The 62,500-nt window shown below is 44.0% G+C and overlaps 2 protein-coding genes across 7 annotated transcripts in view; both read left to right on the forward strand.

Moving 5' to 3' along the window:
* The window catches only part of gsk3ab (glycogen synthase kinase 3 alpha b), a 36,748-nt gene extending 11,603 nt beyond the window's left edge, over positions 1-25,145 (forward strand). For 3 of the 4 annotated variants that reach the window (XM_037537095.1, XM_037537097.1, XM_037537098.1), the window contains exons 2-10: positions 2,345-2,532; positions 5,303-5,386; positions 7,619-7,729; positions 11,222-11,352; positions 12,137-12,341; positions 13,657-13,752; positions 15,208-15,394; positions 19,154-19,231; positions 20,626-25,145. In XM_037537095.1, the coding sequence (XP_037392992.1) occupies positions 2,345-2,532; positions 5,303-5,386; positions 7,619-7,729; positions 11,222-11,352; positions 12,137-12,341; positions 13,657-13,752; positions 15,208-15,394; positions 19,154-19,231; positions 20,626-20,693 (1,148 nt within the window). In that variant the 3' untranslated portion in view covers positions 20,694-25,145. The remainder of the gene's footprint in view (positions 1-2,344; positions 2,533-5,302; positions 5,387-7,618; positions 7,730-11,221; positions 11,353-12,136; positions 12,342-13,656; positions 13,753-15,207; positions 15,395-19,153; positions 19,232-20,625) is intronic. The other variant, XM_037537096.1, reaches the window with a different exon arrangement.
* Positions 25,146-27,174: 2,029 nt separating this feature from the next.
* Positions 27,175-56,916, forward strand: znf574 (zinc finger protein 574). Of its 3 annotated transcripts, none has more exons than XM_017684624.2 (8): positions 27,175-27,279; positions 33,931-34,092; positions 42,233-42,515; positions 43,866-44,993; positions 45,200-45,674; positions 48,778-48,872; positions 52,190-52,620; positions 55,950-56,916. In XM_017684624.2, exons 2-8 carry the CDS (start codon positions 33,934-33,936, stop codon positions 56,472-56,474), a joined length of 3,096 nt encoding a protein of 1,031 aa, XP_017540113.1. In that variant the 5' UTR covers positions 27,175-27,279; positions 33,931-33,933; the 3' UTR covers positions 56,475-56,916. The 3 variants fall into 3 exon arrangements, with proteins under 3 accessions (XP_017540113.1, XP_017540115.1, XP_017540114.1); XM_017684626.2 differs by lacking the exon at positions 27,175-27,279 and adding an exon at positions 27,381-27,591; XM_017684625.2 differs by lacking the exon at positions 27,175-27,279 and adding an exon at positions 31,487-32,284.
* Positions 56,917-62,500: the final 5,584 nt, after the last annotated feature.

The raw sequence follows: 62,500 nt of genomic DNA on the forward strand, positions 1-62,500 counted from the left end.
CATCGCGGCAGAGCTTCTTCAATAGGCTGGTGGTGTGTGTCGGGCTGAGAGTGAATAGGCGGTGGTGTGACTTTTTTGCTGACTATACTAACTACTGTGCCTGATGCCATCTAGGTCCAGATGGGCGATATGGCCAAAAATGTTATCACGATAAACGAAATTCATATCGTTCGATATCGATACGTATCGCCATAAGTGTCAAATCACTGTTTCAAGTTTGAAGGTTGAGTTTTCTCTATTCGTTCGTAGTGGGTTGAGGGGTGAACCGCAGTGTATCTGACAGTGTGAATCTCCTGCACCAGACAGTCCTCCTTTTAGCTATATTTAAGCTGAAATCGGTGCTTTCGTGTCATGTTTGATCTACAGTATCGTCAATTCGCCGTGGTGTGCACAGCTTCAAGTTAGCCAGCTGCTGAAACAGCTAGCCTGGAAGGAGTTCCCGCGCTCTCCAAAGCCTCACAGCTTCCTCAGTTTACTTTCGTTTAAATCAGGGCTGTAATTTGCATGAACTCACTTCATTCTTTCGCTGTCGCTGCTCGGGAATGCACCAATACTAACAGGGCGAGTAATCAAAAAGTCATCGAAACAGACATTCAGAACCTCTGACCGACGTAATCTTGCCCATATCGGTTTAGATTTTTTCTGGTAATCCTTTCCCGACTCTGTGTTGATGTACCGTCCCCTTAAGAACTTACTCGACTCCGTCACATCTAGTCTGTGACATGGAAACTGAGGCTACGTTCACACAGCAGGTAAAAGTGGCCCAATTCTTTTAAATGTGATCTGTAGGCGACGTCAGTCTGAACGGATCAGCTCATAAACTGACTCGCATGCCCAAAGATTTGAGCCGTAGAAAGGGCGTTGAAATCTCCTCAAACACGGAGGTTTTTGGATGAGTCTCTTCGACCTTTTGTGTAGAAACATCAGCCCAAGTGTCGGAGGTCTTAGCCCCGCGAAATTGTGACCGATGTTGAGTTGGACTGACGTAAGTCCGCGGGAATTCCGATCTGGCGGTTGAGACGATTTACATTAAGACATGCGGAACCTATTTACAGTACAAACCTTGTCGGTGAGCTATGAGGGCAAAAAAACAAACAATTTAACAAATGAATGGTTCATTAATCATAATCGAGGTAAAACGTTAAATCGGGGGTCGCCAACCTTTTTGAAACCGAGAGCTGCTTCTTGGCTACCAGTTTGATACCCACTTCAGAAATAACAAATTTGCTCAATTTACCTTTAATTATATGTCATTATTAATAATTAATGATATTGAACTATGTGAAGACACTGATCATGTCCATGATTTCTCACAATAATCATCAACAATGATTTAACGAGGTAGGAAACAGATAAATATCAATATGCGACACTTTATTTCTATAAATCCCTGCAAGTATTTGCATTTTCAAATGATCACTTTTACCACGGTAGCTTGTGTGACACGTCCTAAAATGCGTCTCCACGTTGTGCCGCTTTGCCGTCGCCACAGTCGCCCCGCAAATGACACATGCAGGAATCTTTCACAGTCTTAAAAAAAAAAACTCCCATTCCTCCCATTCATTGTGAAAATGATATGTTTTCTTTCTTTTTTCTGCCCTGTTTTCAGGGGTAAATCATCTCCTCACCTGCATTACGCCTGCTAGATGGGGTTGCCATGGAGACCAGCTAGCTCTAATCTAATACGAAACATTTTTTAAAAGTTTTATTTAATATCATTTGCAGATTTACACCAATGCAAGTGTGATTTTAGAAAAGAATAGCAACAAAAAAAAAATTAGATGCAGCTCAATGGTAAGTGGCCTTATACAGAACAGGCCCGCGGGCGGCCTGGTGCCCACAGGCACCGTGTTGGTGACCCCTGTATTAAATTATTGATTTCAGGTCATATCGCCCAGCACTACTTGTTAATTATATACTATTGTCCAGTTGCGCTCCCCAGCTATCACCGATTGATGATAGGACTGTAGGCAGTATGATGGCAGGTTAACAAGCCGTTTTCCAATGATGGCCCATATCTCAGACGTCTGTGTGTGAGCCACCAGCTCACAGTTTGAGCACGTTTTTAGTGTTCAAAGGAGCAAACGGCCACGAATATGGACTGAGAAGTGACCTGCAGGCTGAGGAGCTTCTAAATTGATCTCCAGGTCCTTTCTGTAGTAGTCCGTTTCAGTGGGTGACCTGGCAGAGAAGTTCTGTTGTGATTTTTCTCCTTTAAGCGAACAGACAGGATCAGAAACGGCTGCTGAACGTCAGCATATGAGCAGTTCGTCCTGACTGCCGGTGTAGATATACGCTGCCCTTTCTTTGGAAAATAACATTTTGGCCTCTTTTTTGTGCTTAGGGGACAGTGGTAAGGTGACCACAGTGGTAGCCACACCTGGGCAAGGTCCAGATCGTCCTCAGGAAGTGTCCTATACGGACATTAAGGTGATTGGGAACGGCTCATTTGGAGTGGTGTATCAGGCCCGGCTCATCGACAGCCAGGAGATGGTGGCAATCAAGAAGGTTCTGCAGGACAAGAGGTTTAAGGTAAGACTGACCACTGCAGCACACCATCTGTCTGTGTGTGTGTCTGTGTGTCTATAAATTTTACTCATTTGTATATGACATAATGACCAAAGAGTGGTTGGCAAAATTTCTGTATTATAATTATGTATTATATATTATGCATGTATTATAATATATTATAATCCTAAAGTGATTCTCTTGTTCTCTTGTTTGTGGGTAGTTTTGTTTTTTAATGATGGCTCAGTGGGCATTTACACTAAAATGGGGAACTATATTCACATTTATTATTTTTATTAAAGTTAATCGGAATAGTAACAACCAGTTTAATCTCACCGGCAAAAACGTTACAAGTTGTGCAATACTTAAACATTTGTGTGGGTTTATGTGCCTTAATGACTTTTTACATGTTTTCAGTTTTATTTATCTCTTAGATTTAACTGAAGTTGTTACTGCACCTGTAAGACTGATATTTTTAAAAGCTGCTCTGTATTATGGCTCATTTAAAAAACGCTCTGGGCTGAAACACTATATAACTTCACTGTGAGCGGGAGGAGCTAAACTGCTGTAGGCTGAATAGGTGGATATACACAGACATTAGTGAAAGAATGGGTCGCTCTCAGGAGCTCAGTGAATTCCAGCGTGGTACCGTGATCGGACGCCACCTGTGCAGCAAGTCTAGTCGTGAAATTTCCTCACTACTAAATATTCCACAGTCGACTGTCAGTGGGATTATAACACAGTGGAAGCGATTGGGAACGACAGCAACTCAGCCACGAAGTGGTCGGCCACGTAAAATGACAGAGCGGGGTCAGCGGATGCTGAGGGGCATAATGCGCAGAGGTCACCGACTTTCTGCAGAGTCAATCACTACAGACCTCCAAACTTCATGTGGCCTTCAGATCAGCTCAAGAACAAAGTAGAGAGATTCATGGAATGGGTTTCCATGGCCGAGCAGCTGCATCCAAGCCTTACATCACCAAGCACAATGCAAAGCGTGGAATGCAGTAGTGTAAAGCGCCGCCACTGGACTCTAGAGCAGTGGAGACGTGTTCTCTGGAGTGACCAATCACGCTTCTCCGTCTGGCAATCCAATGGACGAGTCTGGGTTTGGCGGTTGCCAGGAGACGGTACTTGTCTGACTGCCTTGTGCCGAGTGTAAAGTTTGGTGGAGGGGGGATCATGGTGTGGAAGAACTTGCCTGGCCTGCACAGAGTCCAGACCTCAACCTGACAGATCACCTTTGGGATGAATTAGAGTGGAGAGTGTGAGCCAGGCCTTCTCGCCCAACATCAGTGTCTGACCTCACAAATGTGCTTTCCAGAAGAGCTGAAGATGTTATAGCTGCAAAGGGTGGGCCAACATATTAAACCCTATGGATTAAGAATAGGATGTCACTCAAGTTCATATGTGTGTGAAGGCAGACGAGCGAATCCTTTAGGCAGTGTACTGTATGTAAATGTGTTGGTTTTTGTCAATTTATAGAAGCAGTGAATTCCAAATTGGCTGTTTTTGCAGCTTAGTTTTCATACATGGGTTATGGAGTGAGTGGAGAGTGAACAGTACGTCTTGTAACTTTAACAATGTATAGAAACATTAATCTCTTATAAAAGAAGTGTTTTTTTTGCATAATATGGGACCTTTAATATGGGTTATATGGATTGTTGGCGTTGAACATGGGGCTCAGAAATATGACTATATTTATTGTTAATGTGATGTATTACACCGATCAGGCATAACATCCTGACCACCTCCTCGTTTCTACGCTCACTGTCCACTTTATCAGCTCCACTTACTGTATAGCTGCACTCTGTAGTTCTACAGTTACAGACTGTGGTCCATCTGTTTCTCTGATACTCTGTTACCCTGTTCTTCAGTGGTCAGGACCCCCATGGACCCTCACAGAGCAGGTACTCTTTGGGTGGTGGATCATTCTCGGCACTGCAGTAACGCTGGTCACAGCGGTGCTTCAGGAGTTTTTGTGGGGTCTTGAGTTCGTTTGGTCAGACGCTGAAATGGCCCAAGTGCAGAAACGCTCTACTCCCTGCGGTCCTCCTTTTCCTCATGACACAGAAAGGCACTGCACCCGAACAGTTACGCACAGGTTGTTGTTCGTGGTGTTTGATGGTTTAGTTCTTTTAAATTGGTTGGCTGCCAAATCAACCAGATACTCCACCCAGTAATAAAACTTTTCCAGAGGGAAAACTTGCTTCTCCGGCTTTACATGCGCTGCTTCACTCTTTCGGTGTGGAAGGCACTCATGGATACTAGCTTTTGTAATATTTCCTAGTTTTTTGTTCGTTAGAAGTGTAAATTGGTTAAGTGGTTATTCCTGCATCCTAGTGAATACACTGGAAACAGTGAGGTACTATTTTTAAAATGATTCATATTGAGCTGTAAGCCAATCTTATGTTAAACACTGAGTTGTTGACTATGAAACGAAGCCTTTTGATGTTGTAAAGTTTTATCAGAATATCAGAAGTTTCCTTTAAAGGGCCCATATCATGGAAAACTACAGACTTCAGGTTGATGTCGTATATAAACACTGTTTAACTTTAAACACTTCCCGTTCACTCTTCTGCGCATACATGGAAACTAAGCTGTAAAAACGGCTCGTCGCTGATTCTGTGATGTCACAACATCCAATGCATGTGTATATTTATGTATGAGCCTAGTCGCTCAACGGTTTAGGACATGTAGATTGAATTATGACTTTTTGGGGACGTAAGTCCTCACAAATGCTGAAAGGAGACTTTATTGTTGACTCTTTCTCTCTGGCTGTCCCTTCATGCAGAACCGAGAACTACAGATCATGCGGAAGCTGGACCACTGCAACATTGTTAGGCTACGTTACTTCTTCTACTCCAGCGGAGAGAAGGTATCCACCTGAAAACTATTCTGTCTTTCACAGTTTACGGAATTCTTTCCTTCACGATTTTTTTTTCTTCTTCCAGATTTTGCCATAATATAATTGTAAGGATGTAAACATTCAGAGTGGTTTGAAACTTATCAAGGCGGAATGATTCACAGTGGTGGTGATGGGAACCAGGCGTCTAAAGAGTTTACTGACTAGAGAGCTCCATCTCTCAAATTTACTATATAAATTGTTTGTCAATAGATTTCCTAATGCCTAAAAACTTGTTTAACAATAGTTTTGTAATGAGCTTTCAGTCTATAACATAGTTTATAACATATTTACGGAGGCAGTCGTGGGCTGGAGGTGAGGGAACCGGCCTTGCGACCAAGGGCAACCAACCCCCAACTGCTCCCCGGGTGCTGCAGATAGGGCTGCCCACTGCTCCGGGCAAGTGTGCTGCATCTTCACTAGTGTGTATGTGGTGTTTCACTGCACGGGTGGGTTAAATGTGGCGGTGAAATGTTCTCGTTGTGGGACTAATAAGGGTCACTTCAACTTAATTAATAATTAATTAATGGTTTAAAGGGAAAATAGTCAGCGAAGAACACTTTGCCATCATCAGCATTACATATAGAAATTGCTGTATCTGTGGAGCAGCATTGGTTCCTATTACCACCACTGTAAAGAAATCTGAGAAACCCTTACGCACGCACCCTCTAAGCCGCTTATCTTTTTGGGTTGCCGGGGGACCTGGAGCCTATCCCAGCAGTCACTCGCCACGTTTACATGCAGCATGATAATCCATTAATAATCCGACTGATAGCTCAATGGGAATAGAATACGTCCATGTAAACACCTCAGTCAGAATAGACTAATCGATCGAGGCCAATCGGAATACAGTTCCTATCCGATTGAACGAGGTGGGTAACCTCTAAATAATCCGTTAAATAGAAGAATAATAGCCGTGTAAACGCCTGAATCCGATTACACTCCAGTCGGAAGGTGTAAGAACGTTCTGCCATGCGCGTCGCGTCATGGTCGAAATGTTTATACCGTTCAACGCGGCGGAGCAGAACCGGGTCTGCAGAGGAGACGAGGTTCATACTCTGAGCTTTAAAAGACGGCGGTGGGACGGACGGCCAGCTTATGTGTCTCGGAGCACGACGTCTTCCTTTATCAGTGCGTGTGAAGGACGTTATTCTGAGCCTGACATCCGTTTAAAGCCATTAAAAACACAAGCGCGCCAACTGGAAACTCGCCGCACGCCGACTGGGACCTCACGTGATGTTCGCTGTCATGGTAACGTTTACTCTAAGCGCTGCTCGGCGCATGCGCGTCATTTTGCATCGGATTACTTGTAGGCGGCACGTAAACCAAGATTTTCATCAGATTGTTGAGCATAAACACCTCAGTCTGAATCTAATCCGATTGTTTTCAATCGGATTGGCAAAAACCTTTGCATGTAATCACGGCCGCTGGGTGGAAGGCAGGTTACACCCTGGACAGGTCACCCGTCCATTGCGGGGCAGTACAATGAACCCTTTTATATCAAACTGCTCTGAATGTCTTCTTCCCTCTCAGTGATTGAAATGTGGAAAAATTGGTGGACTTCCCCTTTAAGCACACAGCTACGGTAATTAGCTGTGCGATTTTGAAATCTGACCTCTGAGACACAAAGTGCCGCATTGTGAACGTGTAGCTGCGAATGGTGATTTGCAAAATGCCTGATCGATATATTAAAATCACTGGTGAATGGATCACAACTACAAAAATGCGCAAAAAATGTAATCTTACATTGTTTGGCAGAGAAATTATTTGCTGTAATTTTGTTGGATCATCTCACTTCGTCCAGCCGCATTGACTGAGCGCCTGAGGTTGGTAAAGGTGCTCACAGTGCATCTAATCAGTCAAATAAACTGTGTTGCAGTTACTTTGTGAATGCAATATAGCAACACCAGCCAGCGTTCACACTACGGTAGACCACCGTTTTCAGTTACATAAAACCAGCTTGTAGACAAGTATAATGATTCCAATATGCTTTGAGATAATTAGTAGTTATTCTAATATTGCTGCAGTTATTAGCTGTTCTACTACAATACTACCTTGCATTACTACAGCATTATGGGGGCTAATGGCGAAACATTGCATGCAGTCTTTTTCAGTTTTATTTTATTTATATCTGTATTTATTGTAATATTTGGACCTTTTGATCTTTCTTTCCTTTCTTGTTCTCTTGCTTCCTGTCTCTCTTAGAAAGATGAAGTGTATCTGAATCTGGTGCTGGATTATGTACCAGAGACCGTGTACAGGGTGGCGCGCCACTTCAACAAGGCCAAGACCACCATACCCATCATCTACGTCAAAGTGAGTGCCAAGCTCGGCCTTTCGCTCCAGTCACACGCCACGTTCCCTCCTTTAGTACAGGTGTATGTGTAAAGCCAGGCCTGCGCTGTGCGGTTTTAGGCCGTTTTTAAGCCTGATTTGGTCAGAGCCGACTGAATTTCGTGATCGGGCCAGGTTGCAACGCCATCAGTCATTTGCCGTGCAGTGCGAGAGGAGTAACGATGCCTGATTAGCTGCCCCGTCGATCTCCGACAGAGCAGTCGGACGATGGGATGGATTTCTGACATGTTAGAGATTTGGGTCGCTTGTCTCAGTGTCACGAACCGATTTCTCAGAATTGAACCCAAAACCTCACACAAACAGCCAAAGCTCCTCATTTGTGGCACAGGCGTCCGTATGTGCCAACTTTTATGTTTACTTTTTTTTTTTTTTTACATTTTATAGCATTTATCAGACGCTCTTATCCAGAGTCGACTTACAAAAAGTGCTTTGTCCATCTAAAGAATGTATCTTTAGGTATCTAATAGGTTGGAGAGAAAGCCGGTCCTGAGCTCAGATACTGCTAGGAACAAAAGCCCATGTTGATGCCCAGAGATAAGAGTTAAACACAGTGCAGTGCAATACAATACACTACAGTAAGTGCAGTACAGTTAATTACTTAACTCAGTGCTCATTTAAGTTAAGTGATACTTTTTTTAATCCCACAAATGGGGAAATTCTACCTCCTGCGTTTAACCCATCCGTGAAGTGAAACACCACACACACACACACACACACACACACACACACTAGGGGGCAGTGAGCACACTTGCCCGGAGCGGTGGGCAGCCCTATGCACGGCGCCCGGGGAGCAATTGGGGGTTAGGTGTCTTGCTCAAGGGGATTGAACCGGCAACCTTCTGGTCACAGGGCCAGTTCCCTGACCTCCAGCCCATAACTGCCCCCCCAAATTTAAGTGCTGTATAAAGAGACGGTCTTCAGTCTGAATTTGAAGACTGCGAGAGACTCCGCTGTTCAGACAGCCAGTGGGAGTTTGTTCCATCACCTGGACTCCAGGACAGGGGAAAGTCTTGATGCTTGTCTTCCACGCTTCGTGAAGGATGGTGGGTCAAGCTGAGCTGTACTTGAAGCTCCAAGGGCAACAGTTGGAGTTTTGACTATTGCCATCCCCGTCTTTAGCTTCAGCGCACGGTGCGGCACAAGTTAGCAAAGCTGAAGCGTTTTTTTTCTTCACTGTCTGAATCTGAAACGTCTCCCTCCTTCATATGTAGCGCGCCACGTTCTGGCTTCTACACAGAAATAGTGCGCTGTTCGTCCAGTGTGGCTTTAGGCTGTGGCACAGTGGCTTAGTTGGTCAAAGCACCAATTTAGTAAACAGGAGATGCTGAGTTTCAATCCCAGCGGTGCCTGGTGTTTATGGGGCAGTCGTGGGCTGGAGGTTAGGGAACCAGTCTTGTGACCGGAAGGTCTCTGGCTCCATCCCCTGAGCGCTGCGGGTAGGGCTACCTGCCACTCTCGGCGAGTGTGCTCGCTGCCCCCTAGTGTGTGCGTGTTTGTGCTCACTAGTGTGTATGTGGTGCTTCACTGCACGGACGGGATAAATGCGGAGGTGAAACTTCCCTGTCGCGGGACTAATAAGTCACTTAATCTAATCTGTGCACACATGGCTGAATCCCAGAAGACTGTAAGGGTGCATGAGCCGCTGTTTTAATACGGGGTGCACTATGTAGGGAGCAGGGAGCCATTTGAGATTCAGCCAGTGTTTTTGCTCAGGGCTCAGAGGCGCAGTGGGTTGTTTTGAATGAAAGAGCTGTGTTGGAAATTGTCAGTAGGCAGTGTGTCTGCAGGAGCTGTGCTTCTCGCACAGTGTGAGCGCCCGTGCCGTGTCAGCCGCTCAGTGTGAGTATATAAATCCCAGGCTTTGGCCAAACACGACGGGCGATTCAGACATACAGAACGAGTCGTCACCAAAGAAAAAGGTTTCTGAAATCGCACAGTGTATATGCCGGGCTGTGTGAGTGTTATATTGTATTTTTTTAAAGATTGGGAACAAGTTGGAGTAGACATGAGTACAACGTGTAGGCCTGTCACACTCCGGGAATTGTAGCTCATTATGACTTATTGATTAATTGCCATTAACGTTTGTCTGTTTTGATCACTTTATTCGACAAAATTACAAGCCCGAAGCATCTAAATTGGCTGGTTATCTGTGAGATGATGAGGGATGATCTACTGCATTGTGCTGTGCAGAACGCAGGTCTGTAGTGATAGCCAATCAAAGCTTACGTTTCTCTTCGGGCTCTGAGAATGTGAGTGAAAAACATACGTGCTAAAATGACAAATTCAAATTCAAAATATCAAATTAAACGTTGCCCCTAAATTAGCACACAGTTAAAACTTTCACTTTGAGAAATAAGAGTTTGAATGAATTGGACACCTAATGAAAACACATCTGGCTCCCTTTACCCTTGTTGGAATAGAAAATGACTGACGTTATGATTGTGGAAAATAGCTGCAGTCAGATTACATAATTGCGATTATCTCGTAATTGCAGTCGGGTGATTACGTAACAGTTGTGACTTGTACTTGAGCCCCAGTATTTTCTATTAGTCAACGTTGCAAAACAGTTATTTACCCAGTTAGGACTCGTATCATTTCGAAGGGCCTGACTTTCTTCAGGGAGTTCAAATGTGTAAACATCGTTGTAGTTTCGAAACCTGCCATACAGTTCATATACAATTGATATTATGAGAACAAACCCAGTTACTATGTCCACCTATTCAGGCTGCATCGGTTCAGCCCTGTCCAGTCACACTGAAGCGGAGTGCGTTTTGAAGGAGATGCAGTGCAGAGCACCCGGTCAGAACGGGGCTCGTTTATCTTATATCTATATAAAAAAAAAAACCTAGTTACAAAATCAGCCAGTTAGATATGAAGGGATACATGATGGGCGATTCAGACATACAGTACGAGTTGCCACCAAAGAAGGGATAACGAGAGGATGGAAAATGGTAATGTAAAAATGAATTATGACCATATTTAGGACAAAGTCACTAAGTTGGCAGTGAATGTCGGGGAAGTCAAAAGAAAGTACAAGGCACATGTAGAATATGGGCCCTTAAATGGGCCAGACTGGCATTTTGAAGTCTTAAAGGAAAAGTATTTTAATAACACGCGTTAAATAAAGTGCTACCTTGAAAGTGAGAAGTAACTGGCTGTTTAACACAAGATGACATTTTGCTACAAGCACCAGCAGTTAAACAGCACGAGTGCTCTTACTTGATTTGTGTCATTTATGTCATAAAATCACAACAGAAATCGAGCATGGGTGCATATATACTGTTATAAGCATTTTATTAAGCATATTATTACTCATGACACTGCCTTACTTGTGTAAATCTGTTTTCTCTCTCTCTCTCTCTCTCTCTCTCTCTCTCTCTCTCTCTCTCTCTCTCTCTCTCTCTCTCTCTCTCTCTCTCTCTCCACGTCTCTCGCTCCCTCCCTCCCTCTCAGGTGTATATGTATCAGTTATTTCGCAGTCTGGCGTATATTCATTCCCAAGGCGTCTGCCACAGAGACATCAAACCACAGAACCTGCTGGTGGACCCAGACACAGCTGTGCTCAAGCTGTGTGATTTCGGCAGGTGTGTGCGCATTCACACATCTACACTCAAGGACAGTCAGACTGCATAAGCCAGCTTACAGTGTGCTGGTCTCGCGGGCCCAGACATGATCTTGTAGATCGTACTCATCTGGGGACAACCTGTTAAAGTTTTGATGTGGGATTGTGGCGATGTCGACCGCTAAAAATAGTACAACCCCCTCTAAAGCCCACCCCCAGATGCCTCTAGTTCGAGCCCTTTTAGTGTCCAGAGTATAAGAACACAAGCCAAGTAGATTCGATTAGATATCACATTGTCATTGTGCAGAGTTCAGGTGCAGAGCCAATGAAATGCAGTTAGGAAGGTTTGTGGAGGGACAGACAGACAGACAGACAGACAGACAGACAGACAGACAGACAGACAGACAGACAGACAGACAGACAGACAGACAGACAGACAGACAGACAGACAGACAGACAGACAGACAGACAGACAGACAGACAGACAGACAGACAGACAGAGGGATTCACTCGAATATGGTCAGTATATGGAGCTTCGAACAAGCTGGGATGCCCCTGCGTCGGAGCGATGAGGTACGCGCCGGACAGCCGTCACAATGGTTTAACCTTTGAAACTGGTTTTTGAAATCAGTGCTAAAAGTATTGATTTCCAATTTGATTTCACTGGTCAAATGTATCGAATTTAATCTGATATTTGTTGCTGTCCCGCTTGGATGCTGCTGGTCACACGTCATCTTTGTCGTCCGAGACGTATCTGAACGTCTGCCTGAGCCGTTCATGGTTTGATCTCTCCTCTCTCTTCACAGCGCGAAGCAGTTGGTGCGCGGCGAGCCGAACGTTTCGTACATCTGTTCACGGTACTACCGTGCACCAGAGCTCATCTTCGGAGCCACAGATTACACCTCCAACATTGATATCTGGTCAGCTGGCTGCGTATTGGCCGAGCTGTTGCTGGGGCAACCCATTTTCCCTGGTGACAGTGGGGTTGACCAGCTAGTTGAAATCATTAAGGTATGTAAATATGTGTGGGCGTGTGTCAGTGTGAGAATGTGTCCAGAATATCCCATGATCCCAAATGTACCATCGTCTTCCGGATGAGAATGTGCTACACTGGCTTTTAGGTCCATTCATCAGAAAATGATTCTTCTTTAAGAAGTCAGGCAGTTATGCATGCAGAGCTGACCGAGTCCATGCGTGCCATTCATGGCTCTTTCAGACTTGTGCAACTAGAGTTTGGGCTGGGCTGGGCTGGGCTGGGCTGGGCTGGGCTGGTAGCATCAGCTAATAATGGCTTATAGTTAGATGACTGCCGAAGTATTAAGCCGTTATTTGATTTAGATTTTATTGAGGTACTTCTCTCATTACACCTCAGATTAATGCTAACTACCTAACCGAATGGCATAAGAATAATAATAATAAAAATAATAATAATAATAATGTTATAAAGACTCTCAGAAATAAAGATAAATGGTCACTGGGGCAGGACCCGTCTTGAAACGGGGGTGGAACCCTCAAGGGTGCATCTCAGTACCTTTTAGCCAGGGGAACATAGCTGAACCGTAATCCTCTGAAATGATCTGTTCTAAGCTGGACTGACTCCACACCCCCCCTGCCTCGCCTCCAGGCTTTTATTCTACTGCTCTGGTTTAAAACATTGTTATGAAAAGGAACAAATACACTGGAAAAACTTATTTAAGGAGCACAATTGGACCTTAAAACCACCTTCAAGGGTGCATTTAGATTGTTTACCTTGAGAAGCGAAAAATGAGCAAAAAAAAAAAAAATCACTTTCATGAACATCAGGCTGTATTTTTGCACTGAATTCAGATGTTTTTTGTTTTTGTCGGGGTTTTATGTGACCCATCAGTATATATTTACAGTAAAATACACAGTTATGTCACCTTATGAATGGTTTAAGTTCTGCCCTGTTTTGCTTCTAAAATGTCAATTTTACGGGTCCTACAGTCAACAAGTGTGCCAGGGCTCCATTTCCCTCGGTACCGTATCACTGGTCTAATTTGAAGTTTACAAGCGTTCTCAAACTCAAAGACCATTCATGTTGAGCTTAATGTGGTTACTTACCAGGATCTATACTGAGATTTGTTGTCTTTCACTATCTGTGGTCTCTACGTTAAACTACATTACATGTTGCTGGTTTAATGAATAAATGTAGTATTTCAGGGTATCAGTTTGTTGTTTGAGGTATCTGGCGTCAATATCAGAGTCCTAAAGCTGGTATCAGCACTGAAAGCAGAATTCTGCAAACATTCCAGTACTTTTCCTGACCAACGACACTCCTCTTCTCTTCTCTTCTCTTCTCTTGCAGGTTTTGGGAACGCCTACGAGAGAACAGATCCGGGAAATGAATCCCAACTACACAGAGTTCAAGTTCCCTCAGATCAAAGCGCATCCCTGGACTAAGGTACCAGCTTTGCACCTGAGCCTGATTTAATTACAGTCTCTCAAACCCTCTTTTGGGGTTATCAAATAAAACTGCCCCAAGCACTGTTTCTGCAAATAACATGTGGGCTCTCTCACTCTGTGGATGCCTCCATCAGTGCAGTGATGTACTAGTGATGTTAGTTTTGATTGTGGAAGGTAACAGATTGCACACGTTTAAAGCAGTGCCATGTGCGCCGATCAGGCATAACGTTATGACCACCTCCTTGTTTCTACACTCACTGTCCACTTTATCAGCTCCACTTACTGTATAGCTGCACTCTGTGGTTCTACAGTTACAGACTGTAGTCCATCTGTTTCTCTGATACTTTATTAGCCCCCCCCCCTTTTACCCTGTTCTTCAGTGGTCAGGACCCCCATGGACCCTCACAGACCAGGTACTATTTGGGTGGTGGATCATTCTCAGCACTGCAGTAACACTGACGTGGTGGTGGTGGTGTGTTAGTGTGTGTTGTGCTGGTACGAGTGGATCAGACACAGCGGTGCTGGAGTTTTTAAACATTGTGTCCACTCACTGTCCACTCTGTTACCTTGTCGGTCCACCTTGTAGATGTAAAGTCAGAGACGACAGCTCATCTGCCGCTGCACAGTTTGTGTTGGTCGTCCTCTAGTCCTTCATCAGTGGTCACTGGACGCTGTCGGCTGGATATTTTTGGTTGGTGGACTGTTCTCAGTCCAGCAGCAACACTGAGGTGTTTAAATATATAATATGTGGAATATATTAATAGCACATATGTGAATCAATAAGATGTGTGATGGGTGAAGGTTGTCCTGCATTATTTTGACCTTTATTAATCAAAATACCCACAAAAACTTATCTCAGGACCAGTGACGGGTACGGATGCTCACAGCACACTGTGATTGGTTAATGGACTCATTTGCATGTTTTATTATAGAATGAGCACTGGTTTTAGTGCAGTGCAGGCTGTGAAATGCTGAATGAAAGTCAATGTATTTATATTCATATTGACTTTTTTTTTTTTTTTAATGTGTCACTGCTGTTTCTTTTTTCTCTGTTGGAACTTATAAATCCTCAGAAAGACTCATGAAAATGTCTTTATAGTGTTGTATGGTTGTATTTTTGCCATATGTGTATATTATTTTCATGGTAAGTAGTTGGTGAATAATGACCCTTAAGCTGAGAACTTTAGTTTAATAGTGGTTGAAGAATATTCTCATAGTTTGCTGAATAATAAGTCGACTGTTTAAGACGATGTTTAATAGTAGTTACTGAATAATCCATAGTTACTGGATAATAAGCCCTAAGCTAAATAGCCGAATAATAAGCCTGATGTTCAAAGGGTTAAAACCAAGTCAGTATGAATAAAGGTCTCCCTGAAAGGATCCTGTGATGCTTTTTTTTAAAAAAAACTAGCCGAGCAGGTCTTTCACAGAGCTGTCTTTTTGTGTTAATCAGGTGTTTAAGCCCAGGACGCCCCCAGAGGCCATCTCATTGTGTTCTCGTCTCCTGGAGTACACGCCGGTGACGCGCCTCTCTCCGCTGGAGGCCTGCGCCCACGCCTTCTTCGACGAGCTGCGCCAGCCCAATGCCCGCCTGCCCAGCGGCCGAGAACTGCCCATGCTTTTCAATTTCAGCCCTGTGGGTCAGTGCAACATATGAGCATCACAGGCATTTGGCTACAGTAGCAATGCACGTTTTAGTAATAGTAGTACTTCAAACACTCCAGAGGTAAAGTGAAGTGCTGAAGGTGTAGCAGTTGTTTATTGCATGCAGTTAACATAATTGATCTGTACCTGATGGCTGGGTTGACTCAGTGATTGTGCAGGTATTTAGAGTTCAACACACTTGGCTAATTCACAGAGAGATAAATGCACAATTTTACTCTGTTTTACACAAAATAAGACCGCCACAGAATTTTAGGACTCTCTTGTGGAGTCCTGAAAGTTAGAGGCATATAGTTCAGTCTGTTAAAGTGGTTTATTATTAAGCCCACCTCTTTTCATTTGTAATAAGACTTTAATTGAAGATGTTGTGTTGAAAATACGCAGTACAGTTAATAACATGCAGGTGAACTGATTTGACTGCGACTAACATTATTCAATGGCCCAATCCCATTTCTTATTTTTACCCCACCCCTTGCGTTAGAGTGGTACCCTAACCCCCTGGACCTGAGTGGTTGAAATCTTCATTGAAATGAGACCCTCAAATAAAAAGAGCCTCACTTCATTATCAGCTTGTAGCGCCGCTCTGTAGGCGATGCTGCCCGACTGCAGTGACAGCAGAGGAGGGTGAAGTTCAGCTCCTCACTGCTGGGCTTTAGTTAAATTTAGGGATCATACGCCTTCAAAGAGGGGGGCAATTATTTATCATCACCCCCCACTAATTCTTCAGTGATTGTGAAGCTCAAGTCGGTTATTTACCAGCTTTTCATTCACGTTTTCCTGTTCCGTCAGAAATGCTGAAATGTTTAAGGTGGAACGGGAAAGTTAGCCAGCTACTGAGACGTTAGCACTCTGTTAGCCATTTTTTATGCTTGTTATGAAGGAAAGGATCATTATATGTTGAAACTACATTACACTAAGATAAGACAGTGGCTGTTGTCATTTTTAATGGAGAAAATCCTCAGATTTGTGTGTTTCAGCCATCTTGCAGTGTTTTTTCCCCTCATATCGCTCTGTTTGGAGACACTCTGAAAACCTTCGTTTAGAGGGCCATGTAGCCCTAAAACTTAGCCTTACCCCTGAATCTCAACAAGAATCGGGACACCCTACCCCTAGGTGTGAATGCACAAAACGGAAGACTAAGGATTAAGTGGTAGGAGCAAGGGGTCAAATGGGATTGGGCCAATGTCATCGTCTTCTTGGGATTATGATAAAATGTGATAATCGCCATGTCATACCTGTGTGGTTTACAGCTGCACACTTAGCCTCAATCTCACCCGTGCCACCATTTTGTAAGACATTTCTTTGAAAGAATGAGGTAGGCGATACACTATATTGCCAAAAGTCTTCAATCACCCATCTAAATCATTGAATTCAGGTGTTCCAATCACTTCCATGGCCACAGGTGTATAAAGCCGAGCCCCTAGGCCTGCAGACTGCTTCTACAGACATTAGTGAAAGAATGGGTCGCTCTCAGGAGCTCAGTGGATTCCAGCGTGGTGCCGTGAGTCCAGTTGTGAAATTTCCTCATCAGCGGATGCTGAGGGGCATAGTGCACAGAGGTCACCAACTTTCTGCAGTCAATCGCTACAGACCTCCAAACTTCATGTTGCCTTCAGATCAGCTCAAGAACAGCGTGGAGAGCTTCATGGAATGGGTTTCCATGGCCGAGCAGCTGCATCCAAGCCTTACATCAACAAGCGCAATGCAAAGCGTGGAATGCAGTGGAGTAAAGCGCCGCCACTGGACTCTAGAGCAGTGGAGACGTGTTCTCTGGAGTGACCAATCACACTTCTCCGTCTGGAAATCTGATGGACGAGTCTGGGTTTGGCGTTTGTCAGGAGACGGTACTTGTCTGACTGCATTGTGCCGAGTGTAAAGTTTGGTGGAGGGGGGATCATGGTGTGGGGGTGTTTTTCAGGAGTTGGGCTCGGCCCCTTAGTTCCAGTGAAAGGAACTCTTAAAGCTTCAGCACCAAGAGATTTTGAACAATTTCATGCTCCCAACTTTGTGGGAACAGTTTGGGGAGTTTGGCCCCTTCCTGTTCCAACATGACTGCACACCAGTGCACAAAGCAGGTCCATAAAGACACGGATGAGCGAGTTTAGTGGGGAAGAACTTGACTGGCCTGCACAGAGTCCTGACCTCAACCCGATAGAACAGCTTTGGGATGAATTAGAGCGGAGACTGTGAGCCAGGCCTTCTCGTCCAACATCAGTGTCTGACCTCACAAATGTGCTTCTGGAAGAACGGCCAAAAATTCCCCAAAACACACTCCTTTCCTTGTGGAGAGCCTTCCCAGAAGAGTTGAAGCTGTTATAGCTGCAAAGGGTGGGGTGACATCATATTAAACCCTATGGATTAAGAATGGGATCTCACTCAAGTTGACACTGGCGTGCGAAGCCAGATGAGCGAAGACTTTTGGAAATATAGTGTATTACGATATCCAATGTGTACAGAAAGTGAAACAACAAAATACAAGTTCATTCATTTGGTCGAAAAGTAGCTGAAAAGTGGAAAACATGGAGATAACAGGTCAAGTCAGGGGTGCAGAGTTTAGCTCCAACCCTAATATAACACACCTGATCCAGGTAATTTAGGCCTCCACAAACATCTGAATGTTTGAGCCACTTGTGTTGGATCTGAACTCTCCAGAACCAGGACTGGGCACCTCTGGTTTAAGTGATTCATGTTGGCTATGAAACGTCCCTATAAATCAATATAGTGGTTGAAATAATGGCGAGTCATCAATACTGAAGCAGATTTGAGGAGCTTTCGCACTAGAGCCTTTTCCCCAGACCCAGGCCTGCTTGCACTGCAAGTTTGGTACGTTTGTCGAGTGTGAAAGCTGCTTTTGAGAGACTTCCAGAGAACCGATCTCTGATCCGTCTGAAATCTTCGGGCTGGGTTTCACTTCCAGTAAACTCTGGTGCAGTCCGCTAAGCATGTGGGAGCTCTCCGCTCCCCCCTGCCATGTGTGGGTCTGTGTGGGACTGTGTGGTTGGTTCATTTTGTGATGTGGCTGCTCATCTTCCCTTCCCTTTTCAAGTTTGGTGATGGCATGGAAAGGACTGCTGTGGACAAAAAGTGCTGTTTCTGGCCACTTCCAAGGAAAATAATAAGGAGCAAACGGATAAAATCAGTGACCACCGTTCGGCAAACCTCCATGCGGAAAAGTGATGTATGGAATTGCGCAGTTGATCCACGGTTCGGATGTAACCCTTGGTGTGATGGCAAACCAGCCATAACGAGTCCCTCCCACAAACAAGCTCTGAATCGGTCCCGGATGTAGTCTCGATTATTCAAGACGGCGAACTTGTCCGTGTGTTCAGTGAACTTAAACACAGCTAAATGACCCATGAAATCTCAGTTCTAGATCACCGCTGCCTCTTGTACATCTCCAGATCTCATAAACAGCATTTAGCAGTCTCTGATGATCAGCTGAAAGAGAAGACACACGGCTGGAGCTGGAGGCTGTTTTTGGCCACAGAAAGGGAAACTTTTTTCTGGGGTTTTGACGATCATTGAGCACTCTGCGGTTTAATGAGGGGAAAAGTAACCGGAATAGACAGACAACAGCTAAAACTAAAGGAAGAACTGGAAAAATGTAAGAGATGCTTTTGTTAACTCTTGTGGACACTTGAATATGAAAATTCATGAGAATGCACATCTCCAGTAGTTATTGGACATAATATGCATTACTATTTGTGACTGTTTGCGCTCTTTCTGTCTGCCCACAGAGCTGTCTATCCAGCCGCAGTTGAACTCCACTCTCATTCCTCCTCACGCTCGCTCGCAGACGACATCTGCCTCACACGGTACGGACTTCACTACTCTCTTCACATCTGAGCCGTGAGCGTGTGCGCATGCGCATGTCCAGAACACATTTTTGATGGACGGCGCCTGGCACCCTAAAATTCTGAGAGTATTTATTCGCAAAGAGCGTTCTGATTGGTTAAACTTTACACACACACACACCGGCCACTTTATTAGGTGCACCTTGCTAGTAAAAGGTTGGACCCCCTCTTGAATAGATCAGCAGTTTCTGAAATACTCAGACCAGCCCGTCTGGCAGCAACAACCACGCCACGTTCAAAGCCCCTTAAATCCCCTTTCTACCCCGTTCTGATGCTCGGCCTGCACTTCAGCAAGTTGTCTTGAGCACCTCTACAGGCCTAAATGCAGTGAGTTGCTGCCATGTGATTGGCTGATTAGCTAATTGTGTTAACAAGCAACTGGACAGGTGTACCTAATAAAGTGGCTGGTGAGTGTATATGCTTTGTTATAAAATAGGTTTATTATTATTATTATTATATAAACAAAAAAACCTGACAAAAACACTTTTAAAACGCTTATTAAAATGATAAACTACAGCAGTTGGGCTACAGTATGTGCCACGTTCCATTATTTATTTTAATAATATATGCAGTTTTGCAATTTAAGTTAAATCAGTTGATGGAATTGAAGTCCGTGCAATGGCTGGTGTGCAGTGAGAAGTCAGGAACCAAACTTATGTGGAGTGGATCAGACACAGCAGTGCTGCTGGAGTTTTTAAACACTGTGTCCACTCACTGTCCACTCTATTAGACACTCCTACCTCATCAGTCAACCCTGTAGATGTAAAGTCAGAGACGACAGCTCATCTGCTGCTGCACAGTTTGTGTTGGTCGTCCTCTAGTCCTTCATCAGTGGTCACAGGACGCTGTTGGCTGGATATTTTTGGTTGGTGGACTGTTCTCAGTCCAGCAGCGACACTGAGGTGTTTAAAAACTCCAGCAGCGCTGCTGTGTCTGATCCACTCAGACCAGCACAACACACACACACACCACCACCACGTCAGTGTCACTGCAGTGCTGAGAATGATCCACCGCCCAAATATTACCTGCTCTGTGAGGGTCCATGGGGGTCCTGACCGCTGAAGAACAGGGTAACAGAGTATCAGAGAAACAGATGGACTACAGTCTGTAACCGTAGAACTACAGAGTGCAGCTCTACAGTAAGTGGAGCTGATAAAGTGGACAGTGAGTGTAGAAACAAGGTGGTGGTCAGAACTTCATGTGTATAATAAAGTTAAAAGTAAAATGGTGAAAGTTCTTTGGTCAACCCAGTTGGACCAAACTATCCATTCCTGATCTGTTGTGTGCTCGTGTGCAGGTTTGTATGGTGTGTACGGTGAGTTTGTGTGTGTAACGAATGCTCTCTGTGCTCGCAGAAGGCGTTGTGTCGGACAGTCCAGCGCAGTCCAGCTCGGCACCAGGAGCCCTGAGCAACAGCACCTGAGCGTTCCCTCTGTGTTACAGCACCGCTCTGCCCATTTTCTTATCCTTCTCCTCTCTCCTCCTGTCTCCCAGCCCTCAGTCCTGCTTTCTTCAAGCTCCAAAGCCAGTCTTTCTTAATCACTTCTGCCCACAAACCGGCCCCGTCTCCGGGCCCTCCGGTCACCGCTCTGTCCTTTTTCACAGAAGCATGTTTTTAATCTGTCTGTTTTTGTTTTGCTTCCGTTTTTGTTTATGGGATTATTGCCGATGAGGTTTGTGTGCTCAAAGCAAAGAATGGTTCTTTTGAGGCATTGCTGACCCCTAGTGGCAGGAGGAGCAAAGCACAGTTAACTGCTCTCGTTGCTCTTTCTCTCTGGAGGTCCACCCCCTTTTTTTTCTTTTTTTTTAATGACCTTTTAGAAGAGTTTACACCTCAGTCATCCACAGAATGCGGTTGTAATCTTTCATTTTAGTTTGCTTTTAAAATTGAATCAATTTTAGTGTTACGTTTTTTCCCTTTCTTTCTTAAACGAGACCACGTCATCGAGAGGAGTGTGGAGTGTTTTTACGAAGCCTCGAGGTTGAGAGCAGTCCGTATGTGTGCTGCTTTTGCACATTTTTTTTTTTTTTTTGGTCAGGAATAAGCAGGAAGAGCGTGTTAGGTAGTGTCTTTGTGGGGGTTTTTTTCTACATGAACACAAGCTACAGCTTTTTCTTCCTCTCACTCTGTCAGTGATGAGAAAGGGCTCCTCATAAAACTGGGTACCAAGCAGTAGAAGTAGCAAATCACACAATGAAAGATTTGAAGCTTTTTTTTTTTTCAGCCTGATCTCCATCTGCTGCGTCAGTGGCGTACGGTCAGTTACCGCAGACCACAATTTCAACGAGTGTCCGAGTGCTTGGAAAAGAGCGGGAAACGTGGTGACTTGGGCTTCGTTCACATTACCAGGTTGAGGTGGCTCAGATCTGCTGTTTCCAGGGCTGTGTGGACACATTTGACCTGAGCCACTTTCATATGTGGTCCTATGTTGGATACGTACGACCTCAGATCAGAATTCGCATGCTTTTTTTCCCCCCACGCTATCATTCAGCGTTACCATGGCAACAGTGCCGAACAGACGTTAAAGCCTGTAAACGGTTGAAAAGCAGCTCGTCTCACCTTTTTCCTCCTCCGTCTGGCTCTAATAATGAAGCTGAGAGCTGATCAGAGTTAATGATCTTCTCAGCGAAGCTCGTTCTGCTCGTTAGTTTGTGCTGATGATGCAGTGGTTCAGTCGCGTGACGTTGCCGAGTAGGAGGAGCCGGTTCGTCACATTTAATGACTGATTTGAATCACTTGCATAAACAAGTGTGGACCATCGAGTCAGAGACATCGGATTAGAGCAGAAAATCGGATTTGAGCGACGAGGCTTGTAATGTGAACGTAGCCTTCAACTCGCAGGCGGAGTCGCTGCTGTTGCTGAATTTGCCCCAAACTTAAAAACGACAAATGTCATTCTTTAACAGTACAAGTCTTAGGATGAGACGGACTGAGAGAACGTACTCCAGAACAACACCGTACAAAATGGGTTCCGATTCCTTCTCTGATGCCTGTGGAGATGTACGCCACTATGCTGCTAATGAATTACTGCACGTTTTTCCACCTCTAGTCCATCCATCCACGGTAGAGCCACTGTGTACAGCAACTGCCCGTTGACTTCTGTTATAAAGGTGTTGCGAGTCAACAGCAAATGGAGATCTGGTTGAAAAATGCTGAAGTCGTGCTTTAAAGGATGCTGGTCCAGGATCAACATCTTGGCAAATGCAATCACATAAAAGGTGGAGACCGCTGAGCCCAGAGCAGCTCCGAGACGCTCGAACCCTTTACTCATTTCGTGGTCTGCTCAGGTGAGAAGGGTCCCGTTTCACGTTCTTCATGCTCTCACGCACATTTCGTCAGTTTTCTGTACGTTTTGTATGGAAATGCAGCTTTAATTTGCTTCGAAGGCATCGCTGTGTCCTCAGAGGTTCATCTGGACATTGAATCCAGTTTGTGGTGTGGTACCTCCTACCGAGCTGCTCCGCTGGGCGTCATAGATGCTGTTCCATTTGGTTGACGTCACCCGTGTGGTTACCTACACTGCCGTATAATGGTAGCAGAGAGCAGCAGTGTTGGCGCCATACGCAGCCTGTGATCAAACATTGCCATATTTTGTGCATTTCGCATTCTGTAGTTATACCTGAAATGTATACGCTCAATACGGCCGTGTGCAAAAGTTTTGGCACCCCTGGTCAAACGACTTTAAAAAAAAATTTTTTTTTTTAGGTGGAAAGTCTCTACAGAGAGCACATTCATGCGCATATTACTACATGATTATTGTTTTATTTAACATATAAAAATAAAAAAATAAACCCACAAAAAGTGACCTGTGCAGAAGTTACGGCACACTTTCTATTTTATATTGGAACGTGTTAAAAATTGTGCACTGAAACTTGCGGAAATGTTTGTGCTCTCTGTGCAGGATGTTCTTATTTTCACGATCAAAATCAAAATATTACTGATTCACAATGAACACGGTGTCACCTGACTGGGCGCTGTTCCAACTTTTGCACGTGACCTTATAGCTGTGCAACCTAAACGGATCATCTCCAGAAGTATTTCACAGCGTGAGGAGCTCTGATGGTGGTACAGTAGCTAAACACACGAGGATATAAGCAGCTGGCCAGCCGGGTGGTTTGCCCTAGTCACTCTGTTACAGGGGTGCCCAAACCTTTTTTTTTTGCCTTTGTGGTGGAAATAAAAGAAAGTAAGTCGTTTTCAAATTGACTTTTTAGATTGTTTGTTTGTTTTTCTAGATTAATTGCAGAACGTTGCACTATTTTGTAATGAAAATAAAAAAGAAATACAATTAACTAAAGGCAAAGTGAGCATTTAATGAATTAAATTAAATAAAATAATGTCCAAAAAAAGGAAAAAAAGCACGTTTCTGCTTTTATTCAGTGACGTTTTACATTCAGTTCAGTTGTTTGTTTTAGTTTGGTTAGAGAGAGCGGGATTAGGGTCATCTAACCACGGTTTGGGCCGTCCTGCTCTGTTACCACTCTAAATTTAGTGACTATAAATAATATGGCATTAAATAAGGTGAAACACTTTCTCAGTGGTTAAACAGCACCGCAGGACCATCTAAATGACGCCGGGGCTGAAGCGCTCCGTGGAGGACCACCACAGTCACCACATTAGATTTTGTATTGACTGGTATGTGGCCATCAGTTCAAGTTTACCTCCAACAAAAACAAAATCCAGGGCCGGAATCTGGATTCAGGATCCGGATTCGAAGATGTCTGTATGCCTTTGCCACTTCATTCCATTCAGTTCCTTCGTCCGTGGGAGTGCGTGCGTGTGTGCGTGCGCGTTTCATTAGGGTTAGGAAACGTATACGTGTTTAAACGGCTGCTGATCTGTGAATCTATATCATTGTAAGTATCATAGAGATACAAACAAGCACGCGCGCGCACACCGATCCCCCCCCGACCCCCGTCACCGGACTGAAACCCACTTTAGCAGATGGGAATTTTTGCATTTGGAGCCTTTTCTCCTCCCCTCTTTCCCTCCGTCCCTCTATCCATCCTCCTCTCACCGCTAAGATGTAAATACCATGTACCTTCTACTCTTTTTGTTATTTTTTTTGTTATTATTGTTATTCTATTGTTCTTGTAACTTGATTTTTTTTCTAGTGGAGTAGTGCTGGTTCAGGTAGTGACCAGCCTCTCTCTCTCTCCCATCTCTCTCTCGTTCTCTGTGTCTCTCTCTCTCTCTCTCTCTCTCTCTCTCTCTCTCTCTCTCTCTCTCTCTCTCTCTCTCTCTCTCTCTCTCTCTCTCTCTCTCTCTCTCTCTCTCTCTCTCTCTCTCTCTCCCTCCCTCTCTCTCTGCCCGCCTCACCTCCTCAACTCTCTCTGCTGTACATAACATTTCAACGTGCCCCCCTTTGCCTATGGAGGGGGGGGAACTGAACAAAATGAGTCTCTCTCTCTCTCTCTCTCTCTCTCTCTCTCTCTCTCTCTCTCTCTCTCTCTCTCTCTCTCTCTCTCTCTCTCTCTCTCTCTCTCTCTCTCGTCCATGTGCTCGCTCCCCTCCTCATTAATGTTATTTTGATTATTTTATTTATTGTATTGCTACAGTGTTTTTTGTTTGTTTGTTTTTAATCTGATGGGGAAGAGAGCCGACTGTCTGTGGCCTGTCATCAGATAAACATTCATTTCCCAAACTTGATATTATCTTGGAAAAAGTGCTGGACATTATTAATCCACTGTCCAGGCCACTCCAGGAGTCTAGTCGTGTAGAATGTTCTGGAAGGTGCAGGCACACAAGCGTAGGGTGGAAAAACGCCTCGTCTGGGGATGAACGGATGGGTCACGGGAGGGAGAGGGAGAGAGAAACTGTGTTTTTGTTTGTTGGTATAAATAATTAAGCTCATTAATAAAGTGATGAAAAGTGTCTCCTGGTTTTGTTTTTCATCAGTATAAAAAATACTCCCACACACAAACGCAGGATCGTGAGAAGAACTGGAGTCTGATGAGTGTTTTTTCTAGAATTGGCGACGTGTGGGAAACGTAGTCACTCCGTGTGGAGCTGAAGGGGAATCCCAGCAATTTTTCCACATTTCTGCATGATTACGATGAAAAGTCAATCAGAGTGGATTGGTGTGAAATTCACTGTTCTAGAGTCAGAATTAAGTGGCACAAATTGCTATATTGAGGAAACAAACTGAAGCCATAAATTACTATATTGAGGCCACAAATTACTGTATTGAGGAAATAAATTAATAAACTAAAGCCATAAATTACTATATTAGCCATAAATTACTATATTGAGGCCACAAATTACTGTATTGAGGAAATTAATAAGCTGAAGCCACAAATTATTATATTAGCCATAAATTACTATATTGAGGCTACAAATTACTGTATTGAGGAAATAAATTAATAAACTGAAGCCATAAATTACTATATTAGCCATAAATTACTATATTGAGGCCACAAATTATTATATTAGCCATAAATTACTATATTGAGGCCACAAATTACTGTATTGAGGAAATTAATAAGCTGAAGCCACAAATTATTATATTAGCCATAAATTACTATATTGAGGCTACAAATTACTGTATTGAGGAAATAAATTAATAAACTGAAGCCATAAATTACTATATTAGCCATAAATTACTATATTGAGGCCACAAATTATTATATTAGCCATAAATTACTATATTGAGGCCACAAATTACTGTATTGAGGAAATAAATTAATAAACTGAAGCCATAAATTATTATATTAGCCATAAATTACTATATTGAGGCCACAAATTACTGTATTGAGGAAATTAATAAGCTGAAGCCACAAATTATTATATTAGCCATAAATTACTATATTGAGGCTACAAATTACTGTATTGAGGAAATAAATTAATAAACTGAAGCCATAAATTACTATATTAGCCATAAATTACTATATTGAGGCCACAAATTATTATATTAGCCATAAATTACTATATTGAGGCCACAAATTACTGTATTGAGGAAATAAATTAATAAACTGAAGCCATAAATTACTATATTAGCCATAAATTACTATATTGAGGCTACAAATTACTGTATTGAGGAAATAAATTAATAAACTGAAGCCATAAATTACTATATTAGCCATAAATTACTATATTGAGGCCACAAATTACTGTATTGAGGAAATAAATTAATAAACTGAAGCCATAAATTACTATATTAGCCATAAATTACTATATTGAGGCCACAAATTACTGTATTGAGGAAATTAATAAGCTGAAGCCACAAATTATTATATTAGCCATAAATTACTATATTGAGGCCACAAATTACTGTATTGAGGAAATTAATAAGCTGAAGCCACAAATTATTATATTAGCCATAAATTACTATATTGAGGCCACAAATTACTGTATTGAGGAAATAAATTAATAAGCTGAAGCCACAAATGACTATATTAGTATGTCATTAATAACTAAATTGAGGCCACACATATACTGAGGCTTCAAAATACTTGTAGAGGACACGAGTTATGAAACACTTAACTTGTGGTCTCAATATATTAATGCGCGTCCATGCCGTATTACAAAATAATCGCCATGTCACCTCAGGACAGCGGTGCTCAGTCCCTGGTCCTGGAGATCCACCACACCTGGATCTCATAGTTCAGCTTTCCTTCTGAAAGCTTTCCTGGCATGGATCAGGTGTGCTAAATCGGGGTTGGAGCTGAACTCGGGCAGGGCGGTAGATCTTCAGGACCCTGAGCACCCCTGCCTTAGTGGGCTCGGCAGCGAAGGAAGTTTTTTCCCACTGTTTTTGAGTCGATTCATTTTCCCACTGAATCGGAGAGTCGTCTGCTTGGACCCTCGTTCGGTTTATGGAGACGGAGGACCGCTGGAAAGAATCGGTTCGCTGGGCTGAATCGAGCAGGGATGACGCAGAGCGTAACTTCTCTCCGCTGAGCGCGATTCTATTGGCGGAGCCGAGCGGGGCGCTGCGGGCCAATCAGGCTTCAGTTTGCTCCAACGCTCCTAATAACATTTGAGGCAGAAAGGAGAAAGGTAGCGCCCGGTGAGTTGTTCTGGGGTTCTGTGCGGACGCTTCTGGGGGGTTAACGCGGTTGTTCGGGAGTTGCGGGGCTGTTTCGGGGTCTCTCGGCTGGAGGGGGGAGACATCGACCGTTTGCTCCGAGGAGGCGCCATTACTTCACCACCGAAGAAGCGCGCGCTGCTCCTTCTTCGACGCTTTTGCCGCCTCTTGGCCTCGAAGGATTTACAGCGACTCGGCGGCGTCGCTCCTCCGCCGACGATAATCCGTCAGTAGGCGCGGTGTCGGACAGATGTGGGTCCGACCGTCCGGTTTCACCTCCCCGTTCGAGAGAAAGTGAGCCAGGCTGTGAGAGCTAGCCGGTTAGCAGTCGCGTTAGCTGTGTTGCTAACGCTCGCGAGCTCTGCCGTCCGGCGTCCAGCGCTGCAGGCGGTCCGTGGCCTCCTGACCGGACCGGCCGCCCAGCCCAGCTCAGCTCAGCAGCTCCTCACACCTCTAACCACTCGGCTTGCCAGTCACAGAACCCCTGAACCGACGTGGTGATTATTTTTAATAAGGCGTGGCCACAAATTAACATATCGAGGCCACGAGTTACCACTTTGAGCTCTTGAGTTAGGAGAAACCCGACTAATGGCTTCATTATGTTGATTTGTGGCCACACCTTTAAAAAAACAAGTCACCATGGTCACCTGAGGGGGCGGTGGTGTCTGGTGAGGCCGCAGGTTTACGGTCCAGCAAAGGGTCAGCTCTCTGAAGACTGACCACTTTAATGACCAGTTGATTCAGCAAGGAGAACCAAACGCGTTCTGCGTGATTGGACCGAAAACAGGCACCCCTTGCGCGTGAGACTGGACATCCCTGCCTTAGGGGCTCCGTAGTTTGTTGCTTTCGCAATCGTCGACGCGTTTAATGACCGTTAATGACCAGTCTGTTGGCTGCAGAGCCCCCCGAGGTGACATGGTGGTTATTATAATATGGTGTGGCCACAAGTTAATGTATCGGCCACAGGTTACTCTGTTGAGGCCATGAGTTGTTATGTCGAGCTCTTGAGTTAGGAGCAACTTAACTAGTGGCATCATTATATTAACTTAAATAAATACGCAGTCGCCACGGTCACCGTTCGGCGGTGGTGTCCAATTTGATGACCAGTTGATTCAGCAAGGAGAGCCAAATGTGTTCCGTATAATTGGACTGAAAACAGGCAGCCTTGCCGGCCCTCTGAAGATACAACTGGACACTCCTGCAGCTTCGGGGGCTCTGCAGTTTGTTGCTTTCACAGTCATTGACGTTTACCCATGTTTAATGACCGTTAATGACCAGTCTGTTTGCTACAGAGCCCCCGAGGTGACGTGGGGAATTTTAAATCAGGCTTGGCCACAAATTATGATAGATTTCTTGAGTTATGAGGAGCCAAACTAGTGGCCTGATTATGATAATTTGCCTTCTATAAAATAATCACCGTGTCACTCGACGATGATGGCCAGTCTTATCCGCTAAGGTCTGGTGTGGCTGCACGTTTTCATTCCAGCAAAGCTGGAGCTCCCAGGATCGGCTCTTTGAAGACTGACCAGTTTGATGACCAATTGATTAAGCGAGTAGTAATAATAATAATAATAAAATACAGGCAGCCGTACCGGCCCTTTGCACGTATAACCGGACACGCTTGCGGCCTTGGGGGCTCTGTGAAAGCTACAACCTACAATCATTGACGTTACCCGTTTTCGATGACCGTTAGTGACCAGTCTGTTTGCTACAAAGCCCCTGAGGTAACATGGAGGATGTTTTTTAATCAGGCGAGGGCGGGAATTACAATACTGAGGCCAAGAGTTACGACAAATTTCAATATTGTAATTCATGGCCACGCCTTATTGACAGATAATCACCACGTCAGCTTAGGGGCACCGTAGTCCGTTGCTTTCACGTTAAATTGACGAAAATAAGAGAGCGCCGCGTTCAGCTCATGAGACGGTTGGCTGTTAGGGTGGGCTTCACTTACACCTCCACCCTTCTGTCTCAGGCCAGCATAATGTGGTACTGCTCAGAGTGGAAGTTGGTCAGTCTGGGCCAGGCGTGTCAAACTAAAGCACCAGAAGGGCCGTATTAATAAATCATTTTTATTATGCCATGACCCCCAACTGACCTTGCTTTTTCAAAACATGCCGGATAATTTGAAATAAAAGCAAATTGTTTTATATAATGATATATTTTATATAATGATATAGTTTTATATAATAATATAGCTACATGAGCTACAGATGGGGTCAGAGGGTACGTTATGCTGCAGTGCAGGCTGGGGACTGTAGTGCAGCTCAGGGTAAAACGAGCTTAACTTCATAGAAAATGAAAATAATCTCGCGGGTCTCGTGTTTGACGCATGGGGTCTAGACAGAAGCAGCTATTACAGGGTTATTTGTGGTGACCGGTGGACTCCTCCTCTGTCCGTATGTACGCATACAGTACTGTGCGAAAGGCAGAGGCACCCAAGCACATGTTTTGTTTAGTTCAGCTCTGAGTGTTCTTTATGTAATATGGACACCCCCGTGCAAAAAAATGGGCCAAGCCAAAAATATTCATTTAATATAACATAATAATGTAATAGTCTTAACAGCAAATCATTACTCACCGTATACTGCGCAGTTGTTTTTCCATTTCTGTTAAATATACAGTAACTGCATTGACGTGCAGGTTTGTTCATCCTTTACTGTGGCAGCGATTGTTTACTTCTTTTATCTCGGACATTTCTGTGTCCAAAAGTATCCAGACAGGCCTTTTATTGGGCTTCTATAAAGTGCGCTCACTGCTGACACTGGTGTTCACTTGAACGCATAAAGCCATAGAAAAGCACAGAATGGGAGGCTCACGTGAGCCAAAGGTCACCATGCCCAGTACCAAGAGGGGTTTAAAGCCCCCTAGCACTGGGCTGTGGAGCACTTTCTGGAGTCATGGCGCTCCGCCTGGTACGTTTGGGATGAGCTGGAGATCCAGAACTGACCATCCAGCATCAGTACCTGACCTCACTAATGCTCTTGTGAATGCTGAATACAATCAAATCCTCACAGCAACGTTGTAACATCTAGTGTAAAGCTTTCTTAGAAATGAGAGGCTGTTACTACAGCACTGGAGGACAAAGAAGTATACAGTATATTTCCAAAAGTCTTCACTCACCCATCCGAATCACTGAATTCAGGTGTTCCAATCACTTCCATGGCCACAGGTGTATAAAGCCGAGCCCCTAGGCCTGCAGACTGCTTCTACAGACATTAGTGAAAGAATGGGTCGCTCTCAGGAGCTCAGTGAATTCCAGCGTGGTACCGTGATCGGACGCCACCTGTGCAGCAAGTCCAGTCGTGAAATTTCCTCACTACTAAATATTCCACAGTCCACTGTCAGTGGGATTATAACAAAGTGGAAGAGATTGGGAACGATGACAGAGCGGGGTCAGCGGATGCTGAGGGGCATAGTGCGCTGAGGTCACCGACTTTCTGCAGAGTCAATCACTACAGACCTCTAAACTTCATGTGGCCTTCAGATCAGGTCAAGAACAAAGTAGAGAGCTTCATGGAATGGGTTTCCATGGCTGAGCAGCTGCATCCAAGCCTTACATCACCAAGCGCAATGCAAAGCGTGGAATGCAGTGGACTCTAGAGCAGTGGAGACGTGTTCTCTGGAGTGACCAATCACGCTTCTCCGTCTGGCAATCCGATGGACGAGTCTGGGTTTGGCGGTTGCCAGGAGACGGTACTTGTCTGACTGCATTGTGCCGAGTGTAAAGTTTGGTGGAGGGGGGATCATGGCGTGGGGTTGTTTTTCAGGAGTTGGGCTCGGTCCATTAGTTCCAGTGAAAGTAACTCTTAAAGCTTCAGCACCAAGAGATTTTGGACAGTTTCACGCTCCCAACTTTGTGGGAACAGTTTGGGGAGTTTGGCCCCTTCCTGTTCCAACATGACTGCACACCAGTGCACAAAGCAGGTCCATAAAGACACGGATGAGCCAGTTTGGTGTGGAAGAACTTGACTGGCCTGCACAGAGTCCTGACCTCAACCCCATAGAACACCTTTGGGATGAATTAGAGCAGAGACTGTGAGCCAGGCCTTCTCGACCAACATCAGTGTCTGACCTCACAAAAGTGTTTCTGCAAGAACGGTCAAAAATTCCCATAAACACTCCTAACCCTTGTGGAAAGCCTTCCCAGAAGAGCTGAAGCTGTTATAGCTGCAAAGGGTGGGCCGACATCATATTAAACCCTATGGATTAAGAATGGGATCTCACTCAAGTTCATATGCGTGTGAAGCCAGACGAGCGAAGACTTTTGGCGATGTAGTGTATTGTGTATGTAGTGTTGTTGGCTCTCAGCTCTACGGCGCATATTATAAGGTCTTTTTTTTGTAAGGCTACTTAAAGCTGTGAGTGAAGTCATGAAAAATACCTGCCATACATGCATATACATTGTTTTTCTCTGATCAGACAGCCCTATAATTTAATCCTACGTAAATAATGTATATTTAGTTAATTGTGTGGCATTGTTGTCTAGGTCAGGGGTCGGAAGCCTCGATGTTAAGAGTCATTTTGTCGCTTATCAAAAAAAAGCAAACCACCGTGGGAGCCGTAACATTTTGGGTTTATTTCGTTGGTAATGTTTTACCAGAGTGGGTGTAAATATGACCACGTGTACTAATGTATTAGCATAGACTGAGATATAATAGAGGACAATCCAGACTTACTTTGCTCCGCTTTAAACTTTAGCCCAGCTGTAGCTGATTTTCTCACATCTCTGGCAGGAAACTTTCTCGTAAACTCTTTCGACTTTTTCCGAGGCTGAAGTCACTGCTTGTTCGCCAGCTTCTTGTTGAAATTGTCCCGTTCCATCTTAAATTTTGCCTGAGGCACCAGAATGTTAACTGCTGCACCGTTTAAGGTGGAACGGGACAATTTGAACAAAAAGCTCGCTTCAGCTTTGTGACGTTTTAGACAAGTTTCTAGTTGCAGATTAAATTCATCAGGAGACCAGCTGGAGTGCTCATAAATACATGTAAGTCCATCCATCTCAAAAATGATCAGTGTTCATCTTAAATCTCTCTCTTTGCCGTTTTGTTAGCTACTAGCTAGACGAGATCGTTGGTGCATGGTGACCCGCAGTCTGCGCGCTGATCTTCAGAGTTAAAGGGTGAATTAGAAGTGGTGATAGGAACCAGATGTCTGAAGAGTTTAATGCCTCTGAAAGCTTCCTCAGAGAACGTTATTAACATGAAATGGTTATCAATATGCTGCCTGATGCCGGACGTTGTTTTACAGTTGTTTTGAAATAAAGCTTTGCCACACGCAGGGAGTTGCTAGGCGACGTAGGACTCGCTTATTTTTTCTATTTTACCATCAATAGTCCATATAAAAACTCAGAAGACACGAGCTGGTTCACTGGTGGTTTTGGATAGTAAATCTTATATTATTTGTCTGTATTTGGTCTATATTTGTGTTATAATCATGGACCCCTGGTTCCTGTCACCACCAGAGTGTTTCAGTCAAACTGAAATTAGTCTGTCTGAAACCGAAAACAGTCAAACTGAAATCAGACCAGAGTCTCAGACCAGACAGGCCTGGTTTTTCATGCTAAAAAGGCGGTTTAATTACAGAAATATTGGATATAGATCTATTGTGAATCTGGAATTAAAGTTATCATTGTATGTTATTGAGAACCTTTACATTGTGCTTTTTAAAGGGCCCACATCCTACGTTTATTTTAAATAATACATTGTTTTTTTATGCCTTTACATATTTGTATGATATTTTTCCCATGAAGTCCACTTATGACAATTGTGTGACCCAAAAACATCATTTTTACCCAAACGATTTCCAGCCTTTATTCCTTAGAATTGAACAGGCTATTTTTGTTACTGTTGTTAATGTCCAAAAAAACACAAAAAAACAAGTATCTCTATTTTTGTCCATTTTTATTTTTCTACACCATTTGAACAGAACAGCTGCCCTTCACACCGTGTGCAAATTACGGGATGATTGAACCAATAGAAATGCTCCAAAATCACTTGGAATAATTTCTCTTTAAATAAACTAACATTGAAAGTTAAGACCATAAATTTAGCATTTTGGAGGTACTTGTTTTTCTTTGGGCAGCAACGATGTAAATAATCTCTGCTCTGATTGGCCGCCTCATATCGTGAAAAGCACATTCAAAAAGCAGCCTAGGATGAAACACTCCTTACAGCTTCAGTGGGTGGAGCTAAGCTGCTGTGGGCCGAATAGGCGAATGCATGTAAATTCGTCCGTAAAAGTTTTTGTCACGTCACAGAAGCAGCTTAGTTTCTGAGCTTTCTATTGATTGGAGAATAAACAGTGTTTAGTGTTTACCTACTACATTTTATTTAATGTCACGAATTTGTATATTCAAATATATGCATAACAGCACATTTGACGCTTATGTTCCATAAATTCTGAAGTGTGCATACATGGATTTTATTTTTTTCGGACAGTTTTAGCTGTAATTGATTTTTATAAACATAAATAAACATAAATAATAAAAAATAAAGTAAGTTAACGGTCAAAGCCTTAGTTGTCCACTAACAGTCCAGTAGTTTAATCAGAGAGCGTGGCCCTGGTCAAGATGCCCCTCCCATATTATTTGTGCTATTATTTTCTTCTCTGACCGCGTTTCCTTTCTTGCAGAAGATGGAGAGCTCCTCGGTGTATATGTGTTTTCCCTGTTACCGGGAGTTCCCCACGCTGGAGGAAGTTCTGACCCATCAACTGACCTGCACTGCCGAGAGCACAGAGCCCCTGCCGGCTGGGACCCCCATGGAGGCAGCTGTCGCTGCTGGTCTCCAAGAGGTGAGCTCACACACACAGATCACAAGTGACACAGGCCACTTTTTCACAAAACAAGACCTTCTTGATGGCCAAAAAAAGCCCGAAGCCGAGTCTGGCCAGTGGGAGAGGTGAGGATTGTTGAGAGGTGTTTGGGTGGGGTGAAGTTTGTTGTTTTAAAACTGCTGTAGTTCTTTAATGTCCTGGGAAATAATAATAGCAGTAAAATAGTTATGCCAACACCTGTATCTGATTGCATTCCCAATTGGAAATTGCAAAAAAAAAAATTGCAACATGCAGTAATATGAAATATCAGCCCAAGCCAAGTACGGTCACCAACGCTGAATATATAGCAGAGATGGCAGAAGAGGAAGACACCAAGACACTAATACACTAATATGACATACCTGCAGCGGGGGAGTGGCAGTAAAATCGCTGTGTCAGTGAAATATCTCCGAGACGGGAAGCTGTATCTCGGCTCCCAAGTGCGCAACATAGCGCGAAAGCCCTGGTTCTCAACGACTGAGAACTGGCGTGCAGACTGCAGGTCACATGACGCCCAGTCTCGCTGAGCTTGTAGCTGCGAAAAGGCAGAGATTTAAGAGGAACATCTGGAGACGAATGGACTTATTCGTGTTTTTAAGCAGTGCAGTTGGTTTCCTGATACGTAAAACCTGCAACGAGAGACTGTCAAACACATAAAAGTTGCGAAGCTTCTCTTTCCGTTCCACCTTAAATGGTGCCGCATTTACATTCTGGCGCCTCAGGCAGAATTTAAGGTGGAACGGAAAAATTTGAACAAGAAGCTGGCAAATGAGGAGCAACTCGTTGAACGCTGAGAAACAAACTGTTCTACTTTTACAAGCGGTGGAAATGAGCCTCTTCGCAGGGTGGCAGGCTACACTCTATTTGATGGGCTGAGGAGCTCGGTCCATTCAGGAGGAGCTTGGAGTAGATCCGCTGCTCCTCCGCATTGAGAGGAGATAGCTGAGGTGGTTCGGGCATCTGATTCGGATGCCACCTGAACGCCTCCCGATGGGGGTGTAGCAGGCACAGCCTACCGGGATAAGACCCCGGGGTCGTCCTAGGACCCGCTGGAGGGATTACATCTCCAAGTTGGCCTGGGAGCGGCTTGGGGTCCCCGGGAATGCGTTGGAGGAAGTTGCAGGGGAGTCTGGGATTCTCTGCTCTCCCAACTGCCACCACGACCCTGTCTGGATTAAGCGGTTAATGATGATGATGATGTTCTACTTTTGAAGAAAAGTTCTCTGGCAGATATGGAAGAAACGCAGCTACAGCTAAAGCGTAAAGCAGAGCAAAGTGAGTCCCCGTTTTGGTTCATATATATTTTTTTGCCTATACTTGGACATCAGCGCATACTGACTTGACGAGGTGGCTTGATTTTTGTTGAAAAGACAAAAAGGCTCTTCTTAACATTTGGGTTGTGACTCCTGATCTAACCTGGCTTTAATGCAGAGCCGCTCGGATTTCACGCACATACAGTTGTGTTTCTGTTATTCGCTGCCACAGACTGTCCGGGTGCCGCACTTCCACACTTCCTAGTTCTGCCTTTTGGGTCCCGTCAACATTGTTCGAATTTTTTATTTTTTTCTCAAAAATCGATTGTTGACATTTGTGAATCGATTCAGAATCGTTCACGTCTGCATTGCGATGCATCTAAGAATCGATTCTTCCCCCCCACCCCTACTGTATTATAATATAATTGTATGCGTGTCATCTAACTGTAAAACTTGTGAAACCTGTACCAAGAAAGCTGAGAAACAGATTCAAATATATGTTCATAAACGATCATAGAGGCAAAGGACAGTGGGTGAGGGTGGTTAGTTTTGAAGAGGAAAGTCGGAGTGGTAGAGGAAGAGTGTTTTATAATTTACTGTCCATGGTGCTAAAAGATCTGCTCCCAGAAGTGGACAGTGTGGAGGTAGGGACCATCAAGAGACCACTGTCATAATAGCAGTACAGAAGAAGTACAGAAGAAAGAGAGATGGTCATTCCCAGAAGTCCAAGTCCAGAAGTTCATGATTGAACATTCCATAGTCATAACATTGCTGACACTTTGCCAAATGTTTCGGTAACGACTGTTTGGGTCGTGACAGTTTTAGCTCGTTTGGGGCAGAACTCGGAAACACTACCCTGTAGCTTTGAACAGCTGAGCACATAAAATCTCAATGTCATTCATTCCAAAGCAAAAACGTTTGCTATGTTTTAGAAAATGTTACGGTAGTGAGAGACTTTTACTTCAAAACAATGGGATCTAACTGCTCACCATGTGGCCATGAGGGACAGGGATGCAGTCTCACTGCCTGCTCTGAAATGCAGGGGTATGGCTAAAATAAGGCCTATGGACTAAAGCTGTGTTTATGTAGTGACGTGAGAAAAAGGGGCCGGATTTTCTTTATAAAAGTTTTTTTATTATTAAAAATAAATAAATAAATAGAATTTTTCCCAAGTGTAAATTCTGGGGTTGGAGTTAGACACCTCTTAATAGAAAGTATAAATGATTATTTAGTTTATATTTAGTTTATTACTATCTTAATCAATGTCCTGGGTCCAAGCAGATCATAACAGTCCCTATTCACGTCACTGTGGGAGCGTAGTTTGAACTAATTTGTTAGAATTGTCTCTATAAAGGGGCAGTTGGCAGCCTAAGGCTGTGCTGGTCATCTTTTTGCTCTACAGGCCTGATTGCGCTTGTTCTAAAGCCTGCATTTTGTGATCTGGCCACACGGTGGCGCTGGATCCTTTTCGTGCAGTGACTGCAGAAACATGTTTAAGCATCTTTGAAAGGTCCTTTCTTCACTGAACAAAACGCATTTCCCTGCCGTGAGGGCGTTTGTACAGCTGCTCCATGTAAAGCGGGCGGCTTCTTCCACAGCCACGCAGTCAAGTGACGGTGTTGCTGATCTCAAGGCAAGAACGGTTTTGTTTTCAGGACTTTGTTAATTGTGTAAAATTGCCTGTGCCGTTCGTCATTTGCTTTTTATTAAAGAAAAGGCTTTTCCCCATTATTCTTTCTTTACTTTCCTGCAGTTTACATGTAAATTATACTGTATTTTGCACTTCTGGTTTGACGCTAACTGCATTTCATTGGCCAAATCAGCAGTCCTACCTTCACTTGCTATTGGGTGTCCGGGTAATGCAGTCCTGTGCAAACATTTGGGCGCAGACTAACTGTTTATTTGCTGAATTTAACAAATTGTAATAAGTAAAATATTAAATAAAAGGCACATTTTTGTTCTTGTTTAAATTTTTTATATTAAAAAGACCAGAGGTGCATACAACTGTTAGCCCAAGTGCCTGATATCAGTAATAGTGTATGAAAGGACAATTCTGCTAATTAATCCCCCAGATTACAGCCTTCGTCTGCTGCTCTGATGTTAAAAGGACAGGCGGGATGTCCAGCAGTGTTTCCCTGGAAAGTTCTCACCCATTGTTAGCCTGACCCTCATCCTCTCCTTCCCTGGCGTCTGACTGCTCTCATTTGAACTCCGTTGCTGCAGTTCCGCATAGCGTTAGGCAGCGTTATTACCTGAGGTAATTACAGACGATACCAATGAAAGCCTCTATTTAATTGAATCAGATTTTCTCTCCAAATGGTACTTGAACGCACAGCTGTAATTATCTGAAATAGGCTCGAAAATGGAAGCGTGGCTTTTAAGGCGAAAAGATTTTTGAATTGGGAATTGAAATGTAAGTAAGACAGTAATTCAGGGCTCTGCGTAGTTCCTAATTCGCCTCTTCACTATAGTGGAAAAAAAAAAAATGACACGCTTGAGAATTGCCCTTTGTGTCCTGACGTTGATACACTCGCTACAAAGCCATGATTGGTCATCTGAATGACCAATCCGCACATTTATCTACTTAGTCGCTGATCAGATTGACGTTCGCTTCATTCTTAACAGTATCAACTACTTTATGTACAGTAACACCCTTAACAGTCTGGTTTGACATCTTACACACTTCATCAGAGTGGTACAGTGATAAAATTAAAATTATAAATCTAAACTTTTTTTCAGGTTATCTGCCTTAAAATTTAATCACTACTGTTGAAAATTTTTTCTAGTTTGATTAGAACATTTTTTATGTAACTACTGCAGTCGTCTACAGTTCTGTTCATCATTCTGGGCACGTGTAACATTTCATTTTTATTTACAGCTTCCTGCTAATGGTTTGAAAGCTGTCCTACAGGACCAGCAGATTAGAATCATTTCATGCATTTATTTGCAACCAGATTGATGAAAATGATATTTATAATATATTTATATCAGAGCAGTATTTTTATTATTTCAGACTTGGGTAGTTGTCAACTTCTAGTTTTTTAAAACTCCCAGTCTTATCAGTATCTGACAAACTTTTCAACTAAACAAGTTGGAGTCTGTTAAACTGTCAGATATGGAGACGAATGTGTTAAAGTGTCATATGTTGTCTGAGCGAAGCTGGCCATAAATCTCAAGACATTTTTCAAGTCTAAAAAAGTTTTTAAGTGTTTTAGATAAAAGATAAATAAAGATTTTAGCCAAAAAGCATGAGAATGACATGGAATGGAAAAAAATCAAATGGACACAGGTCATCAACCAGAGTAGAACTGGGTCAAATTTAATCAGATTCATTAATACATTTGACCAGGGGTGCCCAAACTTTTTGTCTTCTGGGGGGGACCTTGGTGTGATGTTTGTGATCACACCAAGAAGACAAAAACAGTATAGAATACAGAAGTATTTCTGTAATTTTTTATATATTTCAATTTTATGCACGTTTGTTAAATGCTATATTTTGCTACTAAAATACTTTAAAAATACCATTTTAAAAAGGGAATAATTGAATACTTTTTATAATACACATATTTTTAATAATATATTTGTGTATCTAATATATGTGTATCTATACACACACAAATCAACACTATAGTAAATAGGGGTGTAAAAGATTCTGAAACCGTGACCGAAACATACAGCTGTCCACAGTCTCGTATCACAGTTACAGATGTAACCATGGTACCCCTTCAACCCCAACCTGCCGTCACCACTGCTGGTGCAACCTGTTGAGCTCTCAAGCTAGTTTTTGAAAACAATCCCTCCCCTGCATTTAGCCCTCCTCCCAAAGTCACTCCCCCAAAACACAAGAACACGTACAGCCTCACTTTAATGCAGAAATTGGTCGTGTACACTCAAACAGGTTATATACAAGATAAACATAGCTAGCTGGCTTGCACCATGTTAGCATTGAGCTAATGCATAATGGAGCTACATAAGTAGCTTAGCTATGTTGGCTACATAAAAATTAACAAATTCTCCCATATGCGACACAAACCAGATAGTTACCAGTCCAACAGAAAAATAGCAACCTTGGTGTCACTTTTCAGGCCTTTCAGCTCCCTCAGGCTTAGTCACTGTTGGAAAGCCACACCAGTTGCCACTCTGGTTTGACCTCCTGATTTATCCAACTTTTTTTTTGTTCAAAGCCTTTTCTACTTCTGTCTTTGCTTTCTTTTCTTTTTTTTTCTTTTTTTTGCAGTGCAAGCTGTTGTAGGTACCTGTGTAACTTTCTCAGTCTTGTGAACCTAGTTTGCAACCCTTTAGAGGTGTGTGTGTGTGTATAAAAGTCCTCAGTTGCATGTGTATGGAGTCATTTGCGAACCTAGTCCAGGTTAAATGATTGAACAGGGTTTTTACAGTCCTGTAGCTTCCACACATGATGATTTTTTTTTTTGCTATTGGGGTGTAAAGAGTATTTAAAGAAATATAACAAAAAATGTTTCTTAAATAAATCAACTACTTCACCTTTAAATCAGCCGGTATTATCAATCATCAGAGTTTTCAGTTCTTTATCATCAGAGTCAGTGATGATTTTTCACATCAGCTCGGTCCTGTTTGAACCCCGGTTTCTCTAGTCATCATGTTGTGCCCCGATCTAAACAGCCCTTCATCAGGAGCTCTTTATGAACGCTTAGACGTATTTTAAATGCTGGCACAACACGCGCAGCTGGCAGATGGTTTTGGCCTTGTCAGATAAAGGGGACGTTGCGGGCCATTCTGGCGGATTACTGTAATACAGCCTCCTCCCGCTGAGGCCTTCTCAGAGACGCCAGAGTTCCAGCGCTATTGAATGCGACATGAGAGAAAGGCGAGAGTTTGTTTATGCTCCGTGAGAGACGTGATCACAAAGCGAAGCAGCGTGCGACGGGGAACTGCCTTTTGAGGGTTGCGTCTTTGCCGCAGCTGTGAGCGCGGTAAACCAAAAAAAAGGTAATTGAGATTTGCTTTTAGAATGTGTTGAAAATAAAGTGAGCAGCACGTTTCCAGCATGAAGAAATCATTTCCGACACACAAAGGAGAGATTCTTACCCCAGAGTGTTTTAGGCAGGATTCTAGTAGTCCTTTAAAGAGATTTGCCTTCATTTAAGATGATTTTATTTATTGAAAACACTGTTAAGAGTTGGAAAACAACTATGAGTTGGGTAAAGATTACAACGTGTAACTTTTAAAGGCATCTAAAAATAATTCGTACTTGTTTCTAATGTTTAAAATCAAATTGAGTACATGATATTGGAGAAGCCTAGGGCAGGTTTTAATAGAACATTATTATCTATATTAGGCTTGATCCTTTGTTAAGACTGCGTTATATATACCACTGTCATAGAGGTGACAGGAATAATGTCATAATAATGCGTGTATAAGATTCTCAGCATCTACAAAAGTCAGATTTGGGCCATGTACATCAAATTAAGGAATAGAGGCCATCTAATTTTGTTACAACAAAAGTGTTGTATCCAAAATAACGGCAAGATCTTTAACCTGTACAGATGGATTAACTCTAGCATTGTCAACAGACAGGGTAATATGGTGAGCTAACAACACGGGCCAATCAGAATTGCTTTAGTTTCAGAGAACTTTAAGGAACCTACTCTGCATCCACAAGTTAATATCCTGGACCTGGTTCAAAGGTGATGGATTATCAAGCATATGCAAATATGTGTGTTGTCAGCATATCAATGATAGCTCAAGCTATGCTGACAGATAATGTAACCAAGAGGGAGCACATAAAAACAAAATAAAAGTGGTCCAAGTATTGACCCCTGTGGAACACCATATGTCAGGGTTTCCCAATTACAGTGCTGGTCACCCCATGCTCTGTGCTTTCTCTACACCTGATTGAGTGCCAATTAGGCATTTGTTAACCAGTTGATGAGTTGAATCAGGTGTGCGCAATGAGGAAAAGCATGTAAATGGACTTGGGTCACAAGGACTGGGATTGGGAACCGCTGGAATAGGTGACGGTAGTTGAGGCTGACTGCATCCCATTAGCTCTTACAAATTGCTGTCAGTGACTCATAAAAGACTGAGTCAAATGCAGCTGTGAGGTCCAGCAGGACAAGAATGCTGGTTACATAAGAAAAGGCAGAAAAACACATTATTCACAACTGACCACAGTAACGTACATTGATTGCAAGGTAATAAAAGACCTTCACAGTGTCTGTGGCAGTTAATCTAGCTGCCGTCCAGCAAAACACGGTTAAACTAGCTGAATTCTGACACCAGAATTTTCTCCTCAATGTAGCCATTTCCAATTCCACCCACTAGTTAGGACTCCCCAGATCACGCGATACAACCAAATCACACGATACTACCAGCGCTAGGAGGGCAAAGGCTAGTACAGGCTTCCTCCAGGACCTGTAAAGCGCCACCGCATCTTTTCAAACTGCCACTAACGCAACATCACTGGACGGCCGAACACGCTTGAAGAAAAGAGCCAACCGCCAGGTCTGTTACGTCAACTAACAGACGCCTGACTAACATTGCGTTGAGTGATTGGGGAGATAGGGGGACGCCATCCTTCCCTCCCGGAGAGGGAGAGAAAGGTCAGTTGTGCTCTCTTGGACTCCCAACCACAGATGGCCACTCACAATCTCCTGATGATAGGGCCAGTGCTTAGACAGTTGCGCCACTCAGGAGCCAAGAAAATTTATCAAAAAATAAAAAGATGACACAAATGTCGAAACATGAATATCCAGTATTGCACTGATGCTTTCAACACATTATTTGTATTAAGGCACATGGATCATGACTGGGGCCAGAAACCTGAATCCTAAATGTCCCTGCGCCGTTAACTTTCCCCTCCGTATGTTTTCTGTCTCCTCTCTCAGTCAGTGGCCGTTTCTGAAATGGTGGAAGGCGTCGTAGAGGAAGATGAAACGGTTGTTTCCAGTGCTGATATTCCACGGGTTCTTTATCAGTGTGCTGACTGCGAACTGCTCTTTGATGCGCTCTCGCTGTGGCAGCAGCACCGCAAGATGGGCTGCTGTCAGGAGACGGGACCCGGGCCTGGAGAAGAGCAAGCAGAGGCTACAGAGTCAATGCTAGAACCTCTTGAGCAGTCAGAAAGTGAGAACACTGATCATAGAGAACAAGAGGAAGCGGAGGGAGGAGGTAAGTACATGAGTGGGAAATACGAACTGCGGTTTACATCACAGTGTTTTCCGCCATCCAGTTCACATTCCAGTGACAACATGCCTCAAAAAATTGGCACGGGCTTCCATAATTGCACACTTCCATAAGCTAAGAACAGTTCAACGAGTTTGCATTAGAGTCCCTGTAATTACTGAATAATAGGCCTTGGTATGTAATAAGCCTGGGATTTTAAGGGGTTAACTTGGCCTCATCTGCGTCGACTCACCATCTGATTATTCAAACAGAACTTTTGCAAAGTTTGCAAAACTTTTGCAAACCTTTTTTCAAGAAGTTTGAGCGTAATGTAAATAATGTGTTTGTTAATTGCTTTGTCTGGCTATAAATTTGGAGTAGTGCCTTTCTTTTTGTTCTTGTTAGCCATGTAGCCTTTAGCACGCTAACTAGCCAGCTAGCAGAAGAAAGTGTTGTATCAGCAGTCACGTAAAACGGAATAATTTGACATTATTTTCAAGTTTAAAAAGTGAAATGTGTCAGGTTGCAGTAACTTTTTGGGAAGTTCTGCTGCCAAAGTGAACACTGGTGTTCGCTCGATCTGACACCCTTCACTTGAGCTAATTAAGCAATGGGACAGCCCTTAATGTGGCGCTGGAGATTCCCCCAAGACCAAGTGGTGGACGGTTTGTCAAAACTGGTATTGAAACAGCAGGGTTGTTTAAATTCGGAAGCAGTGTAGAAAAAGTATAAAACCAGTTTGATTTTGGACAAATATATAAAATGAATTTGATCTCCAGGTCCTGTGCAATTTCAGCAGTCATTAAAGTAGGAAGTTGTAAAAACATAATGGATAGATAGATTAGTTATGTGAACAGAGTCGGCGGTGATTCTAAAAGGAGTTAGCTGTAGAACATTCAGAATGACATGGTAATAATATAATTATAATCTGACATCCAGAATGCTTCACATTTAAAAAGTGGTAACCATATCTTAAATATTGTAAATGGGTCATTACAGTATGACTATTACAGTATGTAATAACTTTTAGAAATAGCGATTACATCTAAAAATACATCAGATAAGTTATTATTGTGTAGAAAGTAACAAAATGTTAATATGAGATCCCAAACCTTTGAACAGTAGAGTTTATTTAAATCAAAGGCAATAAATCATGCAGTGTTTGTAATCTAAACAAGACACAGTTTGCAATCGAAAAGCTTCACATTCTTTTCAAATGCAAACTGTCACAAGTGCTCTGGTAGCTTCTTCTTGTTCTTGATGGTGTTGATCTGATACGATGAGCTTTATATCTTTTTATATGTATAAAATCATGATTCCTAGTTTTTGTACATTTTATGTCTCCTCTACCTCTAGGTGAACATCAAGAGACCATGGAGACTTCAGTTCAAGGGAATGAGGCGCTAATGGAGAGAAATCCAGAAGAAGCTGTGGAGGCAGATGCTTCTCAGCATCCTGTTGCTCAAAGTGGAATTGAGCACCCTGAACCTGAGGCCCCCCCAGCTGCCGAATCTGTGGAGGAACAGAGCCCCCCAGTAAGACGGAGAGGCCAAAAAAAGGCTAAGCCTCCCTCCAGCCTGCTCTGTGTGGAGTGTGGCCAGTGTTTCAGCTTGGTCTCTGAGCTGGTTGCCCACCGCAAGACGGCACATGGGCTGAAGGATGCAATCCACCGCTGCACAGTGTGTGGAGAAGGCTTCATCAACACTACACTTTACCTCTACCACCGCAAACAGCACCGCACCCAAGTGGAGGAGGAACAGATGGAGCCCCCTCCACCCGTGCCTCAGCTCAACACGGCCCTGCTGGAGGCGCCTGGAGAGGGTCTGCTGCTGCTTGCCACTGCAGGTGAAGGCCAGAGCCTGCTGGAGATCACAAGCCTGGAGCAGACCATTTCTGAGGCAGTTCCTGTTGCTCATGTGGAGGTGGAGCTGGACCCTGAGAGAGCGAGAGGAGATGAGGGCCATCAAAGTGCCCAGGAACCTGAAGAAACTGTGGAAGAATGCAGAGGAGAAATGGAAATTGATGGGATTGTGAACATGGAGATGGAAGAGGCAACAGAAGAAGAAGAAGAGGAGGAGGACGAAGATGGCAAAAATGTGGAGGAAGTAGTTGAAGAGAACCAAGTGAACCTGGAGGCAAATGATGCACATGAAGCGCACAATGATGCAAATGATGTGGCACCACCTTTCACCACAAGTTCTGGAGGTCAGAGTTTCCTTTGTAGTCAATGTGGGTCGTCATTCAAGGGCAAGTACGAGTTTGTGCAGCACCGCAGTACTGAACATGGCCTGATTGAGGCCGTCCACACTTGCACTGAATGTGGTGAAGAGTTTATGAGCACCACTCAGTTCCTGTACCATCGTAGGGAACACCGTAGGAACTTTCCCGAAGGACTACCATTATCTCCTGGGGCCAGACACGGACTCGGTCAAATCTTTACATCTCCGGCCAAACAAAGGGACATCATACTACTTAGACGGTCAGGTCAGTCCCTTCTTACACATACAGCACATGCTTGTGTTGTAACACCAGTCAGTAGGAGTTTCAAAACTCCAAAATCTCTTTAATATTTTAATAGATCATTACAAAATGCATACATGTTCAACATATTGGGCACTCCTGATATATAAAATCATGTTTGTAAGCTACTACTAGCCTTGATTAACTCTCCAATTTCTCTTTCCCATTAGAATCTGGGCATGCCCAAAGCTCGGCTGAAGCCTCCAGCCCATTGCCAGATACAAACATTGAGGCACCGGCCAAACTGAGCCGTGATTGGTCCCGCACTCCGCTGCCACACGAGTGCCCACACTGCGGACGTGGCTTCACTCGCCGCTGCCTGCTCCGCGAGCATGTCTTCCTCCACACTGGCGAGAAGCTCTTCAATTGCCACATCTGCAAGAAGAGCTTCCCTTCGCCAGCCAGCCTACTGCGGCACAGCATGACCCACGGAGCCTCCCGTGCCTTCTCCTGCCCCATCTGTGCCAAGGGCTTCTTCCAGCCCACCTCGCTCAAGCGCCACATGCTCACTCACGAGGAGGCCGATGGCGACAAGAGGATCAGGGTGCGGGGGAGAGGGAAACGCTCCCTTGGCGATGGCCGTCTGCATGCCTGCCCCGACTGCCCAGCCAGCTTCAAGCTGGACTCACAGCTGCAGACCCACAGGTGTGTGTTCCACAGGGTGGAATGTTTTTGTATAAGACACTTAATAGAATAGCCCTGCAAAAAACAGGTTTGTGGTCTGAAGTTTACTTCTTTAGCTTTTCACTGGAGCCACAAGGCTAATGTAAATGTCAAGTAATGGAAACTTACTAATAGTAATAGTAATAATAGTATCTCCAGTGCAAAAATAAAAAAGGAGCACCGAACATCATCATCATTATTGTACACATAGCCCAGAGAATCCGCGGCAACCCTGTCCCCCGCAACTTCCTCCAGCTCATTCTGGGGGATCCCAAGCCGCTCCCAGGCCAGCTTGGAGGTATAATCCCTTCAGCGGGTCCTAGAACGACCCCGGGGTCTTGTCCCAGTAGACCGTGCCTAGTAAATCCCCACCAGGAGCCATCCAGAGGGCATCCTGATCAGATGCCCGAACCACATTTAAGCTGTTCCTAAAACAGTAGCAGTAAAGTACACTATATTGCCAAAAGTATTCACTCACCCATCCGAATCATTGAATTCAGGTGTTCCAATCACTTCCATGGCCACAGGTGTATAATGCAGAGCCCCTAGGCCTGCAGACTGCTTCTACAGGCATTAGTGAAAGAATGGGTCGCTCTCAGGAGCTCAGTGAATTCCAGCGTGGTACCGTGATTGGATGCCACCTGGGCAACAAGTCCAGTCGTGAAATTTCCTTGCTACTAAATATTCCGCAGTCATCTGTCAGTGGTATTATAACAAAGTGGAAGCAATTGGGAACGACAGCAACTCAGCCACGAAGTGGTCGGCCACGTAAAATGACAGAGCGGGGTCAGCGGATGCTGAGGGGCATAGTGCACAGAGGTCACCGACTTTCTGCAGAGTCAATCACTACAGACCTCCAAACTTCATGTGGCCTTCAGATCAGGTCAAGAACAAAGTAGAGAGATTCATGGAATGGGTTTCCATGGCCAAGCAGCTGCATCCAAGCCTTACATCACCAAGCGCAATGCAAAGCGTCGAGTGCAGTGGTGTAAAGTGCCGCCACTGGACTCTAGAGCAGTGGAGACGTGTTTTACATTATTTGACAGACGTTCTTATCCAGAGCAACTTACAGTTTGATTATTTCTCACAGGAAGGCAAAGGTTGTGTCAGGAGTCTTGCCCAAGGACTCTTATTGGTATAGTGTAGGGTGTTTACCCAGGCGGGGATTGAACCCCAGTCGACAGAAGGCAGAGGTGTTACCCACTACACAATACCAGCGTCTTCTCTGGAGTGATGAATCACGCTTCTCCGTCTGGCAATCTGATGGACGAGTCTGGGTTTAGCGATTACCAGGAGAACGGTACTTGTCTGACTGCGCTGTGCCAAGTGTAAAGTTTGGTGTAGGGTTATGTTTCAGGAGTTGGGCTCGGCCCCTTAGTTCCAGTGAGAGGAGGAATTCTTAAAGCTTCAGCACCATGAGATTTTAGACAATTTCCTGCTCCCAACTTTGTGGGAACAGTTTGGGGAGTTTGGCCCCTTCCTGTTCCAACTTGACCGCGCACCAGTGCACAAAGCAGGTCCATAAAGACATGGATGAGCCAGTTTGGTGTGGAAGAACTTGCCTGGCCTGCACAGAGTCCTGACCTCAACCCCATAGAACACCTTTGGGATGAATTAGAGCGGAGACTGTGAGCCAGGCCTTCTCGTCCAACATCAGTGTCTGACCTCACAAATGCGCTTCTGGAAGAACGGTCAAAAATTCCCCTAAACACACTCCTAACCCTTGTGGAAAGCCTTCCCAGAAGAGCTGAAGCTGTTACAGCTGCAAAGGGTGGGCCGACATCATATTAAACCCTATGGATTAAGAATGGGACGTCGCTCAACTTCATATGCATGTGAAGCCAGACGAGCGAAGACTTTTGGAAATATAGTGTATGTCTAGCTCTTTGTCTGGTTTAGATCTACATTAAGGATATAGTAGTGAATTATAAAGTATAACATCTCCTGAATGAGGCTGCCAGTATTTCCTCTTTGGTACAGTGTTTTCAATCTTCTAATGCATCAAACCATTTCCCAACCACCTCTAGTCCAGATATGACAGCTGCTTTGACTTAGACCTAATACAGCAGAGTGACTGATGAAGAGTGATAACATGAGCTTGACCCGCAGACAAAGCAGAAGGCGTGAGCAGGAAGCGAACAAAGCTTTGCCCTTGACCGGCCTCATTACAAGACATGACCTCATCAAGCTGCGCCACTGAGATATTAATCAGGCCAGCCTCCAGAGGTCCCGTTTCAGGTTCTGGAGCTGGAAAAGAAAGGAGTTTAAAACCCAGGATGGACTCCAGTTGGTTAACCCAGGTTCAGAGTTTACGGCTGCTGAGCCGTGATTGGGAAAGAGGCCGTGTGCCCAGAGTGCTAAAGACCTCTAGTGTTTAAAAAAAAAAAAAAACCTTCTTTTTACTTTTTTATACCATCTGTTCTCACCAGTACAACAAGGCTGCTTGAATATTGGTACCATAAGTAGGGGTCAGAAGTAACTGATTCCCATGTTCATGGACAGTTAGTGTCCAAAGATAATAGAGGAGTTTAAGCACCATTAGAGAAGGTACCAGATCAATCAATGGATTAAAAAGTTTTTTTTTATTATGAAACCATAAACCAAAAATAATTATAACTGTTGAAATAAAAAGTTTTCACCAGGCGATATTTTGCCCCGCAACACCCTGTGGTGTGCCCCTCCATCAAGAAAGCATTTTTAAAAATGCTAATTAATAACGTCTCAGACATCAGCCGTTCATGTAGAAACTTTCTGAGACGGAGCTTTTAGAGGTGGGTGTCTGGTTACTGTCGTCACCACTGTAAACAATTCTGACTCTGTAAACATCTCAAATCAGTCTGAATGACTTTGTTTAAACTGTAACCGTTTAATTATAGAGAATTTTTGAAAAAATGGTGGAATTCCACATTAAATCGTCCAGCTTGAGTGGACTTGATGAACGTTCATGACACCATCGTCAGTCGTCTCAAGCCTGTTTTGCTTGTGAATATTTGCTGGCTAATGCAGGCGTGACTGGGCCTTGAGGCTTGTTATGATCAGTTCATTTGCACTGAATTTTATAACCGTTTGCTTTACTCTGTTCTAGACTGCTGCACACCAGCCACCCATTCCCGTGTAACGTGTGCGGGGAGGCGTTTAAGCGGCGGAAGGAGCTCGACCTGCACTCTCTCATACACCAAGGTCAGAGATCAACCCCACACTGGACTTATGAGATAAACACACACACATTGATAGACATACCATTCTGTTCTGATTGTCTTAATGCCATTAAACATCAAATGTGACTCGAATAAACGACAGAAAAGTGTAAAATATTCAGACACAACTTTTTCACAGCACAGTAATGCACGCCGGACAAAATGTTTTATTTTATTTTATTTTATTTTTTCTTCTAATTATCTTCGTTTGCAGCTTTTGTGATACTTGAGTAGCATGTTTGGTGGCAACCTAGTAGATTTCAGGTTCTCTTGGGGTCAAATTCCAAAATAATTCCAAAAAGTGTGTTCAGTGTTGTATGCAAAAATTTGGGCAACAATTGATGTGCTTTGTTGGTTTTGTAAGTGAAACCAAGTTAACACATCCCCTACAGAGAACACACTTACTGTTTATTAGCTGAATTTTTGAAAAATTAAGTAAAAACATAAAACGACAGTTATGACACATTTTGTGTTTTGTTCTTTATACACTGCATATACATGGAAATTGGCTACTAAGAAAAAGAAGTTTGACTCTAGAGGATGTGTTAACTTTTTACTTCAACACATCAACAAAACATTGTCAGTGTCGGGGACAAAAGGTCCAAAGTAATTGTTCCTTTACAAACGAGAAGGGTCTGGCCGCAGACATGCACACTCAGCCTGATGATGACATCAGTGCCGCTCTGCCACGACAGTAGCCACGTTTACATGCAGCCTAATAATCCGTTAATCCGACTAATAGCTCAATCGGAATAGAATACGTTCATGTAAACACCTCAATCGGAATAGTCTAGTCCGATTGAGGCCATACAATTTCTATCCGATTGAACGAGGTGGGTAAACCTCTAAATAATCCGTTAAATAGAAGAATAATATCCGTGTAAACGCCTGAATCTGATTACACTCCCCTATCGGAACATATAAGAACGTTCTGCGCATGTGGTTTATACCGTTCAACACGGCGGAGCAGAACCTGGTCTGCAGAGGAGACGAAGTTCATGCTCTGAGCTTTAAAAGACGGCGGTGGGACGGACGTCCAGCTTATGTGTCTCAGAACACGAGGTCTTCCTCTCGGCCTTCTTTAATAAGGACGTGTGAAGGACGTTTTCCTGAGTCTGACGTCATTTTAAAGCAGTTAAAAACTCAAGCACTGCTCACTGCTGCTCATCTCACTCTGACCTCACGTGATGCTCGCTGTCATGGTAACGCATGCATCATTTTGCATTGGATTACTTGTAGCGAGCATGTAAACGAAGATTTTCCATCAGACAGTTGAATAGAGTGTGCATATAAACACCTCAGAATCTGTAATCCGATTGTTTTAAATCGGATTGGCAAAAATCGTTGCATGTAAACACAGCCACTGTTTTTATCGGTTTTATGAGGAAAAACAGTGAAACGCAAACTGCTGGGCAACAAGGGTTACACTGAATATATAATAGTGTTGCCATACTGATAATAAGGTGATTAAATATGGAACCTTCCACAGTAAAACCACGACGATAAGACAAAGTTAAAACTGGCTACCAAAACTAATGAAATTGACAATTAGAACCGTTAAGAATAAAACCTGATGGCATTGCTTAAACGGGAGTTGGCTTGATGGTTGCCAGGTGGGACCATTACGAGCAAATGTCTGGAATTTTAAGATTTTAAGGATTTTATATTGATTTTAAAGTTCTTTATATTGTGATATCAACCTATTAGGAGAACACAATTCCATTGGCGACTACCGGACACCACCAGGAGCCAACAGAACCAGGGAGTTGCATTAAATGTAACACTCTAACCGTGTTATGGGCGAAAAATGATTTATGTAATTAATTAGTTAATTGAGTCCTTTGACAGCCCCAGGTCTGAATAACTTGTGTGTAGATTATGTCCAAAGTCATGTTTGCAGTGCAATATGTCACCAGTTCAGTGTCAAATATCGCTCGTTAGGTTCGGACCTTTGGTCGTACATTCACACGCGATCATTATGGAGACCCCCACCCCCTCTCCCCTCGCTAATGATATCATAAGATGAATGTGCCCTTATTGATGAGTCTCTGGCAGAAATAAACAGATGGGGTCAGAGGTCACATTGATCAGGTGTGTGTATTGATAAGATCAGCTACTGATCAGTCACTTTCTAATCAGCCTAATACCGAGCGCCACTGTGTGTGTGTGTGTGTGTGTGTGTGTGTGTGAGTGAGAGACTGTGTGGGCGTGTGTGAGAGGGGAGTTAATTGGTGGGGGTGAAGGTGCAGCAGGCTGTGCTGAGTGTTGTTCTGTAAGAAGGGGATGCTGAGGGTCTGAATGCAGCTCTGCCTGCTCCTCCATTCATCCTGTTTATTTCTCTTCATCCTCAGCTGTGGAGATAAGGGCGAGAGAGCAGTATGTTAATCTCTCTCTCTCTCTCTCTCTCTCTCTCTCTCTCTCTCTCTCTCTCTCTCTCTCTCTCTCTCTCTCTCTCTCTCTCTCTCTCTCTCTCTCTCTCTCTCTCTCTCTCTCTCTCTCTCTCTCTCTCTCTCTCTCTCCCTCCCTCCCTCCCTCCCAGGATAAGAGGCGCATGTTTATGATTTTAATGTTTTTGTCTGTTCTTTTGTCTCCAGATAAAGAAACCAGAGGTGTTTGTTTTTCTGTCTCATTTCTCACTCTATCCATCCATTCGTTCATCACTATCCATTCATTCATTCCTCGTTCATTTTCTTCTGTTTTGCTGTCTTGTTCATTTCCGTCTACAATTATTTCTCTATTTCTGTTATTTTTTTCACTCTTTTTTACTCTTTATTTTGTTCTTTGTCACCTTTCTCTCTTTCTGTTTTTCCTTTTCACTCTGTCTTTCTAGATTGACCTGTCTACCTATAGCACTCTCTCCTTTTCTTTTTTCTTTCTCCCTTTCTATTTCTCTTGAGTTTTAACTGTCTGTCTGTTTATCTGTCTATCTATCTATGTTTATCTGTTTGTCTATTTATGTCTATATATCTATCTGTCTGTCTTGTTTTACTTAATTTCTTTCTTATTTCTTTCTCTGGTCGTATTAGTGACCTGCTCTATATTAATGGGTGATATTTGTGTAGTTTTTAACCTCTCTCTCTCCTCTCCCTCTCTCTCTCTCTCTCTCTCTCTCTCTCTCTCTCTCTCTCTCTCTCTCTCTCTCTCTCTCCCTCTCTCTCTCCCTCTCTCTCTCTCCCTCTCTCTCTCTCTCTCTCTCTCTCTCTCTCTCTCTCTCTCTCTCTCTCTCTCTCTCTTCTCTCCCTCTCTCTCTCTCTCTCTCTCTCTCTCTCCCCCTCTCTCTCTCTGTCTGTCTGTCTGTAGATAAGGAGCCGAAGTTGTGTCCTCAGTGCGGTTCTCAGTTTCTGAACCAGGCCGTGTTGGACCTGCACCTGCAGCGCTGCAGTGGGGAGCCGCAGCAGCGCCGCCGCTATAAAGGTCTCGGCCGCGGCCGGGTGGGCGGACAGCTCGAATGTGACATGTGTGGACACCGCTGCGTCACCCAGGACGGCCTGGACCTACACCGGCTCTCGCACACCGGCCAGACGCCCCTGCGCTGCCCCCTCGTACCCTGCAGGCGACGCTTCGCCTCCAGCTCTGCCCTGGCCGAGCACGTTCTGGCGCACTGTCGCGGCGCAATGGGGAAACGGAGCGCCCCCCGCCGCTTCGCCTGCGAGTTCTGTGGCAAGGAGTTCGCCTACGCATCCACGTTCGCCGTGCACATGCGTACACACACTGACGAGAGGCCCTTTGAGGTGAGCGCTGGGCAATATCCGTTTTTCAGAATCGTCAGTAGATGATTTATCTCATTAGATGAGTTTATTGGTTGCATACTTTCCTGCAGTGAAACATGTTAAACGTAACTGTTGGGGAAAAATATGCTGTATGAACTGCAGCCATTTATTAACCATTACTGTTGTGGTCTGACGAGTCAACCTATCAGATTAATGGACGTTGGCTTCTCCGGGCCCAGGAAGAAGAGGACCGTCCAGATTGTTAGCAGTATAAAGTTTAAAAGTCGGGGTCTTTTGTGGTTTGGAGGGTATTAGTGGGGGACTTGCACACCTTTGAAGGCAGCATTAACACTGAAGAATACTTCGTGGAGCAAGTTTTACGGTTTGGTTGCTGCCTGTTAGATTTAGAGCAAACTCATTTACTCAGATTCCAAAATAGTAATGATAAAAGTACTGCGTTAAATAGTCATATTTTCTAAGTGAAAATAACTTGAAATAATAAAAAAAAAATTTCAACGTCAAGTAAATTGTGCACTGAATTTTACAGGAAAATTCCATATTCATGTTTTTGTAGAGGATGTGTTAACTTTTCACTTAGAAAATGTATAAAACATGTCATTTGACCAGGAATATGCAAATGAATTTTAATTAAGCAGGCCTAGGAAATTGAACAGTAATGATAATTATGAAAATCAAAACTTTTATATCACATGTTCTGTAACATGGTGTCTTCTAGATGGCACTAGTTTTTCAGGGACATCCATGCTGGTTGATGAGGTATTGCTAGGCCATTGTTACGGTATCCCAGGTGGTTGCTAAGGTGTAGCTAGCCCATTGCTGTAGTATCACAGGTGGTTGCTAAGTTTAGACTAGGCTGTTGCAATGGAACGGTTGCTGAGATGTTGCTAGGCTGAGATGTTGGTAAGATGTTGCTAGTTCATTGCCATAGTATCCCAGGTGGTTGCCAAGATGTTGCTAGGCTGTTGTTGTGGCATTCAGAGGGTTGGTAAGATGTTGCTAGTCCATTGCCGTAGTATCCCAGGTGGTTGCAAGGTGTTGCTAGGCCATTGCTATAGTATCACATGTGGTTGCTAAGGTTATACTAGGCCCTTTGCAGTGGAATCCCAGGTGATTACTAAGATGTTGCTATGCTGTTGTGGCATTCAGAGGGTTGGTAAGATGTTGCTAGTCCGTTGCCGTAGTATCCCAGGTGGTTGCTAAGATGTTGCTAGGCTGTTGTTGTGGCATTCAGAGGGTTGGTAAGATGTTGCTAGTCCGTTGCCGTAGTATCCCAGGTGGTTGCTAAGGTGTTGCTAGGCCATTGCTGTAGTATCACATGTGGTTGCTAAGGTTATACTAGGCCCTTTGCAATGGAATCCCAGGTAGTTGCTAAGGCTGCACTGTTGCAGAATCAAGTTCATAAAGTAAAAGATTCAATGTTTTGTTTTTGTACAGAATTACTGATCACCATTTTTCTATTTCTGTTAGCACGTCCTTAAAAAGGAGCTTTGTAAAAATAGTTATGGGACATGATTCCAAGCTTTTGGTCGGTGGTGTACGTTTCTTTTTCCATCTCTAGCAGTCGTTTATTCCTCACGTCTGTTTGTTTGTTTGCTTCGTTATTGTCTTTTTGGTTCAGCAAATAAGGCCGATCACCGCCGTTCATAAATAAGTTCACATTTGAACTATTTTAATAGCACAAATGAGCCAACGCAGAGTCCTCTGCATCTCGCTGCTCATTTCAAGTCACTTCACGTATGTCAGGGTTCATATCAGATCAAGCAAGCGGTTCACAGGAATTTAATATTGCCTTGAGTGTAGCCTAATTTTGGAGCCCATTAGTCTGACGGAATTATTCTTCCTGTGGTCTTTTAATTGAGATTTGTTCTTCTGAATGTCTGAAAATATTAGAGCCTGATTTTTAATGCATTGGGTATTCACACAGAATATACATTATATATGAAACGTGCTTTTGTTGAAATCCTTTTCCTGAACAGTTGTGCATTTATCCGGTTGTGTGTTGCAGTAATGCTCTTTGATATTATCCACTCACTGATTTCATTTGTTCAGATACATTGCGGAGGAAATTTGTCCGACGCTTTACTGCAGCTGCTTCGTGCATCAGAGAAGAGACGGCTCAGGCCTCTGCAGTGAAATGCTCACACTCTGTGAACAGATAAGGACGTTTACGTCCAGCTTAGCCTCAGTGCCAATTTTGCCTGGAGAAACAGAGATATGGAATCAGCCTTTCCACTCAGGGAATCGCAGCGTGTTCCAGATAGTTGTTTTCTTCTGGCAAATTAAGTAACAGAGTTGTAATGATGTGAGGTTTTTTGTTTTTTTTTCCGTTCACCGATGGAGCGTGAAGCTGCTCAGTGTTTGGCTCTCTTTGTTCTAGTTCTGTGGTGAGTCCTGTTGATTGTGTGCAATTCCTGACCAGTAGAACATTCAACTGAAATTCTCTCATTCTGAGAACTTTTATGATGGGTGAGCATCATACCTGATCAGATTTAGGGCAAAATTATTTACTTAAATTGCAAAGTAGTAATAATAAACATACTGTGTAAAAATAAAAGGGTATATTTTTGGTTTGTCCATCTGAATTTTCGTGACCAAATCGTAAGGCAAATTATTCAGTAACTGCATGAAATAAATGTAATTTATTTATTTATTTATTTACTTATTTATTTATTGTAAAATCAAATTAACAGAACGTGTTTTATGAGCTACACTTATTGCTCTATTAAGATTAAGTGACCCTTATTAGTCCCACAACAGGGAAATTCCACCTCCGCTTTTAACCCATCCGTGAAGTGAAACACCACATACACACTAGTGAGCACACACACACTAGGGGGCAGTGAGCACACTTGCCTGGAGTGGTGGGCAGCCCAATCCGCAGCACCCGGGGAGCTGTTGGGGGTTGTCTTGCTCAAGGACACCTCAGTCACGTGCTGTCGGCTCTGGGGATCGAACCGGCGACCTTCCGGTCACGAGGCTGGTTCCCTAACCTCCAGCCCACGACTGCTCTATGGTTACAATTTACTGCTGAAAGCCAAATATCGCTCTTTGTGTTATTTTCTAAAAGTGATGTTTCCAGAGCAGATCACTGAAGAGACGCCGTCTGTTTATAGTTTAGAGCCCAGATTTGGGGAATCGGTGGTTCCAAGGAGTTTAAGAGGCGTAAACAGGCCCATAGACTTAGCTGTAGTTCCAGACGTCAGACACTAAACAAGTCTTGGCCGATTCAGTTTGCGGTAATTAAGTTTCTTAGCACCGTTTATTTAAAATTGAGCATTAAAAAAATGATAAAAAATTGGTGATGTTTCTGTATCTGTCTGTCCCTGCAGTGCACTCAGTGTGGTAAGCGTTTCCGGCAACTGCCCCACCTGCAGGACCACGAGCGGATCCACAGCGGCGAGCGGCCCTTCACCTGCTGGGTTTGCGGCAAAAGCTTCAGCGTGGCGGCCCGTTTGACAGAACACGCCCGCGTGCACAGCGGCGAGCGGCCCTACACCTGCCCCCGCTGCCCCACCTCCTTCCGCTCGCGCCCCAACCTCGACAAGCACCTGCGTCTCCACGCCGGCGACCCCTCCGACCCAAACCAGGCCGTGGCCCAAGCCGTGCTGGACCAGGACCAGGCCGTGCAGACTATCCTGCTGGTGCAGGAGGGTCCATCTTCACCTTCTCCGGCGTCAGCCTCCATCCAGGAGGGCGCGCTGGTGGCCGAAACGGAGAACGGATCGTCCGTGGTCTTCCTGCATCCCAACATCACCATGCCCACCATCCCCACCGTCGCGGTCCCCACCATCTCAGTGGTGGCGGGCCAGGAGGTCCCGCACACCATAGAGTTCATTATTGAGGAGACTGTGTAGAAAGAGGGAGAGAAGCAGAGCAAATGGAAGATGGAGACGGAGAGCGATGGAGCAATTTGCAAAGGAGCCACGGCCACAGGCGGCCTCGGAGATAGCTTAAGGTTACCAGGCCAAGAAGAAGAAGGAGGAGAGAAAGAGAGAGTGGGACACGTGTGGGTGCGTATGTGTGTCTGGGAATGTAAAACAGAGGGAAACTGATGGGTGATTCGGAATTTAAAAAGCTCCGCAGACCCAGTTACATGTATTTTTAGTTTTTTTTTTCCCCTTTTCTGCTTCACCGGCAACAGCAGAACAAGGACACGTCACCTACAATAACACCACCTCCACTGAAATAAGACAGTACGGCGTTTAGGAGCAGTATATATATTTCAGCCTTTGTTCCCAGCACCTTCGACTGTGACTGGTTCATAAAGTGTTTTTAATAAAAAGTTTGTTCCAGGTTTGTTGGATTGCTGTCTGATTTGAAGTGGCATCCCACCACTTTTTCAAAATCTTCACTATCTTGGACCTCTCATATTGATTCTGATACAACTGTACACCCAGAACTCTTTACAACCCAAAAATATGCACTACGCCGACACACCTGACGTCTGTTTATCTCATGTCTGCTAACCCATTTCACATGGAGTCTTCACGACCTGCATCACCATACATTGTTTATCATGTTAATATCCTAAGTAGGTCTATTGAAACATATGAGAGTGTATAGTCTCTAAAATCTCCCTTATAGAAAGTCATTACCTGAAATCGGTACGAATGTGTTGCCCGATGCTCTTGAACTTGTTAGGTTTTTAACCCAATCAGGTTGGAGAGGTATATGTGGGATAAAGCAAAATAATCCAAAATGAAACATTTTATTGTTATAGACTTGCCACGAGATGTAGATGTGGACTATATGGCAAAAATGTCATATTCTGATACTTAAAATAAATTTTTTAATGTGTCACGATATCCGTTTAATCAGACAATTGATCAGTTGAAGGAGAGGAAGAACCAGTAGGGCTACATAAAAAAACATCTGTCAAAACTGAAGTTGTTTTTTCAGTATTTGGCTCCAAATCCTGTTAAAAAGGACGTATTTTGCTCTCTTTTTATTGAAGCATGCAGTTGGTTAGAGCTCTGCAAGCACTGACGATGCCCACAATATGTTCAGATAAGCATATCGTACAATTTATCACAATAATGATGGTCATCGCCCAGCCCTAATACTTAATAATAACACCTGATGCTCCCAGGTGGGAAACGTAGGTAATAACTGCAGCATAACGTACAACAGACGTTATAAATATCTAAGATTTAAACATTCATAGCTGAAAATAGTGCAGATTAAAGCATTTACTGTTATCAGCCTTACATGCAGAGTGAAGAGAAACAAGTGTTCAGACACTGTTCTCTTATTTAGTATGTTTCCCAGGTAAATATCCACGTAGAATATACACGCTTTAGCCGTGATTCACCAAAAGAGCGCAGAATCAGTCACGTTTAATGACGTAGGCACCGCTCTGCATCTGATTTGTAAGCGTTGTCTGATGTAGAAGCGAGCAGAGATTTGGCGAATCGGTCTCGGCGCGTGAAATCAAGCGCTAGCCGACTGGCATCTCATTTGCATATCGTTTACATGAAGCATGCCCTAATTCATACAGTTGTTTGAGCAGGAAGCCAATAAAATGACGGCAGCCCGTGAGCCAGCAGCTGTGCAGTGAGTGCATTGCGCCCCCTACTGACCAAACTTCGTAGTGTTAAAATTTAACCACTGGAAAGAGTGAAATGTGAATTTTATATACAAATGATTTTTTTTAACACTATATTCCTGCAGTGAGATCCCTCTGCGCTGTGTTTTATGGGTGGAGTCAGTAGATCCATCTGTTTTCTGGGTGGAGATCCATGATTTGTCCTTAGGCGTAAAACGACTCGGGTCGTCCACGAAGTCTCGGAGGTGCTACTTTTATATCAAAAACTCTATAAATACATGACCATGAGGTGACCATGAACGAGGATGCTGAGCTGGGTGGAAACCTGCTGACCCTACAATGCACTGGAGCGCTACCACACACACACACATGCAGGCAGTCCCAGGTGTGTGTTGGGGGGTTGGGTGGCGCTTGTGATAGATGTATTATTTTAATGACCGAGCGCCACTACAGCTTATGCTTCAATCTGATGCTGCCACTTATCTTGTGTTTGTCAGCGTATATTCAATTAGATGCCACTTAAGGAAACGTATTGCTGACGTGGTGCTTTGGCCTGTGAAAATGAGCTTCCTGACCCCCGAGTTCTTCGGCCTGCCAACATTCCTTTCCATCTAAGACCAGTATCCCTGCACCATTACCGATACTTGTAAAAGGAAAAATTGCCACAGAAACAGATTGAAATAACTAAATATGAGCGACCGTTGCTGACCGTTCACTCAATCTCATGTCCTTCAGTGCCTGCGTGTGGACGAAGGGTGGAAGAAGAAGTAGTTCCTAAGTATTTCGTTGTTACTGTATATCGCTGTTGTCGGGGAAAAAAAACGCATCTTGGCCTTTATATTGTGTGTAAATTTCATGATGGATGGACCAAAAATAACTGGACAAAAATGACTTTGTTAAAAATGGCTCTGGTTCCAGTGACTTACAGTGAAAGTAAGCTGTGTTTATCTTCCCCTGTACAGTCATCGTTTGGAGAGGTTTTCTTCTGACAGCAGCGATACAGAAATAAAGCATATATCAGCAAAACGCTTCTGGAGCGACGCTGAAACCAAATACACGCTGGATGGGAAAAAAAAGGAAAGAAAAAGGAAAAAGCTGCAGAATGAAGTTTGAGTAACGTTATGTTTACATCACAGCTTCCTCTGTGAGTTTATTGGCTGGTTGCAAAGCAGAAACCTAATTACTGTCTGACTCTCTCGCTCTCTCTCTTTCTCTCTCTCTCTCTCGCTCTCTCTCTCTCTCTGTCTCTCTCTCTCTTTCTCTCTCTCTCTTTCTCTCTCTCTCTCTCTGTCTCTCTTTCTCTCTCTCTCTCTGTCTCTCACCCCCCTCTCTCTGTCTCTCTCTCTCTCTGTCTCTCACCCCCCTCTCTCTCTCTCTCTCTCTCTCTGTCTCTCACCCCCCTCTCTCTCTCTCTCTATCTGTCTCTCTCTCTCTCTCTCTCTCTTTCTTTCTCTCTCTCTCTCTCTCTTTCTCTCTCTCTCTCTCTCTCTCTCTCTCTCTCTCTCTCTCTATCTGTCTCTCTCTCTCTCTCTATCTGTCTCTCTCTCTCTCTCTCTCTCTCTGTCTCTCTCTCTGTCTCTCACCCCCCCTCTCTCTCTCTCTCTCTCTATCTGTCTCTCTCTCTCTCTCTCACCCCCCCCCTCTCTCTCTCTCTCTCTCTCTCTCTCTCTCTCTCTGTCTCTCTCTCTCTCTCTCTCTCTGTCTCTCTCTCTGTCTCTCACCCCCCTCTCTCTCTCTCTCTCTATCTGTCTCTCTCTCTCTCTCTCTCTCTCTCTCTCTCTCTCTCTCTCTCCGGTGTGTGTCTCTCTTTGCTGAGGTGGCTGTACCTGCTGTGACTTTGACAAAGTGTTACCCTTGTGTGCTGCCCGTGTGTGGAGATGTGTGTGCTAGATCCGTCCTGCAGTGTGTGTGTGTGTGTGTGTGTGTGCGTGTGCACATGCTGCAGTGTTTGTGTGAAGTTGTCTGAGTGTGTGTTCTGCCTGTAGTTGGTGTTGATTAGTGTGTGTGTGTGTCATTGTGATTAGTGAGTTGGTGTGATGTCATTGTGCGTGCGTGTGTGTGTCATTGTGATTAGTGAGTTGGTGTGATGTCATTGTGCGTGCGTGTGTGTCATTGTGATTAGTGAGTTGGTGTGATGTCATTGTGCGTGTGTGTGTGTGTCATTGTGATTAGTGAGTTGGTGTGATGTCATTGTGCGTGCGTGTGTGTCATTGTGATTAGTGAGTTGGTGTGATGTCATTGTGCGTGTGTGTGTGTGTCATTGTGATTAGTGAGTTGGTGTGATGTCATTGTGCGTGTGTGTGTGTGTGTCATTGTGATTAGTGAGTTGGTGTGATGTCATTGTGCGTGCGTGTGTGTGTCATTGTGATTAGTGAGTTGGTGTGATGTCATTGTGCGTGTGTGTGTGTGTGTCATTGTGATTAGTGAGTTGGTGTGATGTCATTGTGCGTGTGTGTGTGTGTGTCATTGTGATTAGTGAGTTGGTGTGATGTCATTGTGCGTGTGTGTGTGTGTGTCATTGTGATTAGTGAGTTGGTGTGATGTCATTGTGCGTGCATGTGTGTGTCATTGTGATTAGTGAGTTGGTGTGATGTCATTGTGCGTGCGTGTGTGTGTCATTGTGATTAGTGAGTTGGTGTGATGTCATTGTGCGTGTGTGTGTGTGTCATTGTGATTAGTGAGTTGGTGTGATGTCATTGTGCGTGCGTGTGTGTGTCATTGTGATTAGTGAGTTGGTGTGATGTCATTGTGCGTGCGTGTGTGTGTCATTGTGATTAGTGAGTTGGTGTGATGTCATTGTGCGTGTGTGTGTGTGTGTCATTGTGATTAGTGAGTTGGTGTGATGTCATTGTGCGTGTGTGTGTGTGTCATTGTGATTAGTGAGTTGGTGTGATGTCATTGTGCGTGCGTGTGTGTGTCATTGTGATTAGTGAGTTGGTGTGATGTCATTGTGCGTGCGTGTGTGTGTCATTGTGATTAGTGAGTTGGTGTGATGTCATTGTGCGTGTGTGTGTGTGTCATTGTGATTAGTGAGTTGGTGTGATGTCATTGTGCGTGCGTGTGTGTGTGTGTCATTGTGATTAGTGAGTTGTGTGTGTTTCACAAGCGCTTGTGAGTGTGCGCACAAACGTGAATCCTGTTGATGGTTCTGTCACACTTGTCTGCCCCTGATCACCCCCTTCATTGTTTCTACCGCTCTCTCGTTCCCCAGCTCTCTCCCTCTCTTTCTCCCTTGTGCTTTCTCTATTGCTCTCATGGTCTTTTTCTTTCCCTTTCTCTCTCTCCTTTATCTCTTCTTCTCTTTCTGTCTTTCTCCCCTTTCTCGCTCTCTACCCTTCATCTCTCCTTCTCTTTCTCCATCTTTCTCACCTTCTCTCTCTCTCCGCTTCATCTCTCCTTCTCTTTCTCCATCTTTCTCCCCTTCTCTCTTCCCTTCGTCTCTTTCTGTTTCTCCGTCTTTCTCACCTTCTCTCTCTCTCCGCTTCATCTCTCGTTCTCTTTCTCCATCTTTCGCCCCTTCTCTCTTCCCTTCGTCTCTTTCTGTTTCTCCGTCTTTCTCCCCTTCTCTCTCTCCGCTTCAACTCTCCTTCTCTTTCTCCATCTTTCTCCCCTTCTCTCTCTCTTCCCTTCGTCTCTTTCTCTTTCTCCATCTTTCTCCCCTTTCTCTCTTTCCCCTTCATCTCTCTTCTTCTCTTTCTCTGTCTTTGTCCTTTTCTCTTTCTTCTCCTTTTCTCCTTCTCATTCATTATTTCTTTTTTTCTCATTTTTTCTCCCTCATTCCTTCTGCCTTAATCTCTCTCTCCCTCTCTCTCTGTCTCTCTCTGTCTCTCATGCTTTCTTCTTTGCTCCCATTCTCCTTTTCCCCCTTGCCCCCTCCCTCACTCGTTCTCTCTCTCCTTTTCCCCCTTGTCCCCCTATTTCTCTCCCTCACTCGTACTCTCTCCTTTTCCCCCTTGTCCCCCTATTTCTCTCCCTCACTCGTACTCTCTCCTTTTCCCCCTTGTCCCCCTATTTCTCTCCCTCACTTGTTCTCTCTCCTTTTCCCCCTTGTCCCTCTATTTCTCTCCCTCACTCGTACTCTCTCCTTTTCCCCCTTGTCCCCCTATTTCTCTCCCTCACTCATTCTCTCTCCTTTTCCCCCCTTGCCCCCCTCCCTCACTCGTTCTCTCTCTCCTTTTCCCCCTTGTCCCCCCTCCCTCATTCGTTCTCTCTCTCCTTTCCCCCTTGTCCCTCTATTTCTCTCCCTCACTCGTTCTCTCTCTGCTTTTCCCCCTTGTCCCCCTCCCTCATTCGTGCTCTTTCTCCTTTTCCCCCTTGCCCCCTCCCTCATTCATT

Source organism: Pygocentrus nattereri, chromosome 3, assembly GCF_015220715.1.
Source record: "Pygocentrus nattereri isolate fPygNat1 chromosome 3, fPygNat1.pri, whole genome shotgun sequence".
Taxonomy (NCBI): domain Eukaryota; kingdom Metazoa; phylum Chordata; class Actinopteri; order Characiformes; family Serrasalmidae; genus Pygocentrus; species Pygocentrus nattereri.

Excerpts from the sequence above, each read along its gene's own strand:
- znf574 (XM_017684624.2), top strand. The coding sequence starts at position 33,934 with ATGGAGAGCTCCTCGGTGTATATGTGTTTTCCCTGTTACCGGGAGTTC. Across the intron at positions 34,093-42,232 it reads TCGCTGCTGGTCTCCAAGAG|TCAGTGGCCGTTTCTGAAAT; the intron begins GTGAGCTCACAC and ends CTCCTCTCTCAG. Across the intron at positions 44,994-45,199 it reads CATACTACTTAGACGGTCAG|AATCTGGGCATGCCCAAAGC; the intron begins GTCAGTCCCTTC and ends CTTTCCCATTAG.